The sequence below is a fragment of the Lithobates pipiens genome, unplaced genomic scaffold (genome assembly GCF_037356315.1).
Source record: "Lithobates pipiens isolate NorthernLeopardFrog02 unplaced genomic scaffold, aLitPip1_a1.2 Scaffold_94, whole genome shotgun sequence".
Taxonomy (NCBI): domain Eukaryota; kingdom Metazoa; phylum Chordata; class Amphibia; order Anura; family Ranidae; genus Lithobates; species Lithobates pipiens.
Window position 1 is genome coordinate 2,717,350 of NW_027507917.1, and position 72,089 is coordinate 2,789,438.

General features: G+C 48.9%; 1 protein-coding gene across 2 annotated transcripts; it reads left to right on the forward strand.

The window, feature by feature from the left end:
• Positions 1–5,109: 5,109 nt before the first annotated feature.
• On the forward strand, positions 5,110–38,205 carry LOC143973733 (sphingomyelin phosphodiesterase-like). 2 transcript variants are annotated; one of them, XM_077474568.1, is made up of 7 exons: positions 5,110–5,362; positions 20,625–21,388; positions 29,270–29,441; positions 29,969–30,045; positions 34,531–34,676; positions 35,997–36,970; positions 37,119–38,205. In XM_077474568.1, the coding sequence occupies exons 1-6, from the start codon at positions 5,192–5,194 to the stop codon at positions 36,386–36,388; spliced, it is 1,722 nt and encodes a 573-aa protein (XP_077330694.1). In that variant the 5' UTR covers positions 5,110–5,191; the 3' UTR covers positions 36,389–36,970; positions 37,119–38,205. The 2 variants fall into 2 exon arrangements, with proteins under 2 accessions (XP_077330694.1, XP_077330695.1); XM_077474569.1 differs by lacking the exons at positions 34,531–34,676; positions 37,119–38,205 and having other exon boundaries at positions 35,997–36,354.
• The last annotated feature ends 33,884 nt before the right edge of the window (positions 38,206–72,089 follow it).

Consider the following 72,089-nt stretch of genomic DNA (forward strand, 5'->3'; position numbering starts at 1 on the left):
CCACCACTCTCCCCCAATCCCTCTGCTGGCCTCCATTCAGTGCCCTCCACCCCTCTCCACCAATCCCTCCACTGACCTCCATTCAGTGCCCTCCACCCCTCTCCACCAATCCCTCCACTGACCTCCATTCAGTGTCCTCCACCCCTCTCCACCAATCCCTCCGCTGGCCTCCATTCAGTGTTCTCCACCAATCCCTACACTGGCCTCCATTCAGGGTCCTCCACCCCTCTCCACCAATCCCTCTGCTGGCCTCCATTCAGTGCCCTCCACCCCTCTCCACCAATCCCTCCGCTGGCCTCCATTCAGTGCCCTCCACCCCTCTCCACCAATCCCTACACTGGCCTCCATTCAGTGTCCTCCACCCCTCTCCACCAATCCCTCTGCTGGCCTCCATTCAGTGTCCTCCACCCCTCTCCACCAATCCCTCCACTGGCCTCCTTTCAGGGTCCTCCACCCCTCTCCACCAATCCCTACACTGGCCTCCATTCAGTGTCCTCCACCCCTCTCCACCAATCCCTCTGCTGGCCTCCATTCAGTGTCCTCCACCCCTCTCCACCAATCCCTCCACTGGCCTCCTTTCAGGGTCCTCCACCCCTCTCCACCAATCCCTACACTGGCCTCCATTCAGTGCCCTCCACCCCTCTCTGCCAATCCGTCCACTGGCCTCCTTTCAGGGTCCTCCACCCCTCTCCACCAATCCCTCCACTGTCCTCCATTCAGTGCCCTCCACCCCTCTCCACCAATTCCTCCACTGCCCTCCATTCAGTGACCTCCACCCCTCTCCACCAATCCCTCCACTGGCCTCCATTCAGTGTCCTCCACCCCTCTCCACCAATCCCTCCACTGGCCTCCATTCAGTGTCCTCCACCCCTCTCCACCAATCCCTCCACTGGCCTCCATTCAGTGCCCTCCACCCCTCTCCACCAATCCCTCCACTGGCATCCATTCAGTGCCCTCCACCCCTCTCCACCATTTCCTCCACTGGCCTCCTTTCAGGGTCCTCCACCCCTCTCCACCAATCCCTCCACTGGCCTCCTTTCAGGGTCCTCCACCCCTCTCCACCAATCCCTACACTGGCCTTCATTCAGTGTCCTCCACCACTCTTCACCAATTCCTACACTGGCCTCCATTCAGTGTCCTCCACCCCTCTCCACCAATCCCTCCACTGGCCTACATTCAGTGCCCTCCACCCCTCTCCACCAATCCCTCCACTGGCCTCCATTCAGTGTCTTCCACCCCTCTCCACCAATCCCTCCACTGGCCTCCATTCAGTGTCCTCCACCCCTCTCCACCAATCTCTCCACTGTCCTCCATTCAGTGTCCTCCACCCCTCTCTGCCAATCCCTCCACTGGCCTCCACTCGGTGCCCTCCACCTCTCTCTGCCAAGCCCTCTACTGGCCTCCACTCTGTGTCCTCCACCTCTCGCTGCCAATCCCTCCACTGTCCTCCATTCAGTGTCCTCCACCCCTCTCTGCCAATTCCTCCGCTGTCCTCCGCTCAGTGTCCTCCACTGCCCCCCCCCACTCAGCGTCCTTCACCCCTCTCCACCAATCCCTCCACTGGCCTCCACTCAGTGTCCTCCACCCCTCTCTGCCAATCCCTCCACTGCCCTCCATTCTGTGACCTCCACCCCTCTCCGCCAATCCCTCCACTGCCCTCCACTCAGCGTCCCCCACCCCTCTCTGCCAATCCCTACACTGGCCTCCACTCAGTGACCTCCACCCCGCTCTGCCAATCCCTGGCCTCCACTCCCTGGCCTCTACCCCTCTCCGCCAATCGCTACACTGGCCTCCACTCAGTGTCCTCCACCCCGCTCTGCCAATCCCTGGCCTCCACTCCCTGGCCTCCACTCAGTGTCCTCCACCCCTCTGCCAATCCCTCCACTGCCCTCCACTCAGCGTCCTCCACCCCTCTCCGCCAATCCCTACACTGGCCTCCACTCAGTGTCTTCCACCCCTCTCCACCAATCCCTCCACTGTCCTCCATTCAGTGTCCTCCACCCCTCTCTGCCATTCGCTAGACTGGCCTTCTCTCAATGTCCTCCACCCCTCTCTGCCATTCGCTAGACTGGCCTTCTCTCAATGTCCTCCACCCCTCTCTGCCAGTGAGAAACAAATTGTTACCCCAACTCTTTCTTCTTGGCCAAAAACACTTCAGCTTATAGCCTGTACCCGTGTACCCATGTAACTAATAAAGTACTTTTATTCAAGAGCATCCAAGTTGCCAGCCTTCCTGATTTAAGTATCCTCTTTGCCAATCCCTCTACTGGCCTCTGCTCAGTGTCCTCCACCCTTCTCCACTAATCCCTCCACTGACTGGATCTGACTACTCTTTTGATTGTCCCCTGCCTCGTCCCCTGCCTGGAAATTACTACTCTCTTGATTGCCCCCTGCCTCCACCCCTGTTTGGACCTGACTACTCTCTTATTTGCCTCCTGCCTGGACCTGACTACTCTGTAGTGTACAGCCTTTCTGTTTCGGTTCATGCATTGGTGGGCCGATCCTGGGGGTACTATCCTGCAGCATAGAGCTCTGGGGACCATTAGGGTCCCGGCCTATCTCCACCATCAGGAGCTCTAGGGGAAGACCAGCTGGTGCATAGACTCCGCCTTCCAGGGGGTGGAATACAATAATATGACCTTTGACCACCGATAGTCCAAAGGCAGTAGGCAAAGCAGAGGCACGATAGGCCAAAGAAAGTAGGCGGAGCAGAGGCACGATAGGCCAAAGGAAGCAGGCGGAGCAGAGGCACCAATAGGCCAAAGGCAGTAGGCAGAGCAGAGCCACCGATAGGCCAAAGGCAGTAGGCGGAGCAGAGCCACCGATAGGCCAAAGGCAGTAGGTGGAGCAAAGGCACCGATAGTACAAAGGCAGTAGGCGGAGCAGAGGCACCGATAGTACAAAGGCAGTAGGTGGAGCAGAGGCACCAATAGGCCAAGGGCAGTAGGCAGAGCAGAGGCACCGATAGGCCAAGGGCAGTAGGCGGAGCAGAGGCACCGATAGGCCAAGGGCAGTAGGCGGAGCAGAGGCACCAATAGGCCAGGGGCAGTAGGTGGAGCAGAGGCACCGATAGTACAAAGGCAGTAGGCGGAGCAGAGGCACCGATAGGCCAAAGGCAGTAGGCAGAGCAGAGGCACCGATAGGCCAAAGGCAGTAGGCTGAGCAAAGGCACCGATAGTACAAAGGCAGTAGGCAGAGCAGAGGCACCGATAGGCCAAGGGCAGTAGGCGGAGCAGAGGCACCAATAGGCCAAGGGCAGTAGGTGGAGCAGAGGCACCGATAGGCCAAGGGCAGTAGGCGGAGCAGAGGCACCGATAGGCCAAGGGCAGTAGGCGGAACAGAGCACTGTGTCTGGAGCCCATTCAGTTGTGTTGCAAAGGCAAATGAATATTCGCTGTTGTGCAACACTGATTCTCCTCCCAGCCAATCGGGAAGTGAATCTGATACCCGTCACCAGATTGGCTGAAAGGACAGGCGATGCTATTGAATGCCTAGGAGGAGGGGAGGAAATGCATGGTGGAAGCGAGGAGGAGAAGAAACAGGAGCCGCTGCCCAACGTGCCCGCCAATGCCCTGATTCCCAACGCTGCCCGATGTGCCCACCGATCCCCAATGCTGCCCAATGTGCCCGCCAATGCCCTGATCGCCAACGCTGCCCGATCTGCCTGCCGATGCCCCAATCCCCAACGCTGCCCAATCTGTCTGCCGATGCCCCAATCCCCAACGCTGTCCAATGTGCCCGCCGATGCGCCAATCCCCAATGCTGCCCAATGTGCCCGCCGATGCCCCAATCCCCAATGCTGCCCAATGTGCCTGCCGATGTCCCGATCCCCAATGCTGCCAAAGTGTCTGCCGATGCCCCGATCCCCAACGCTGCCCAATGTGCCCACCGATCCCCAACGCTGTCCGAAGTGCCCGCCGATGCCCTGATAGCCAACGCTGCCCGATCTGCCTGCCGATGCCCCGATCCCCAATGCTGCCTGATGTGCCCGCTGATTCCCTGATCCCCAACACTGCCCAATGTGCCTGCCGATGCCCCAATCCCCAACGCTGCCCGATGTTCCCACTGATGCCCCAATCCTCAACGCTGCCCGATGTGCCCACTGATGCCCCAATCCTCAACGCTGCCCGATGTGCCCACTGATGCCCCAATCCCCAGCTCTACCCAATGTGACCACTGATGCCCCAATCCCCAGCTCTGCCTGATGTGCCCAGTGATGCCTTGATCCTAAATGCTACCCGATGTGCCCGCCGATGCCCAGATCTCCAATGCTGCCCGATGTGCCCGCTGATACCCCAATCTCCATGGCTTATTTAAAACTTTCTTTATTTTTTTTCCTTGCACATGATGGATATTATTTGAAGCTTCCCCTCATTTACTCATTTACTCATTTACTCATTTACTCATTTAGGGTGGCACAGTGGTGTAGTGAGTAGCACTCTTGCCTAGCAGTAAAAAGGGTTGCTGGTTCGAATCCCAACCAAGTCACCACCTGCCTGGAGTTCTCCCTGCGTGGGTTTCCTCCCACACTCCAAAGACATGATATGTACACAATGTATCCCCCCATGAGATATATATATATATATATGTACAATGTATCCCCCCATGAGATATATATATGTACAATGTATCCCCCCATGAGATATATATATGTACAATGTATCCCCCCATGAGATATATATATGTACAATGTATCCCCCCATGAGATATATATATGTACAATGTATCCCCCCATGAGATATATATATACACACAATGTGTCCCCCCTATGATATATATATACAATGTATCACCCTATGATATATATACAATGTATCCCCCATGATATATATATATACAATGTATCCCCCCCATGATATGTATAAAATCAGCAGAGCTTCCCCTCGGATCTCGGGGATTTCACTTGCATCGCTGAGTGTATTTTCCTTTAGTAAATAACCTCCAATGCATCATCTCAGGTCACAATGTAAACATTCTGCATTATCTGCACTTCCTGTCCGGAGAGCTGACACTCCACCAATCACAGCTCTGACTCCGCCCACTGCTGCAGTCTGATCTGCCAGTCCCCACCCACAACAGGGAGGTGGGAGGGGCTGTGTCACTAGAGAGTCGCATCTCCTATACAGAGAGAGGAGAGGAGAAGAGAAGAGAGTCCGATGCACCCGGGTGGCCCCTAATCTAGAGGCACACCATGTCCCCCATGCTGGTGTCGGTGGTCGGTGTGCTGCTGTTGTTCTCCCCCCTGGGGTCGGGTCTCCCCCTCTCCCATCACCCTCCCCCCATGTCCCTGGAATACAGCTGGCAGAATGTCACCTGCACCGCCTGTAAGGCGCTCTTCACCGCCCTGGACATCAGCCTGCAGGTGAGGAGGGGTCTGGGGATACAGGGGGTTAATGTATTTCCCTAGGTGCCCCCCGGAAGGTGGTGGGGTGAGTATACTGGGACTGGGGGTGACGGGGTCAATGTATTGGGCTGCCCTGGGGGTGAGGGGGTTAATGTGCTGAGTTGGGAGTGAAGGGGTTAATGTATAGTGTAGGGCTGGGAGTGAAGGGGTTAATGTGTAGGGCTGGGAGTGAAGGGGTTAATGTATTGGGCTGCCCTGGGGGTGAGGGGGTTAATGTGCTGAGTTGGGAGTGAAGGGGTTAATGTATAGTGTAGGGCTGGGAGTGAAGGGGTTAATGTGTAGGGCTGGGAGTGAAGGGGTTAATGTATTGGGCTGCCCTTGGGGTGACGGGGTTAATGTGCTGAGTTGGAAGTGATGGGGTTAATGTATTGGGCTGGGAGTGAAGGGGTTAATAGGGCTGGGAGCAATGGGGTTAATGAATAGGGCTGGGCGTGAAGGGGTTAATGAACAAGGCGGGGAGCGATGGGGTTAATACGTAGTGCTGGGTGGGGAGTGAAGGGATTAATATACTTGTTGCCAAGAAAAGGGTTAAAATGCAATTCCATAGAGAGCTGATGAAGGGGTTAATACCGGAGTAGTTAGCAGTGGGGGGGGAGGGGGGATCTGTGTTTTGCCCCCCCCCATGACTTGTAGAAGGACTGTTGCCCCCCCCCCTGTATTCTGTGTACCGGCCCTTTAATACCCACATCCGGGGAGTGCTGTGATTGGACTCTCTGATTGGCCCATGCCATCTGTGTGCGGGGGGGGGGGGGGGGAGGTCTGTAGCTCTGGCAGGGAAGGGGTTAATACACAGATACATGTGACTGGCATGTGAACCTTATTTACCCCCCTGGTGAGATCACGTGATCAGCCCTCCCCCATCATGTGACAGCCCCCTAGTTATTGATCTGAGATCTATGGGGTGATTGGTCGGCTCTCCATGGTGGGGGGGAGGGGGGAGTCAGTTGAGGTGACATCAGATCACCTTGTATAAGTACAGCCAATCAGGTGGAGGATGTAACCAGCTCATCGGGGGAGGGGCGCTCCTCGACTTCTCCTCCCCCTCCCACAACTTTTTATTTTATTTTCCATTCCACACGTTGAACCTTTAAAGCTGCCCATACACCATACAATCTGATTGTACAATCTCCTATAAGGAAGCATACAATCTGATTGTACAATCTCCTATAAGGAAGCATACAATCTGATTGTACAATCTGCTATAAGGAAGCATACAATCTGATTGTACAATCTCTTATAAGAAAGCATACAATCTGATTGTACAATCCCCTATAAGGAAGCATACAATCTGATTGTACAATCCCCTATAAGGAAGCATACAATCTGATTGTAGAATCTCCTATAGATGTAGGGATGACTATGTAGTGCCCGGGACTTCCTGATAGGATAAAAAAAAAGAATTGGAATGTTTCGGTTGGTCCTCAAATTGATACATTTTTATAAAATCCTACATGGATTGTACAATCAGATTGCAGTGTGTATGTCCTCCCTCAGGGTCACCACATACGTTGCAATCAGAATGTACTATCAACTTTTATATTTACAAATATCTATGTAATTCGAGGACCGACCTCATCTATCCAATCAGCCCCCCTCTCCCAGCATTCCATAGGAGATCATACAATCTGATTGTAGCGTGTATGGTGAGCTTCACTTCTACCATAAAGTATGTCATATAAGGCGTGGTGCAGATCCGTCCTCCTATTACACCGGGTTGGTAAATCTCGCGGTGACCACATTCACCTCCCAACTGACGGGCGATTTCATCGAAAACAATAAAAACTGGCAAGCGATCGAATAGTCCGCGCTTCCCACCCTAAGCGATTTCAGCTGGCCCATACACCGTACAATCCGATTTGGACTACCAGGGCCTGTCTGGGTACAAATCAGTTGCACCGGATTGCACAGTCTACAGCCAGCCTGGGACTCCGTTCTGATGGCAGTCGATCGGGCCAGGGTGGAAAAAACGATCGATCGTATATATATATATATATTCACGAATCTCACAAACCCAATCGTATCCTAAGGCTACATCTAGGGAGGTGTGTGTGGAGCCCATCGCTCCTTTGAAAGGCAATCTGTGTATAGGTAGCTTTTCAGAGGCAATTGACAGGGTGGGGAGGGGGGGAAGACTGCAAAGTGATAGGCCGTTAAGCGCGAGCGCCCACCGAGATTGTACCGTGTATGGCCAGCTGGAGCGTCTGATACGTTGTTTCTCTCAGGAGGATACAGAGATTCCTATTCTTCATTAATAGGAAAAAAAGAAAAAAAAAAAACCCCATAGAAACAAACGTCTTCCTGTCATTTCATATGTCATTTCTGGTAGAAAATTAATTAGAACCCCCAAATATTTTATATATAATATTTATAATAAATAAAAACATTTTTTTTCTTTTATTGAAAAATAAATAAAATAAATGCAATAAAAAAAAAATGTGTGTGTATATATATAAAATTACACACACATACATATATATATGCACACACAATAAAAAAATGTAGACACCCTGGAGAATAAAACGGCGGTCGTTGCAATATTTTATGTCACACCGTATTTCAAACATCTTTCAGCGATCTTTCAAACGTAATTTTTCTTTTCTTTTTTTTATGGGGGGAAAAAATAAACTTTTTTTTTTTTTTTAATAAAAAAAAAAAATAAGAAAACAGTAAAATTAGCCCCATTTATTATTATTATTTTATTTAAAAAAATATATATATTGTGAAATATGATATTATTATGCCGAGTAAATTGATACCCAACATGTCAAAAATAAGAAAACAGTAAAATTAGCCCCCTTTTATTATTATTATTATTTTTTTTTTATTTAAAAAAAAAAAAAAATATATATATATATATATATATATATATATTGTGAAAGATGATAATAATATTATGCCGAGTAAATTGATACCCAACGTGTCACGCTTCAAAATTTGCGCCCCCCGCTCGTGGAATGGCGACAAACTTTTACGCTTAAAAATCTCTATAGGCGAAGGTTTAACCACTTGCCGCCCGCCCTATTACAAATTGACGGCGGCAAAGTGGTTTCATAATCCTAACCGGACGTGATTAGGATTATGAGCCGCTGCGCGCCCCCGGGGGCGCGCATCGCGGCGATCGTTGTTGCGGGGTGTCAGTCTGACACCCGGCAACTACGATCTCGGTAAAGAGTCTCCGACGGAGACTCTTTACCACGTGATCAGCCGTGTCCAATCACGGCTGATCACAGTGTAAATAGGAAGAGCCGGTGATCGGCTTTCCCTCACTCGTGTCTGTCAGATGAGAGGAGAGGAGAGCCGATCGGCTGCTCCTCTGACAGGGGGGGTCTGTGCTGATCGATTATCAGCACAGCCCCCCCCAGGATGCCCACACTGGACCACCAGGGACACCACTAGACCACCAGGGAAAAGGTAATAAAAATCCATAATCCTCCCTAGACCACCAGGGTGCCAGTCAGCACAATGGGTGCCAATCAGTGCCCATAATGGATGCCAATCAGTGGCCACAATGGGCATCACTGATTGGCATGCATTATTGTTTGGCACTGATTGGCATCCATTACTATAACACCGATGCCGCCTATGAGTGCCCACCTGTTTCCCGCCTATCTATGCCCACCTGTTTCCCGCCTATCTATGCCCACCTGTTTCCCGCCTATCTATGCCCACCTGTGCCGCCTATCTATGCCCACCTGTGCCGCCTATCCATGCCCACCTGTGCCGCCTATCCATGCCCATCCGTGCCGCCCATCTGTGCCGCCCATCTGTGCCGCCCATCTGTGCCGCCCATCTGTGCCGCCCATCTGTGCCAGCTATCAGTGCCAATTTGTGCCACCTATCAGTGTCCGTCCGTGTCGCCCATCCGTGTCGCCCATCCGTGTCGCCCATCCGTGTCGCCCATCCGTGTCGCCCATCTGTGTCGCCCATCAGTGCCGCCTATCAGTGCCCATCAGTGTAGCCCCATCAGTGCCCATCAGTAAAGGAGAAAACATACTTATTTACAAAGTTTTGAAACTGAAACAAAAAAAAACATTTTTTTTCTCAAAATTTTCGGTATTTTTTTATTTGTAGCGCAAAAAATAAAAACCGTAGAGGTGATCAAATACCACCAAAAGAAATCTCTATTTGTGGGGAAAAAATGATAAAAATGTCATTTGGGTACAGTGTAGCATGACCGCGCAATTGTCATTCAAAGTGAGACAGCGCTGAAAGCTCAAAATTGGTCTGGGCAGGAAGGTGTTTAAGTGCCCCCCCTGGTATTGAAGTGGTTAAATAAATTGTACAGGTTGCATAAAAACATGCAACCTGCGTTACAGAGGAGGTCTAGGGTTTTTTTTATTTTTATTTATTTATTTATTTTTTTAGTTTTTTTGCATTTAAGTGTAGATATGAGAGGGCTATAATTATTGCTCTCGCTCTACCGATGTGTGGTTTGAACACCGTTTTCATATGCGGGCGCTACTCGCTTATGTGTTCGCTTTCTGCGCGCGAGCTCAGCGGGGCGCTTTACGTTTTTTATTTTATTTTTTTCTCATTTTTTTATTTTTACACTGTCCCTTTTTTTTTTTTTTTTTATTAAAAGGACCCATTACAAAGAATGTAAACAACCCTTGTAATAGAAAACAACCATGACATATGAGATCCGGGGGGGGGGGTCAAAAAGACCTCACATCTCATATTTACGCTTAAATGCAATAAAAAAATAAAAAAAAAATACGCCTTAAACATCGCCTATGGAGATTTCCAAGGGTAAAAGTTTGTCGCCATTCCACGAGCTGAGCGCAATTTTGATATTTTGAAATACTCTGCAATTATTCTGCAATTACTCTGCAACACTTGCCAATACTCTGCAACGCCCGCCAATACTCTGCAACGCCCGCCAATACTCTGCAACGCCCGCCAATACTCTGCAACGCCCGCCAATACTCTGCAATACCCCCCAATACTCTGCAACGCCCGCCAATACTCTGCAACGCCCGCCAATACTCTGCAATACCCCCCAATACTCTGCAACGCCCGCCAATACTCTGCAATACCCCCCAATACTCTGCAACGCCCGCCAATACTCTGCAATACCCCCCAATACTCTGCAACGCCCGCCAATACTCTGCAATACCCCCCAATACTCTGCAACGCCCGCCAATACTCTGCAACGCCCGCCAATACTCTGCAACGCCCGCCAATACTCTGCAATACCCCCCAATACTCTGCAACGCCCGCCAATACTCTGCAACGCCCGCCAATACTCTGCAATACCCCCCAATACTCTGCAACGCCCGCCAATACTCTGCAATACCCCCCAATACTCTGCAACGCCCGCCAATACTCTGCAATGCCCCCCAATACTCTGCAACGCCCGCCAATACTCTGCAATACCCCCCAATACTCTGCAACGCCCGCCAATACTCTGCAACGCCCGCCAATACTCTGCAACGCCCGCCAATACTCTGCAACGCCCGCCAATACTCTGCAACGCCCGCCAATACTCTGCAATACCCCCCAATACTCTGCAACGCCCGCCAATACTCTGCAATACCCCCCAATACTCTGCAACGCCCGCCAATACTCTGCAATACCCCCCAATACTCTGCAACGCCCGCCAATACTCTGCAATACCCCCCAATACTCTGCAACGCCCGCCAATACTCTGCAACGCCCGCCAATACTCTGCAACGCCCGCCAATACTCTGCAATGCCCCCCAATACTCTGCAACGCCCGCCAATACTCTGCAATACCCCCCAATACTCTGCAACGCCCGCCAATACTCTGCAATACCCCCCAATACTCTGCAACGCCCGCCAATACTCTGCAACGCCCGCCAATACTCTGCAACGCCCGCCAATACTCTGCAATGCCCCCCAATACTCTGCAACGCCCGCCAATACTCTGCAACGCCCGCCAATACTCTGCAACGCCCGCCAATACTCTGCAACGCCCGCCAATACTCTGCAACGCCCGCCAATACTCTGCAACGCCCGCCAATACTCTGCAATGCCCCCCAATACTCTGCAACGCCCGCCAATACTCTGCAATACCCCCCAATACTCTGCAACGCCCGCCAATACTCTGCAATACCCCCCAATACTCTGCAACGCCCGCCAATACTCTGCAATACCCCCCAATACTCTGCAACGCCCGCCAATACTCTGCAATACCCCCCAATACTCTGCAACGCCCGCCAATACTCTGCAACGCCCGCCAATACTCTGCAACGCCCGCCAATACTCTGCAATGCCCCCCAATACTCTGCAACGCCCGCCAATACTCTGCAATGCCCCCCAATACTCTGCAACGCCCGCCAATACTCTGCAATGCCCCCCAATACTCTGCAACGCCCGCCAATACTCTGCAATACCCCCCAATACTCTGCAACGCCCGCCAATACTCTGCAATACCCCCCAATACTCTGCAACGCCCGCCAATACTCTGCAATACCCCCCAATACTCTGCAACGCCCGCCAATACTCTGCAATACCCCCCAATACTCTGCAACGCCCGCCAATACTCTGCAATACCCCCCAATACTCTGCAACGCCTGCCAATACTCTGCAATACCCCCCAATACTCTGCAACGCCCGCCAATACTCTGCAATACCCCCCAATACTCTGCAACGCCCGCCAATACTCTGCAATACCCCCCAATACTCTGCAACGCCTGCCAATACTCTGCAACACCCGCCAATACTCTGCAACGCCCGCCAATACTCTGCAATACCCCCCAATACTCTGCAACGCCCGCCAATACTCTGCAATACCCCCCAATACTCTGCAACGCCTGCCAATACTCTGCAACACCCGCCAATACTCTGCAACACCCGCCAATACTCTGCAATACCCTGTCATAAATTGCCATAGTCGGTGATACCCTGCAATACCCAGCCATAGACATCCCCCCCCCCCTCCCGCCGCCCTCCGGTGCTTCTACCGACTCGCCAATACGATCAAAGCCAGAATCTTTTTTATTTTTCATTTCAGGCTTCCCAGCTTAGAGGTGAGATGTGGGGTCATATTGACCACATATCTCACTGTAAAGAGGACCTGTCATGCCATATTCCTATTACAAGGGATGTTTACATTCCTTGTAATAGGAATAAAAGTCATCAAAAATTTTTATTTTTGGGGAAAAAAATGTCAAACTAAAATAAAGTAAAATGAACAATAAAAAAAAGTTTTTTTTTTAAAGCACCCCTGTCCCCATGTGCTCGCATGCAGAAGCGAACGCATACGTAAGTCCCGCCCACATATGAAAACGGTGTTCAAACCACACATGTGAGGTATCGCTGCGAACGTTAGAGCAAGAGCAATAATTCTAGCCCTAGACCTCCTCTGTAACTCAAAACATATAACCAGTAAAAAAGAAAAATTTAAAGCGTCGCCTATGGGGTTTTGTAAGTAGCGACATTTGGCGCCATTCCACCAGCGTGTGCAATTTTGAAGAGTGACATGTTAGGTATCTATTTTCTCGGCGTAACTTCATCTTTCACTTTATGCAAAAATTGGGCTAATTTTACTGTGTTTATTTTTTTTTTTTTTTAAGCACAAAACTTTTTTTTTTCTCAAAAAAAAGCATTCGAAAAATTGCTGCGCAAATACCGTGCGAGATAAAAAGTTGCAACGACCACCATTGTATTCTCCAGGGTGTTTGCTAAAAAAAAACATATATAATGTTTTGGGGTTCTCTGTAATTTTCTAGCAAATAAATGATGATTTTTACATGTAGGAGAGAAATGTCAGAATTGTCCTGGGTGCTCCAGAACGCCTGATGGCGCTCCCTGCATGTTGGGCCTCTGTATGTGGCCACGCTGTGTAAAAGTCTCACACATGTGGTATCGCCGTACTCGGGAGTAATAGCAGAATGTGCTTTGGGGTGTAATTTGTGGTATGCATATGCTGTGTGTGTGAAATAACCTGATAATATGACAATTTTGTGGGGGGAAAAAAAAAACGTAAAAAAAATCTTGATTTTGCAAAGAATTGTGGGGAAAAAATGACAACTTCAAAAAACTCATCATGCCTCTTACTAAATACCTTGGAATGTCTTCTTTCCAAAAAAGGGGTAATTTGGGGGGCATTTGTACTTTTCTGGCATGTTAGGGTCTCAAGAATTGAAATAGGCCGTCAGTACTTCAGATGTGATCAATTTTCAGATATTGGCACCATAGCTTGTGGACTCTATAACTTTCACAAAGACCAAATAATATCCACCAATTTGTACTTATTTTTACCAAAGATATGTAGTAGTTTGAATTTTGGCCAAAATTTATGAAGAAAAAATGACTAATCTGCTAAATTTTATAACAGAAACAAAGAAAAAAAATTTTTTTTTTTTTTTTTTTTTTTTACAGAATTTTCGTTTTTTTTTCTTTTATAGCACAAAAAATAAAAAACTGAGAGGTGATTAAATACCACCAAAAGAAAGCTCTATTTGTGTGAAAAAAAGGACAAAAATGTCATATAGGTCCAGTGTTGCATGACTGAGTAATTGTCATTCAAAATGTGAGAGCACCGAAAGCTGAAAATTGGTCTGGTTATTAAGGGTGTTTAAGTGCCCAGTGGTCAAGTGGTTAAAGGGTCTATTTTACTGTTTTCTTAAATTTTTTATTTTTATTTTTTATTTTTTCCCCCAAAAAAATGACATTTGAAATATGGTGTGACATAAAATATTGCAACAACCGCCGTTTTATTCTCCAGGGTGTCTACATTTTTTTTATTTTTTTATTTTTTTTTATGTAAAGAGCATCCGGACAGTACTCACAGCGCTTCACTTTTTCCACATTTTGTTATGTCCCGGCCTTATTCCAAAATCGATTAAATCCATTATTTTCCTTTTAAAATTCTACAAACCATCCCCCATAATGACAACGTGAGAGAAGTTTCTTTGAAATCTTTGCAAATTTATTAAAAATCAAAAAAGAGAAAAAAAAATAAAAATCCCATGTACATGAGGCTGGCCATACACTATACAATTTTATTTTTTATTTTTTCAAATTTCTTTAGATTTACCTTCAACTATGTAGTGCACGGGACTGCCTGAGTGCTTACACAGTTGGAAGTGTTTGGGTTTGACCTCCTATTATTATATGGTTTTGGTAAATCTAAAGGAAAATTGCATAATGTATGGGCAGCCTTAGTACGACAGCCCCTCAGGATTGAGCTCAGGTGGATCCTGTGTCCACCCATCATCCTTCAGATGTTTCTACAACTCCCCAGGTCAGAAGGATATCGTATGCAGGTCACAGGGGTTTCCAATGCAGGTCAGAAGGATGCCAATCACAGTTAAGAAGGGCTTCCTCTGCAGGTCAGGAGGGAATCAATTTCAGGTCAGGAGGTCTTCCTCTGCAGGTCAGGAGGTCTTCCTCTGCAGGTCAGGAGGGCTTCCTCTGCAGGTCAGAAGGTCTTCCTCTGCAGGTCAGGAGGTCTTCCTCTGCAGGTCAGGAGGGAATCAACTGCAGGTCAGGAGGGCTTTCCTCTGCAGGTCAGGAGGGCTTTCCTCTGCAGGTCAGGAGGGCTTTCCTCTGCAGGTCAGGAGGGCTTTCCTCTGCAGGTCAGGAGGGCTTTCCTCTGCAGGTCAGGAGGGAATCAATTGCAGGTCAGGAGGGAATCAATTGCAGGTCAGGAGGGAATCAATTGCAGGTCAGGAGGGAATCAATTGCAGGTCAGGAGGGAATCAATTGCAGGTCAGTAGGGCTTCCTCTGCAGGTCAGGAGGGCATCAATTACAGGTCAGGAGGGCTTTCCTCTGCAGGTCAGGAGGGCATCAATTACAGGTCAGGAGGGCATCAATTACAGGTCAGGAGGGCTTCCTCTGCAGGTCAGGAGGGCATCAATTACAGGTCAGGAGGTCTTCCTCTGCAGGTCAGGAGGTCTTCCTCTGCAGGTCAGGAGGGCATCAATTGCAGGTCAGGAGGGCATCAATTGCAGGTCAGGAGGTCTTCCTCTGCAGGTCAGGAGGTCTTCCTCTGCAGGTCAGGAGGTCTTCCTCTGCAGGTCAGAAGGGCTTCCTCTGCAGGTCAGAAGGGCTTCCTCTGCAGGTCAGGAGGGCTTTCCTCTGCAGGTCAGGAGGGCTTTCCTCTGCAGGTCAGGAGGGCTTTCCTCTGCAGGTCAGGAGGGCTTTCCTCTGCAGGTCAGGAGGGCTTTCCTCTGCAGGTCAGGAGGTCTTCCTCTGCAGGTCAGGAGGTCTTCCTCTGCAGGTCAGGAGGTCTTCCTCTGCAGGTCAGGAGGGAATCAATTGCAGGTCAGTAGGGCTTCCTCTGCAGGTCAGGAGGGCATCAATTACAGGTCAGGAGGGCTTTCCTCTGCAGGTCAGGAGGGCTTTCCTATGCAGGTCAGGAGGGCTTTCCTCTGCAGGTCAGGAGGGCATCAATTACAGGTCAGGAGGGCATCAATTACAGGTCAGGAGGGCTTCCTCTGCAGGTCAGGAGGGCATCAATTACAGGTCAGGAGGTCTTCCTCTGCAGGTCAGGAGGTCTTCCTCTGCAGGTCAGGAGGTCTTCCTCTGCAGGTCAGGAGGGAATCAATTGCAGGTCAGGAGGTCTTCCTCTGCAGGTCAGGAGGGCTTTCCTCTGCAGGTCAGAAGGGCTTCCTCTGCAGGTCAGGAGGGCTTTCCTCTGCAGGTCAGGAGGGCTTTCCTCTGCAGGTCAGGAGGGCTTTCCTCTGCAGGTCAGGAGGGCTTTCCTCTGCAGGTCAGGAGGGCTTTCCTCTGCAGGTCAGGAGGGCTTTCCTCTGCAGGTCAGGAGGGCTTTCCTCTGCAGGTCAGGAGGGAATCAATTGCAGGTCAGGAGGGAATCAATTGCAGGTCAGGAGGGAATCAATTGCAGGTCAGTAGGGCTTCCTCTGCAGGTCAGGAGGGCATCAATTACAGGTCAGGAGGGCTTTCCTCTGCAGGTCAGGAGGGCATCAATTACAGGTCAGGAGGGCATCAATTACAGGTCAGGAGGGCATCAATTACAGGTCAGGAGGGCTTCCTCTGCAGGTCAGGAGGGCATCAATTACAGGTCAGGAGGTCTTCCTCTGCAGGTCAGGAGGGCATCAATTGCAGGTCAGGAGGGCATCAATTGCAGGTCAGGAGGTCTTCCTCTGCAGGTCAGGAGGTCTTCCTCTGCAGGTCAGGAGGGAATCAATTGCAGGTCAGGAGGGAATCAATTGCAGGTCAGGAGGGAATCAATTGCAGGTCAGTAGGGCTTCCTCTGCAGGTCAGGAGGGCATCAATTACAGGTCAGGAGGGCTTTCCTCTGCAGGTCAGGAGGGCATCAATTACAGGTCAGGAGGGCATCAATTACAGGTCAGGAGGGCATCAATTACAGGTCAGGAGGGCTTCCTCTGCAGGTCAGGAGGGCATCAATTACAGGTCAGGAGGTCTTCCTCTGCAGGTCAGGAGGGCATCAATTGCAGGTCAGGAGGGCATCAATTGCAGGTCAGGAGGTCTTCCTCTGCAGGTCAGGAGGTCTTCCTCTGCAGGTCAGGAGGTCTTCCTCTGCAGGTCAGGAGGGCTTTCCTCTGCAGGTCAGGAGGGCTTTCCTCTGCAGGTCAGGAGGGCTTTCCTCTGCAGGTCAGGAGGGCTTTCCTCTGCAGGTCAGGAGGGCTTTCCTCTGCAGGTCAGGAGGGCTTTCCTCTGCAGGTCAGAAGGGCTTCCTCTGCAGGTCAGGAGGTCTTCCTCTGCAGGTCAGGAGGTCTTCCTCTGCAGGTCAGGAGGTCTTCCTCTGCAGGTCAGTAGGGCTTCCTCTGCAGGTCAGGAGGGCATCAATTACAGGTCAGGAGGGCTTTCCTCTGCAGGTCAGGAGGGCTTTCCTATGCAGGTCAGGAGGGCTTTCCTCTGCAGGTCAGGAGGGCATCAATTACAGGTCAGGAGGGCATCAATTACAGGTCAGGAGGGCTTCCTCTGCAGGTCAGGAGGTCTTCCTCTGCAGGTCAGGAGGTCTTCCTCTGCAGGTCAGGAGGTCTTCCTCTGCAGGTCAGGAGGGAATCAATTGCAGGTCAGGAGGTCTTCCTCTGCAGGTCAGGAGGGCTTTCCTCTGCAGGTCAGAAGGGCTTCCTCTGCAGGTCAGGAGGGCTTTCCTCTGCAGGTCAGGATGGCTTTCCTCTGCAGGTCAGGATGGCTTTCCTCTGCAGGTCAGGATGGCTTTCCTCTGCAGGTCAGGATGGCTTTCCTCTGCAGGTCAGGATGGCTTTCCTCTGCAGGTCAGGATGGCTTTCCTCTGCAGGTCAGGATGGCTTTCCTCTGCAGGTCAGGAGGGCTTTCCTCTGCAGGTCAGGAGGGCTTTCCTCTGCAGGTCAGGAGGTCTTCCTCTGCAGGTCAGGAGGTCTTCCTCTGCAGGTCAGGAGGGAATCAATTGCAGGTCAGGAGGGAATCAATTGCAGGTCAGGAGGGAATCAATTGCAGGTCAGGAGGGCATCAATTACAGGTCAGGAGGGCTTTCCTCTGCAGGTCAGGAGGGCATCAATTACAGGTCAGGAGGGCATCAATTACAGGTCAGGAGGGCTTCCTCTGCAGGTCAGGAGGGCATCAATTACAGGTCAGGAGGTCTTCCTCTGCAGGTCAGGAGGTCTTCCTCTGCAGGTCAGGAGGGCATCAATTGCAGGTCAGGAGGTCTTCCTCTGCAGGTCAGGAGGTCTTCCTCTGCAGGTCAGGAGGGCTTTCCTCTGCAGGTCAGGAGGTCTTCCTCTGCAGGTCAGGAGGTCTTCCTCTGCAGGTCAGGAGGTCTTCCTCTGCAGGTCAGGAGGTCTTCCTCTGCAGGTCAGGAGGTCTTCCTCTGCAGGTCAGGAGGGAATCAATTGCAGGTCAGTAGGGCTTCCTCTGCAGGTCAGGAGGGCATCAATTACAGGTCAGGAGGGCTTTCCTCTGCAGGTCAGGAGGGCTTTCCTATGCAGGTCAGGAGGGCTTTCCTCTGCAGGTCAGGAGGGCATCAATTACAGGTCAGGAGGTCTTCCTCTGCAGGTCAGGAGGTCTTCCTCTGCAGGTCAGGAGGTCTTCCTCTGCAGGTCAGGAGGGCTTTCCTCTGCAGGTCAGGAGGGCTTCCTCTGCAGGTCAGGAGGGCTTCCCTCTGCAGATCAGGAGGGCTTCCCTCTGCAGGTCAGGAGGGCTTTCCTCTGCAGGTCAGGAGGGCTTTCCTCTGCAGGTCAGGAGGGCTTTCCTCTGCAGGTCAGGAGGGCTTTCCTCTGCAGGTCAGGAGGGCTTTCCTCTGCAGGTCAGGATGGCTTTCCTCTGCAGGTCAGGATGGCTTTCCTCTGCAGGTCAGGATGGCTTTCCTCTGCAGGTCAGGATGGCTTTCCTCTGCAGGTCAGGAGGGCTTTCCTCTGCAGGTCAGGAGGGCTTTCCTCTGCAGGTCAGGAGGTCTTCCTCTGCAGGTCAGGAGGGAATCAATTGCAGGTCAGGAGGGAATCAATTGCAGGTCAGGAGGGAATCAATTGCAGGTCAGTAGGGCTTCCTCTGCAGGTCAGGAGGGCATCAATTACAGGTCAGGAGGGCTTTCCTCTGCAGGTCAGGAGGGCATCAATTACAGGTCAGGAGGGCATCAATTACAGGTCAGGAGGGCATCAATTACAGGTCAGGAGGGCTTCCTCTGCAGGTCAGGAGGGCATCAATTACAGATCAGGAGGTCTTCCTCTGCAGGTCAGGAGGTCTTCCTCTGCAGGTCAGGAGGGCATCAATTGCAGGTCAGGAGGGCATCAATTGCAGGTCAGGAGGGCATCAATTGCAGGTCAGGAGGGCTTCCTCTGCAGGTCAGGAGGTCTTCCTCTGCAGGTCAGGAGGTCTTCCTCTGCAGGTCAGGAGGGCTTTCCTCTGCAGGTCAGAAGGGCTTCCTCTGCAGGTCAGGAGGGCTTCCTCTGCAGGTCAGGAGGTCTTCCTCTGCAGGTCAGGAGGTCTTCCTCTGCAGGTCAGGAGGGAATCAATTGCAGGTCAGTAGGGCTTCCTCTGCAGGTCAGGAGGGCATCAATTACAGGTCAGGAGGGCTTTCCTATGCAGGTCAGGAGGGCTTTCCTATGCAGGTCAGGAGGGCTTTCCTCTGCAGGTCAGGAGGGCATCAATTACAGGTCAGGAGGTCTTCCTCTGCAGGTCAGGAGGTCTTCCTCTGCAGGTCAGGAGGTCTTCCTCTGCAGGTCAGGAGGGCTTTCCTCTGCAGGTCAGAAGGGCTTCCTCTGCAGGTCAGGAGGGCTTTCCTCTGCAGGTCAGAAGGGCTTCCTCTGCAGGTCAGGAGGGCTTTCCTCTGGAGGGCATCAATTACAGGTCAGGAGGTCTTCCTCTGCAGGTCAGGAGGTCTTCCTCTGCAGGTCAGGAGGTCTTCCTCTGCAGGTCAGGAGGGCTTTCCTCTGCAGGTCAGAAGGGCTTCCTCTGCAGGTCAGAAGGGCTTCCTCTGCAGGTCAGGAGGGCTTCCTCTGCAGGTCAGGAGGGCTTCCCTCTGCAGGTCAGGAGGGCTTTCCTCTGCAGGTCAGAAGGGCTTCCTCTGCAGGTCAGGAGGGCTTTCCTCTGCAGGTCAGGAGGGCTTTCCTCTGCAGGTCAGGAGGGCTTTCCTCTGCAGGTCAGGAGGGCTTTCCTCTGCAGGTCAGGAGGGCATCAATTACAGGTCAGGAGGGCATCAATTACAGGTCAGGAGGGCTTCCTCTGCAGGTCAGGAGGGCATCAATTACAGGTCAGGAGGTCTTCCTCTGCAGGTCAGGAGGTCTTCCTCTGCAGGTCAGGAGGTCTTCCTCTGCAGGTCAGGAGGGCTTTCCTCTGCAGGTCAGGAGGGCTTTCCTCTGCAGGTCAGAAGGGCTTCCTCTGCAGGTCAGAAGGGCTTCCTCTGCAGGTCAGGAGGGAATCAATTGCAGGTTATAAGGGCTTTCCTCTGCAGGTCAGGAGGGCTTTCCTCTGCAGGTCAGGAGGGCTTTCCTCTGCAGGTCAGGAGGGCATCAATTACAGGTCAGGAGGGCTTCCTCTGCAGGTCAGGAGGGCATCAATTACAGGTCAGGAGGGCTTCCTCTGCAGGTCAGGAGGGCATCAATTACAGGTCAGGAGGTCTTCCTCTGCAGGTCAGGAGGTCTTCCTCTGCAGGTCAGGAGGGCATCAATTGCAGGTCAGAAGGGTGTTAACTTCAAAAATGCACCCGTCAATGAAATCTGAATGATCTCAGCAGAGTCTCAATCTGATGCCATTGACACAGGCCCAAGCACTGTCATGTGATAAGGCATTATGGATAATTCATTTTTAATCTCCCGTCTCTCTGTCTCTCTCCTCTCATTGCAGTTGGAGAGTAACATGGATCTGGTGGCGTCACTGGCGGTGAGGGTGTGTGACGCTCTGCACCTTGCGGAGCCCAGCGTGTGCAAGCAAGCAGTGCAGATCTTCAAGCAGGACATGATCATGGCCTGGGTCCTCTCGGTGTTGCGCCCCTCTGAGATCTGTGGTCTGCTCCTGGGCACTGACTGCGGCCACTGGGACATAGGCTTGGACTGGAATATTACTCTGCCCGCTGTGCCCAAACCCCCCGTACAGCCTCCCGTCCCACCAGCTCCGGGGTCTCCAGTATCTCGTGTTCTCTTCCTGACGGATGTCCATTGGGATCACGGCTACTCCCCAGGGAGTCCGATTACCTGCAAGGAACCCCTGTGCTGCAGGAACCGCCAATCAGAAGGACACGGGTCGGCTGGGTACTGGGGGGAATACAGCAAATGCGACCTTCCTCTGCACACCATCGAGTCTCTTCTGCGTCATGTTGCCAGCGGTGGCCCCTATGACCGGGTCTACTGGACAGGAGACATCCCGGCCCACAACATATGGGAGCAGACCCGGGGGGAACAGCTGGGCGCCCTCAGAACCATTACTGGACTCGTCAAGAAATACCTGGGCCCAGTGCCCGTCTATGCTGCCGTGGGCAACCATGAGAGTGCGCCTGTCAATAGCTTCCCTCCTCCCTCCGTGCATGGAAACCTGTCCTCCAGCTGGCTGTACCAGGCCATGGCCCAGGAGTGGAAGGAATGGCTTTCCCCAGAAGCTCTGGAGACACTCAGGTGAGATCCCGATTGTCTACTATATATAGAGCATTGTACCCCATGGTGCCCCTCAATATGGAGGCAGAGCCCGAGACTGAGGGTCCCGATCACTACATCTAATAGGGAACAGGAGGTATGAGGGTCCTGATTATTACATCTAATAGAGAACAGGAGGTATGAGGGTCCTGATCATTACATCTAATAGGGAACAGGAGGTATGAGGGTCCCGATCATTACATCTAATAGAGAACAGGAGGTATGAGGGTCCTGATCATTACATCTAATAGGGAACAGGAGGTATGAGGGTCCTGATCATTACATCTTATAGAGAACAGGAGGTATGAGGGTCCTGATTATTACATCTAATAGAGAACAGGAGGTATGAGGGTCCCGATCATTACATCTAATAGAGAACAGGAGGTATGAGGGTCCCGATCATTACATCTAATAGAGAACAGGAGGTATGAGGGTCCTGATCATTACATCTAATAGGGAACAGGAGGTATGAGGGTCCTGATCATTACATCTAATAGAGAACAGGAGGTATGAGGGTCCCGATCATTACATCTAATAGGGAACAGGAGGTATGAGGGTCCCGATTATTACATCTAATAGAGAACAGGAGGTAAGAGGGTCCTGATCATTACATCTAATAGAGAACAGGAGGTATGAGGGTCCCGATCATTACATCTTATAGAGAACAGGAGGTATGAGGGTCCCGATCATTACATCTAATAGAGAACAGGAGGTATGAGGGTCCCGATCATTACATATAATAGAGAACAGGAGGTATGAGGGTCCCGATCATTACATCTAATAGAGAACAGGAGGTATGAGGGTCCTGATCATTACATCTAATAGGGAACAGGAGGTATGAGGGTCCCGATCATTACATCTAATAGGGAACAGGAGGTATCAGGGTCCCGATCATTACATCTAATAGAGAACAGGAGGTATGAGGGTCCTGATCATTACATATAATAGAGAACAGGAGGTATGAGGGTCCCGATCATTACATATAATAGAGAACAGGAGGTATGAGGGTCCTGATCATTACATATAATAGAGAACAGGAGGTATGAGGGTCCCGATCATTACATCTAATAGAGAACAGGAGGTATGAGGGTCCCGATCATTACATCTAATGGGGAACAGGAGGTATGAGGGTCCTGATCATTACATCTAATAGAGAACAGGAGGTATGAGGGTCCTGATCATTACATCTAATAGAGAACAGGAGGTATGAGGGTCCTGATCATTACATATAATAGGGAACAGGAGGTATGAGGGTCCCGATCATTACATATAATAGAGAACAGGAGGTATGAGGGTCCTGATCATTACATCTAATAGAGAACAGGAGGTATGAGGGTCCTGATCATTACATCTAATAGAGAACAGGAGGTATGAGGGTCCTGATCATTACATATAATAGAGAACAGGAGGAATGAGGGTCCCGATCATTACATCTAATGGGGAACAGAAGGTATGAGGGTCCTGATCATTACATCTAATAGAGAACAGGAGGTATGAGGGTCCTGATCATTACATATAATAGAGGACAGGAGGTATGAGGGTCCCGATCATTACATATAATAGAGAACAGGAGGTATGAGGGTCCCGATCATTACATCTAATAGAGAACAGGAGGTATGGGGGTCCCGATCATTACATCTAATAGAGAACAGGAGGTATGAGGGTCCCGATCATTACATCTAATAGAGAACAGGAGGTATGAGGGTCCTGATCATTACATCTAATAGAGAACAGGAGGTATGAGGGTCCCGATCATTACATCTAATAGAGAACAGGAGGTATGAGGGTCCCGATCATTACATATAATAGAGAACAGGAGGTATGAGGGTCCCGATCATTACATCTAATAGAGAACAGGAGGTATGAGGGTCCTGATCATTACATCTAATAGAGAACAGGAGGTATGAGGGTCCCGATCATTACATATAATAGAGAACAGGAGGTATGAGGGTCCTGATCATTACATCTAATAGAGAACAGGAGGTATGAGGGTCCTGATCATTACATCTAATAGGGAACAGGAGGTATGAGGGTCCCGATCATTACATCTAATAGGGAACAGGAGGTATGAGGGTCCCGATCATTACATCTAATAGGGAACAGGAGGTATGAGGGTCCCGATCATTACATCTAATAGAGAACAGGAGGTATGAGGGTCCCGATAATTACATCTAATAGGGAACAGGAGGTATGAGGGTCCTGATCATTACATATAATAGAGAACAGGAGGTATGAGGGTCCTGATCATTACATCTAATAGGGAACAGGAGGTATGAGGGTCCTGATCATTACATCTAATAGAGAACAGGAGGTATGAGGGTCCTGATCATTACATCTAATAGAGAACAGGAGGTATGAGGGTCCTGATCATTACATCTAATAGAGAACAGGAGGTATGAGGGTCCTGATCATTACATCTAATAGAGAACAGGAGGTATGAGGGTCCTGATCATTATATCTAATAGGGAACAGGAGGTATGAGGGTCCCGATCATTACATCTAATAGAGAACAGGAGGTATGAGGGTCCTGATCATTACATCTAATAGAGAACAGGAGGTATGAGGGTCCTGATCATTACATCTAATAGGGAATAGGAGGTATGAGGGTCCTGATCATTACATCTAATAGGGAACAGGAGGTATGAGGGTCCCGATCATTACATCTAATAGGGAATAGGAGGTATGAGGGTCCCGATCATTACATCTAATAGAGAACAGGAGGTATGAGGGTCCTGATCATTACATCTAATAGGGAACAGGAGGTATGAGGGTCCCGATCATTACATCTAATAGAGAACAGGAGGTATGAGGGTCCCGATCATTACATCTAATAGAGAACAGGAGGTATGAGGGTCCCGATCATTACATCTAATAGAGAACAGGAGGTATGAGGGTCCCGATCATTACATCTAATAGAGAACAGGAGGTATGAGGGTCCCGATCATTACATCTAATAGAGAACAGGAGGTATGAGGGTCCCGATCATTACATCTAATAGAGGACAGGAGGTATGAGGGTCCCGATCATTACATCTAATAGAGGACAGGAGGTATGAGGGTCCCGATCATTACATCTAATAGAGAACAGGATGTATGAGGGTCCTGATCATTACATCTAATAGGGAACAGGAGGTATGAGGGTCCTGATCATTACATCTAATAGAGAACAGGATGTATGAGGGTCCCGATCATTACATCTAATAGAGAACAGGAGGTATGAGGGTCCCGATCATTACATCTAATAGAGAACAGGAGGTATGAGGGTCCTGATCATTACATCTAATAGGGAACAGGAGGTATGAGGGTCCCGATCATTACATCTAATAGGGAACAGGAGGTATGAGGGTCCTGATCATTACATCTAATAGAGAACAGGAGGTATGAGGGTCCTGATCATTACATCTAATAGAGAACAGGAGGTATGAGGGTCCTGATCATTACATCTAATAGAGAACAGGAGGTATGAGGGTCCCGATCATTACATCTAATAGAGAACAGGAGGTATGAGGGTCCCGATCATTACATCTAATAGAGAACAGGAGGTATGAGGGTCCTGATCATTACATCTAATAGAGAACAGGAGGTATGAGGGTCCTGATCATTACATCTAATAGAGAACAGGAGGTATGAGGGTCCTGATCATTACCTCTAATAGAGAACAGGAGGTATGAGGGTCCCGATCATTACATCTAATAGAGAACAGGAGGTATGAGGGTCCCGATCATTACATCTAATAGAGAACAGGAGGTATGAGGGTCCCGATCATTACATCTAATAGAGAACAGGAGGTATGAGGGTCCCGATCATTACATCTAATAGAGAACAGGAGGTATGAGGGTCCCGATCATTACATATAATAGAGAACAGGAGGTATGAGGGTCCCGATCATTACATCTAATAGAGAACAGGAGGTATGAGGGTCCCGATCATTACATCTAATAGAGAACAGGAGGTATGAGGGTCCCGATCATTACATATAATAGGGAACAGGAGGTACTAGGGTCCCGATCATTACATCTAATAGAGAACAGGAGGTATGAGGGTCCCGATCATTACATCTAATAGAGAACAGGAGGTATGAGGGTCCCGATCATTACATCTAATAGAGAACAGGAGGTATGAGGGTCCCGATCATTACATCTAATAGAGAACAGGAGGTATGAGGGTCCCGATCATTACATCTAATAGAGAACAGGAGGTATGAGGGTCCTGATCATTACATCTAATAGAGAACAGGAGGTATGAGGGTCCCGATCATTACATCTAATAGAGAACAGGAGGTATGAGGGTCCCGATCATTACATCTAATAGAGAACAGGAGGTACGAGGGTCCCGATCATTACATCTAATAGGGAACAGGAGGTATGAGGGTCCTGATCATTACATCTAATAGAGAACAGGAGGTATGAGGGTCCTGATCATTACATCTAATAGAGAACAGGAGGTATGAGGGTCCCGATCATTACATCTAATAGAGAACAGGAGGTATGAGGGTCCCGATCATTACATCTAATAGAGAACAGGAGGTATGAGGGTGCCGATCATTACATCTAATAGAGAACAGGAGGTATGAGGGTCCTGATCATTACATCTAATAGAGAACAGGAGGTATGAGGGTCCCGATCATTACATCTAATAGAGAACAGGAGGTATGAGGGTCCCGATCATTACATCTAATAGAGAACAGGAGGTATGAGGGTCCTGATCATTACATCTAATAGAGAACAGGAGGTATGAGGGTCCTGATCATTACATCTAATAGAGAACAGGAGGTATGAGGGTGCCGATCATTACATCTAATAGAGAACAGGAGGTATGAGGGTCCTGATCATTACATCTAATAGAGAACAGGAGGTATGAGGGTCCCGATCATTACATCTAATAGAGAACAGGAGGTATGAGGGTCCTGATCATTACATCTAATAGAGAACAGGAGGTATGAGGGTGCCGATCATTACATCTAATAGAGAACAGGAGGTATGAGGGTCCTGATCATTACATCTAATAGAGAACAGGAGGTATGAGGGTCCCGATCATTACATCTAATAGAGAACAGGAGGTACGAGGGTCCCGATCATTACATCTAATAGAGAACAGGAGGTATGAGGGTCCTGATCATTACATCTAATAGAGAACAGGAGGTATGAGGGTCCTGATCATTACATCTAATAGAGAACAGGAGGTATGAGGGTCCTGATCATTACATCTAATAGAGAACAGGAGGTATGAGGGTCCCGATCATTACATCTAATAGAGAACAGGAGGTATGAGGGTCCCGATCATTACATCTAATAGAGAACAGGAGGTACGAGGGTCCCGATCATTACATCTAATAGGGAACAGGAGGTATGAGGGTCCTGATCATTACATCTAATAGAGAACAGGAGGTATGAGGGTCCTGATCATTACATCTAATAGAGAACAGGAGGTATGAGGGTCCCGATCATTACATCTAATAGAGAACAGGAGGTATGAGGGTCCCGATCATTACATCTAATAGAGAACAGGAGGTATGAGGGTGCCGATCATTACATCTAATAGAGAACAGGAGGTATGAGGGTCCTGATCATTACATCTAATAGAGAACAGGAGGTATGGGGGTCCCGATCATTACATCTAATAGAGAACAGGAGGTATGAGGGTCCTGATCATTACATCTAATAGAGAACAGGAGGTATGGGGGTCCCGATCATTACATCTAATAGAGAACAGGAGGTATGAGGGTCCCGATCATTACATCTAATAGAGAACAGGAGGTATGGGGGTCCCGATCATTACATCTAATAGAGAACAGGAGGTATGAGGGTCCCGATCATTACATCTAATAGAGAACAGGAGGTATGAGGGTCCCGATCATTACATCTAATAGAGAACAGGAGGTATGAGGGTCCCGATCATTACATCTAATAGAGAACAGGAGGTATGAGGGTCCCGATCATTACATCTAATAGAGAACAGGAGGTATGAGGGTCCCGATCATTACATCTAATAGGGAACAGGAGGTATGAGGGTCCTGATCATTACATCTAATAGAGAACAGGAGGTATGAGGGTCCCGATCATTACATCTAATAGAGAACAGGAGGTATGAGGGTCCCGATCATTACATCTAATAGAGAACAGGAGGTATGAGGGTCCTGATCATTACATCTAATAGAGAACAGGAGGTATGGGGGTCCCGATCATTACATCTAATAGAGAACAGGAGGTATGAGGGTCCCGATCATTACATCTAATAGAGAACAGGAGGTATGAGGGTCCCGATCATTACATCTAATAGAGAACAGGAGGTATGAGGGTCCTGATCATTACATCTAATAGAGAACAGGAGGTATGAGGGTCCTGATCATTACATCTAATAGAGAACAGGAGGTATGGGGGTCCCGATCATTACATCTAATAGAGAACAGGAGGTATGAGGGTCCTGATCATTACATCTAATAGAGAACAGGAGGTATGGGGGTCCCGATCATTACATCTAATAGAGAACAGGAGGTATGAGGGTCCCGATCATTACATCTAATAGAGAACAGGAGGTATGAGGGTCCTGATCATTACATCTAATAGAGAACAGGAGGTATGAGGGTCCTGATCATTACATCTAATAGAGAACAGGAGGTATGAGGGTCCTGATCATTACATCTAATAGAGAACAGGAGGTATGAGGGTCCCGATCATTACATCTAATAGAGAACAGGAGGTATGGGGGTCCCGATCATTACATCTAATAGAGAACAGGAGGTATGAGGGTCCCGATCATTACATCTAATAGAGAACAGGAGGTATGAGGGTCCCGATCATTACATCTAATAGAGAACAGGAGGTATGAGGGTCCCGATCATTACATCTAATAGAGAACAGGAGGTATGAGGGTCCCGATCATTACATCTAATAGAGAACAGGAGGTATGAGGGTCCCGATCATTACATCTAATAGAGAACAGGAGGTATGAGGGTCCCGATCATTACATCTAATAGAGAACAGGAGGTATGAGGGTCCCGATCATTACATCTAATAGAGAACAGGAGGTATGAGGGTCCCGATCATTACATCTAATAGAGAACAGGAGGTATGAGGGTCCTGATCATTACATCTAATAGAGAACAGGAGGTATGAGGGTCCTGATCATTACATCTAATAGAGAACAGGAGGTATGGGGGTCCCGATCATTACATCTAATAGAGAACAGGAGGTATGAGGGTCCTGATCATTACATCTAATAGAGAACAGGAGGTATGGGGGTCCCGATCATTACATCTAATAGAGAACAGGAGGTATGAGGGTCCCGATCATTACATCTAATAGAGAACAGGAGGTATGAGGGTCCTGATCATTACATCTAATAGAGAACAGGAGGTATGAGGGTCCTGATCATTACATCTAATAGAGAACAGGAGGTATGAGGGTCCCGATCATTACATCTAATAGAGAACAGGAGGTATGAGGGTCCTGATCATTACATCTAATAGAGAACAGGAGGTATGAGGGTCCCGATCATTACATCTAATAGAGGACAGGAGGTATGAGGGTCCCGATCATTACATATAATAGAGAACAGGAGGTATGAGGGTCCCGATCATTACATCTAATAGAGAACAGGAGGTATGAGGGTCCTGATCATTACATCTAATAGAGAACAGGAGGTATGGGGGTCCCGATCATTACATCTAATAGAGAACAGGAGGTATGAGGGTCCTGATCATTACATCTAATAGAGAACAGGAGGTATGAGGGTCCTGCTCCTCTCCTTTTCATATCTGGTGATTGAGGTTTCTCCATATCCCGTCTCTGTCCTCCTCTCCTGATCTTCTGCTCTCCTCTTCCTCTTTGTCTCTGACCTCTGACCTCTGACCTCGGTGTTTCAGTACGGTTGGGTATTACACGGTGAAGATCGCTCCCGGGCTGCGTTTGGTGTCCCTGAACATGAACTACTGTGCCAGCGAGAACTTCTGGCTCCTCATCAATTTCACGGACCCGGCTGGGCAGCTGCAGTGGTTGGTGGGAATTCTGCAGGAGGCCGAGGACAACCATGAAAAGGTGAGGAGTGTTTCCCGTCTTCTGGAAATTGTATATCTAAAGCCATATTCTCATATTTTCTGGGATTAGGAGAGTAATAGAAGGAATCGCATGGCTTCCCTGGAGAAAATGCTTCTTCATGCCCCTCAGTGCAGCCCCCAGGATCGAAGACATTTGGCCGTATGATTTTTTTGCCAATGGGGAGAAGCAGCCTTGCCCAGCAAAGTGATTTGTCAAAGGCTAAATGGGTCAAAAGGGATAGTTCCCCCCCCCCCTCCTGCCGGAGTAGTAGAGGGACTTGGACTATGAGGTCCACTTCTGCCCATGTGATTCATGGTGGACCCCGGAAGAGGAGGATGTGTCCCTGACAAAGATGCGGTGATATTATAAATAAGAGATGATGATTTGGTGGCACATTATCTGGTTATTGGGGCTTAGAGGAGTTCTAGGTGGAGGGTGGGACTGTGAGAGCAGAGACAACCCCGGAATACACGGGTGAGATGTGACCCCAGGTCTGAGAGCTCATCTCCTCTTTTCTCTGGTCACAGGTTCATATTATCGGACACATCCCCCCCGGCCTGTGCCTGAAGAGCTGGAGCTGGAACTATTACCGGATTGTCAACAGGTGAGCCCATGTTATTTCCCAGCACACTCCCATACCCCTCTTCACGGCATGCCAAGGGGTATTGTGCCCCTTGTTACTTCTACCACCCCCCTACTGTGTCCTCTGTACCCCCAGCCATGACCATCCCTCCATAATCTCTGTACCCTCAGACATGACCACCCTCCCCTAATCTCTTTACCCTCAGACATGACCATCCCCCCTAATCTCTTTACCCTCAGACATGACCATCCCCCCTAATCTCTGTACCCTCAGACATGACCATCCCCCCCTAATCTCTGTACCCTCAGACATGACCATCCCCCCTTATCTCTGTACCCTCAGACATGACCAACCCCCCTAATCTCTGTACCCTCAGACATGACCACCCCCCTAATCTCTGTACCCCCAGCCATGAACATCTCTCCATAATCTCTGTACCCCCCCCCAGCCATGATTATCCTGCCCTTGATTTCTGTACCCTCAACCATGACCATCCCCCTAATCTCTGTATCCTCAACCATAACCACCCCCCCTAATCTCTGTACCCTCAGACATGACCATCCCCCCTAATCTCTGTACCCTCAGACATGACCACCCCCCCTAATCTCTGTACCCTCAGACATGACCATCCCCCCTAATCTCTGTACCCTCAGACATGACCACCCCCCCTAATCTCTGTACCCTCAGCCATGACCATCCCCCTAATCTCTGTATCCTCAACCATAACCACCCCCCCTAATCTCTGTACCCTCAGACATGACCACCCCCCCTAATTTCTGTACCCTCAGACATGACCACCCCCCCTAATCTCTGTACCCTCAGACATGACCATCCCCCCCTAATCTCTGTACCCTCAGACATGACCATCCCCCCCTAATCTCTGTACCCTCAGACATGACCACCCCCCCAATCTCTGTACCCTCAGACATGACCATCCCCCCCTAATCTCTGTACCCTCAGACATGACCACCCCCCTAATGTCTGTACCCCCAGACATGACCACCCCCCCTAATCTCTGTACCCTCAGACATGACCACCCCCCCCCCCCCCCAATCTCTGTACATATGGCCATGACCACCTCACTCTAATGTCTGTACCCTCAGACATGACCACCCTCCCCTAATCTCTGTACCCTCAGACATGACCACCCCCCCTAATCTCTGTACCCTCAGACATGACCATCCCCCCCTAATCTCTGTACCCTCAGACATGACCATCCCCCCCTAATCTCTGTACCCTCAGACATGACCATCCCCCCCTAATCTCTGTACCCTCAGACATGACCATCCCCCCTAATCTCTGTACCCTCAGACATGACCACCCCCCCTAATCTCTGTACCCTCAGACATGACCACCCCCTAATCTCTGTACCCTCAGACATGACCACCCTCCCCTAATCTCTGTACCCTCAGACATGACCACCCTCCCCTAATCTCTGTACCCTCAGACATGACCACCCCCCATAATCTCTGTACCCTCAGACATGACCACCCCCCTAATCTCTGTACCCTCAGACATGACCACCCTCCCCTAATCTCTGTACCCTCAGACATGACCACCCTCCCCTAATCTCTGTACCCTCAGACATGACCACCCTCCCCTAATCTCTGTACCCTCAGACATGACCACCCCCCCTAATCTCTGTACCCTCAGACATGACCACCCCCCCTAATCTCTGTACCCTCAGACATGACCATCCCCCCCTAATCTCTGTACCCTCAGACATGACCATCCCCCCCTAATCTCTGTACCCTCAGACATGACCACCCCCCCCACCCAATCTCTGTACCCTCAGACATGACCATCACCCCCTAATCTCTGTACCCTCAGACATGACCACCCCCCCAATCTCTGTACCCTCAGACATGACCATCCCCCCCCTAATCTCTGTACCCTCAGACATGACCACCCCCCTAATGTCTGTACCCCCAGACATGACCACCCCCCCTAATCTCTGTACCCTCAGACATGACCACCCCCCCCCCCCCTAATCTCTGTACATATGGCCATGACCACCCCCCCTAATGTCTGTACCCTCAGACATGACCACCCTCCCCTAATCTCTGTACCCTCAGACATGACCACCCCCCTAATCTCTGTACCCTCAGACATGACCATCCCCCCCCTAATCTCTGTACCCTCAGACATGATCACCCTCCCCTAATCTCTGTACCCTCAGACATGACCATCCCCCCCTAATCTCTGTACCCTCAGACATGACCACCCCCCCCCCCTAATCTCTGTACCCTCAGACATGACCATCCCCCCTAATCTCTGTACCCTCAGACATGACCACCCTCCCCTAATCTCTGTACCCTCAGACATGACCACCCCCCTAATCTCTGTACCCTCAGACATGACCATCCCCCCCCTAATCTCTGTACCCTCAGACATGATCACCCTCCCCTAATCTCTGTACCCTCAGACATGACCATCCCCCCCTAATCTCTGTACCCTCAGACATGACCACCCCCCCCCCCCCCTAATCTCTGTACCCTCAGACATGACCATCCCCCCTAATCTCTGTACCCTCAGACATGACCATCCCCCCTAATCTCTGTACCCTCAGACATGACCACCCCCTAATCTCTGTACCCTCAGACATGACCACCCTCCCCTAATCTCTGTACCCTCAGACATGACCATCCCCCCTAATCTCTGTACCCTCAGACATGACCACCCCCTAATCTCTGTACCCTCAGACATGATCACCCCCCTAATCTCTGTACCCTCAGACATGACCACCCCCCTAATCTCTGTACCCTCAGACATGACCACCCCCCTAATCTCTGTACCCTCAGACATGACCACCCTCCCCTAATCTCTGTACCCTCAGTCATGACCACCCTCCCCTAATCTCTGTACCCTGAGACATGATCACCCTCCCCTAATCTCTGTACCCTCAGACATGACCACCCCCCATAATCTCTGTACCCTCAGACATGACCACCCCTCTAATCTCTGTACCCTCAGACATGACCACCCCCCCTAATCTCTGTACCCTCAGACATGACCACCCCCCCTAATCTCTGTACCCTCAGACATGACCATCCCCCCCTAATCTCTGTACCTTCAGACATGACCACCCCCCCCTAATCTCTGTACCCTCAGACATGACCATCCCCCCTAATCTCTGTACCCTCAGACATGACCATCCCCCCCTAATCTCTGTACCCTCAGACATGACCACCCTCCCTAATCTCTGTACCCTCAGACATGACCACCCCCCTAATCTCTGTACCCTCAGACATGACCACCCCCCCTAATCTCTGTACCCTCAGACATGACCACCCCCCTAATCTCTGTACCCTCAGACATGACCACCCCCCCTAATCTCTGTACCCTCAGACATGACCACCCCCCTAATCTCTGTACCCTCAGACATGACCACCCTCCCCTAATCTCTGTACCCTCAGACATGACCACCCCCCCTAATCTCTGTACCCTCAGACATGACCACCCCCCTAATCTCTGTACCCTCAGACATGACCATCCCCCCTAATTTCTGTACCCTCAGACATGACCACCCCCCCTAATCTCTGTACCCTCAGACATGACCACCCCCCCTAATCTCTGTACCCTCAGACATGACCACCCCCCCTAATCTCTGTACCCTCAGACATGACCACCCCCCCTAATCTCTGTACCCTCAGACATGACAACCCCCCTAATCTCTGTACCCTCAGAAATGACCACCCCCCCTAATCTCTGTACCCTCAGACATGACCACCCCCCCTAATCTCTGTACCCTCAGACATGACCACCCCCCTAATCTCTGTACCCTCAGACATGACCACCCCCCCTAATCTCTGTACCCTCAGACATGACCACCCCCCTAATCTCTGTACCCTCAGACATGACCACCCTCCCTAATCTCTGTACCTTCAGACATGACCACCCCCCCCCCCCCTAATCTCTGTACCCTCAGACATGACCATCCCCCCTAATCTCTGTACCCTCAGACATGACCATCCCCCCTAATCTCTGTACCCTCAGACATGACCATCCCCCCTAATCTCTGTACCCTCAGACATGACCACCCCCCCTAATCTCTGTACCCTCAGACATGACCACCCCCCCTAATCTCTGTACCCTCAGACATGACCACCCCCCTAATCTCTGTACCCTCAGACATGACCACCCCCCCCTAATCTCTGTACCCTCAGACATGACCATCCCCCCTAATCTCTGTACCCTCAGACATGACCACCCTCCCTAATCTCTGTACCTTCAGACATGACCATCCCCCCTAATCTCTGTACCCTCAGACATGACCATCCCCCCTAATCTCTGTACCCTCAGACATGACCACCCCCCCCCCCCCCCTAATTTCTACACCACAGCCCTTAGAATTGAGTTGGGTCTACTGGTACAGGGCTCAGGACTTCCACTAACATGAGATCCATTTTGTTGTAACCCTGAAACCGCTCCGTATATCTGACGGGGGTGATGGGCCCGTCTTCCCAGAATCCTCCCCGGGGTCTCATTCTTCCTCTCTCCCCACAGATACGAGGGCACCATTGCTGCCCAGTTCTTTGGACACACTCACCTGGACGAGTTTGAGATATTTTACGATGAAGAGACCCTCAGCCGCCCGCTCTCTGTGGCCTACATCGCACCCAGTGTCACCACCTTCATTGACCTCAACCCAGGTAATGCCCGGGCACGGTGACCGTCTGCCATGGATATTCGGTGTACCACCAGACAGCCGGCAGGTAACGCCACGAATGTGGTTTGACCGAAGTGCAGTTCACCTGCCAGAAAGCTCACTGCGTCCCGGAAGTTCTACTAATAGGGAAGCTTTGGTTACGTCTGACCTCCGCCCCCCCCTTCAGTCTTGCACAGGTGTAGTGGCTCCTGTCCGGGACTGAAACGGCCTCCTCCGATTTCACTGCACACTGTGAGCTTCTCACCATGTGCATCAGAAGCTGCAGCAAGTCAGATAGAGCCCCGTCCCCTCATTTCTTTGCTGGAGGACGTTCAGCATCATCTAGACCAGGGCTCTCCAAACTTTCTTAAGATAGGGTCAGTTTACTGTCCTTTAGACTTTAGGAGGGCCGGACTGTGACCAGTGGGAATAGATAATGTCTCTCAGGCTTAGTGGTCAGTAGGAGCAGTAATAGTGCCCCATCATTGGTATTAGTGGGAGGAATAATGCCCCATCATTGATGTCAGTGGGAGGAATAGTGCCCCATCATTGGTGTCAGTGGGAGGAATAGTGCCCCATCATTGGTGTCAGTGGGAGGAATAGTGCCCCATCATTGGTGTCAGTGGGAGGAATAGTGTCCCATCATTGGTGTCAGTGGGAGGAATAGTGCCCCATCATTGGTGTCAGTGGGAGGAATAGTGCCCCATCATTGGTGTCAGTGGGAGGAATAGTGCCCCAAGGGCCAGGTAACTGCAAGCAACAGTTTGGAGACCACTAATCTAAACATTTCATTCATTGGATTTCAGTTCTTGCAATAATGAAGACTCACCATCACCTAGGTAGGTCGGCACTTACATACAGAATGACACTTGCCCCTGAATGAACTTTGATATTTGGATTACTCCCCCCCCCCCCCCAAGAGCCAGACTACTGCTGTTCCTGTTCTCAGGAGAGGAGACCAGCATGGCCTCCTGCTGCTGTAGCCCATCTTTTTCAGATTGCCTGTTCTACAGTATGTGTTCACAGATGGTCTTCTGCACAGCAGTGCCGTAAAGTGAGGTTTGTGGATCAGTTTTGGCCTTCCTTCCTTCCTTCACCTAGACTGTCTTTTCTCCTCTGACCTCTCTCTCTCGGTAAGGCTGGCCAGGCACACACACGCATGCCTCCATCCACTTCATACAGTGATGATGGATGGAACTCCCAGAATTGAATCTGTACGGTGGCCTCCACTTTGGGTGTAGCGGGTAGATGTGGGTGGAGTTGATGTTCTTCTAGTCGGAGTGTGTAGTGGATCTCACAAATGTCCTCCTCCTTTTTTTTTCAGGTTACCGCGTGTACCAGATCGACGGCGAACACCCCAACAGCTCCCACGTCGTATTAGACCACGAGACCTACATCCTCAACCTGACCGAAGCCAACAAGAAAAAGGAGGAGCCGCAGTGGACTTTCCTGTACAGCGCCCTCAACACGTATGGGATGAAGTCGGCCTATCCGGAGGACTGGGACAACCTGCTCAAGAGGTTCCTCCAGGATGAAAAGCTTTTCCAGACCTTCTGGTTCCTCCATCACAAGGGTCACGTGGAAGAGGTATGTGAGCCCACGTGTAAGAGGACCCTCATTTGTGTCCTTCGGACCGGAAGGTCCGGTGATCCCCAACTGTGCAAAGATCTGGGGCTTGGCGGGAAACCAAACTGGAAGCGGAAATCTCTTTGCTGAGGACCCGTTGATCTATACTCATCTCCTAGAGGAGATGTAAACTCGTCTCGTGGAGGAAAGGACTGTTTACACAATACATGGACCTCCCTGAAGAGCGTTTCATATAAGCTAAGAAATCTCAGGAGCTTTTATAGTATTTCTAAACCTGTGGCGGTCCCTTGGGAATGTCCCAATGGAGATCAACTTGAATGAAGGCAACGTAGACCAGATGGGATGTTCTCCAACAATCTCTCTGGGAAGTTCTGAGAACGCGATGGAGTTAAAACGCGTAGGCTGTTCACACGACCAACGTCTTCCTGGTGACTTCTTCATTCAGATCCCTTTTTTTTGTGGTTCCATCTACAAGCTCAGGTGTTTTCTATTCAACTGACAACGTAGACGAGATTGTTGGAGGACGTCCTATCTCTCTGGGAAGTTCTGAGAACGCGATGGGGGTTAAAACGCAGAGCTTTTATAGTATTTCTAAACCTGTAGCAGTCCCTTGGGAATGTCCCAATGGAGATCAACTTGAATGAAGACAACGTAGACCAGATAGGATGTTCTCCAACAATCTCTCTGGGAAGTTCTGAGAACGCGATGGGGGTTAAAACGCGTGGGCCTTCTTCATTCAGATCCTTTTTTTTTTGTGGTTCCATCTACAAGCTCAGGTGTTTTCTATTCAACTGACAACGTAGACCAGATTGTTGGAGGACATCCTATCTCTCTGGGAAGTTCTGAGAACGCGATGGAGTTAAAACGCGTAGGCTGTTCACACGACCAACGTCTTCCTGGTGACTTCTTCATTCAGATCCCTTTTTTTTGTGGTTCCATCTACAAGCTCAGGTGTTTTCTATTCAACTGACAAGTCACTTAGACAATTTCTGTCTCCCGGAAGTGACGATTGCTACCACACCTCCCTAATGGGTTAGATCTTTCTTAGCCCCCTGTACACACGGGTCGGAGTACTAAGCCTTCTTATATCCGAAGGCGCCCCGGCGCATTTCTGACATTCTCCCCTCAACCAATCACAAGCCGCTAACTTCCCCGATCTCTTATATCACAACACCAATAACCCTCCTAATCAAAGTCCCTATTTATCGGCCATCTTTTAATCTCTTCATCTTCGCTCTCCTACCCCCCCCCCCCCCCCCCCCGACTTTCTCACCACTAAACAAGTCTGCCTTGGCAATAGGGCAATCCGCAATCTACATCCATATGATCAAGGGGTAAAAAGATGTGGCGGAGCAGGAAGAGGGTGTTTTTTTTTTTTTTTATAAATGATCTAACAATTGAGAACAGCCATTCTCCAGTAGGGTTCCTCTAGAGCAGGGGGGGGTCTCAAAGTACCGGCCCATTTGCAGACCGGGTTAAAAAATGGCCCGCGGGCAGGGCCGACCCAGGAACGTCTTTTTTGCACTGCACCGCAGATGGGGGAGGCGCCGAAGAGCTTTACCTTTCCATCTGCTCTGTCCTTTCCGCTGCCCGCTGATGCAGCCCAGAGAGAGAACAGAGTGGAGGAAGGATCCGCCCATCGCCCCGCCCACCTAGGCACTGACCTCAGGAGATTGTGTTCTCTGGGCCCCCTGTTACTAGGCCGGTGTGGAAGCCAGGAGGAGAGGACTCAGGAGGCAGATGATCCTGATTGCCAGGAGAGGTGGCTCTGATAGGTGGCACTGATGGGCACTGGTAGATGACACTGGGCACGGATATGTGGCACTGAGGTGCAGCAATGTTTGTTGAGGCAGATTGTGGGCACTGATAGGTGGCACTGTGGGCACTGATGTATGGCACTGATGGGTGGCACTGATGTATGGCACTGATGGGTGGCACTGATGTATGGCACTGATGGGCACTGATGGGCGGCACTGGTGGGCACTGATGGGCGGCACTGGTGGGCTGCACTGATAGGCACAGATAAGGTGGCACCGAAAGGCACAGATAAGGCAGTACTGATGGGCACAGATAAGGCAGCACTGATGGGCACTGATAGGTGACACTGATAGGTGGCACGGATGGGTGGCACTAAGGGGCACTGATAGATACCACTGATAGGTGGCTCTGATAGGTGGCACTGCTGGACACTGATGGGCGCAACTGATGGGCACTGGTAGATGACACTGATGGGCACGGATATGTGGCACTGAGGTGCAGCAATGTTGTTGAGGCAGATTGTGGGCACTGATAGGTGGCACTGTGGGCACTGATAGGTGGCACTGTGGGCACTGATGTATGGCACTGCTGGGTGGCATTATGGGCACTGCTGGGTGGCACTTTTTTAATTCTCTGGGGGTTACTGACAGGGGGCAGGTGGGCACTGATACGCTGATGTCCCGATCACGGCCGCCAGTGATCGGTTTTTATTTTTTTCTCCTCGCGCTATCAGCGCAAGGAGGAAAAATAGCCGATTACCGGCTCTGTTGTCTCACATGATCAGCTGTCATTGGCTGACAGCTGATCACGTGATAAGGGGTCGGGATCGACCCCCTTGCTCGGATCCGTGAACAGGCGAGTCTCATTGACCCGGCGATCACAGAGCGCGCCGCGCGCGCCCCTCAGGGGGCACGCAGGCCGCTCGTGCACGGGATGACGTCAATAGACGTCGTCCCGGCAAAGGAGGTCCGCGCTGTAGCCTTCATTCGGCTATAGCGCGGATCTCAAGAGGTTAAAGAAGCACTGTGTTGGGGACACCTGATGTAAACGGGCACTGTAATGGGGACACCTGATGTAAAGGGGCACTGTGATGGGGACACCTGATGTAATGGGGACACCTAATGTAAAGGGGCACTGTAATGGGGACACCTGATGTAATGGGGACACCTAATGTAAAGGGGCACTGTAATGGGGACACCTGATGTAATGGGGACACCTAATGTAAAGGGGCACTGTAATGGGGACACCTGATGTAAAGGGGCACTGTAATGGGGACACATGATGTAATGGGGACACCTGATGTAAAGGGGCACTGTAATGGGGACACCTGATGTAAAGGGGCACTGTAATGGGGACACATGATGTAATGGGGACACCTGATGTAAAGGGGCACTGTAATGGGGACACCTGATGTAAAGGGGACACCTGATGCAAAGGGGCACTGTAATGGGGACACATGATGTAATGGGGACACCTGATGCAAAGGGGCACTGTAATGGGGACACATGATGTAATGGGGACACCTGATGTAAAGGGGCACTGTAATGGGGACACCTGATGTAAAGGGGACACCTGATGCAAAGGGGCACTGTAATGGGGACACATGATGTAATGGGGACACCTGATGTAAAGGGGCACTGTAATGGGGACACCTGATGTAAAGGGGCACTGTAATGGGGACACCTGATGTAAAGGGGACACCTGATGTAAAGGGGCACTGTAATGGGGACACATGATGTAATGGGGACACCTGATGTAAAGGGGCACTGTGATGGGGACACCTGATGTAACTTGACAATAAATATTATTGAAATGCCAAGGTAATTGTACATTTCTCATGTTTTTGATAGATGTAAAGTTACTACAATATTTCTGAGTCATAGCACAGACTTGAGATTCGGACCTCGGCCCAAATACAATTTTGGCGATCGGACCTCCTTGAATTTTTAATTCATTACCCCTGGTATAGTATATTATTTTGCTGGTATAGTTTGTTTTTTTAACTTTTGAAAGTTTGCATGCGGCCCCCATGGGATATGAAAACTTGTCCTGTGGCCCTCTGGCAATTTGAGTTGGAGACCCCCTGCTCTAGAGGTTCCTTGAGCTGTGGCTGGTTGACGTTCTGCTCAATGGTGCCCGCGTAGTTCCAGAACGAATGCCCAATGCGCATTTGGCAGAAGCAGTGGCATGACACCATTTAAACGATTTTATCTGCCTGTAGGGGTGGCGTTCTGACAAGCACTTTAAAAGGGAGAGGCTTTCAGTCCATTGGTGGCTATACTAGCTTCATCATTGTATCTATGGAGGGAGCTGTGGTCACCACTCGGACTTGACCTCTAACATGACTAAGGATATTAAATGTACTTATTCTGAACAAGCAGTAAAAGAGCCCTAAGTTATCTCTGTAGCTATGCACATAGTGGAGAAACTCTTCAAAGTTCATAGCAGGCACATACAGATCACAGCTCTTCTCTCCTTTTTAAAGTGTATGTTCTCGTAAATGATAAAACTCAGGGATCTCCGTCATTTTGTCCTTCACATTACAAATATTTAGTTAATTTATTGAAGTAAAATCTGCTAAGTACAGTAAATATCTAGTGATCTTGTGAATCCCATTGATCAAGAAGAGTTGAGGGAGGAGAAAAAAGATGGAGATGCAGTTATAAAGAACTTTGGTCTATGTGGTCGAGATTGGAGCTCCATTAGAGAAGTCACCACCCATGTTCCGTTCCTCCACCTTCCTCTACGTTCCTCCACGTTCCTCTACGTTCCTCTACCTTCCTCCATGTTCCTCCATGTTCCTCCATGTTCCTCCACCTTCCTCCACCTTCCTCCACCTTCCTCCACCTTCCTCCACGTTCCTCTACGTTCCTCCACGTTCCTCCACGTTCCTCTACGTTCCTCAACGTTCCTCAACGTTCCTCAACGTTCCTCCACGTTCCTCCACGTTCCTCCACCTTCCTCCACCTTCCTCCACGTTCCTCTACGTTCCTCCACGTTCCTCCACGTTCCTCTACGTTCCTCAACGTTCCTCAACGTTCCTCAGCGTTCCTCCACGTTCCTCCACGTTCCTCCACCTTCCTCCACGTTCCTCCACCTTCCTCCACCTTCCTCCACGTTCCTCCACGTTCCTCCACCTTCCTCCACCTTCCTCCACGTTCCTCCACCTTCCTCCACCTTCCTCCACGTTCCTCCACCTTCCTCCACGTTCCTCCACGTTCCTCCACCTTCCTCCACGTTCCTCCACCTTCCTCCACCTTCCTCCACCTTCCTCCACGTTCCTCCAAGGGATGAGGTTATGGTCAAAGAGGCCATTAGTAAATCCTTGGAGGAAGGGAGAGTGACATTTTTGAGGTTTGTCACTGAGGTGAGATCTATAGCTGTGGGAAGTGTTTTAAAAACAAAGGAGAACGACTTTTTTGAGTTCAGATATCTTCTCTTTGGTGTAACGTAGAAGATCAGTTTGGTTGGAAGCCATTGAAGAAAGTGACAGAGAAAGCAGGAGGCCGGGTCAACCTTTCTCTTGAAAAAATGACTTCAGTTCTTCCATCCTACTCCATATGACCCAAAATGTTTCCACCCTTCCACCTCACAGGAACTGCCAACAACACCAATCTGCCCCACACCCCAGATAGGTTCCTCTGCCATCTTTCCACAATCCTCTCCAACATCTCCCCGTATATCAATGTGCTAATGCCCCAATCCTCGCCATCACTCCCGTTCCTTTACTGCGCTCCATAATGCCTCGTGTCCAACCAACCTTTTTATATTCTGTTACATCACTGAGTTCCTTCTGCTTTCAACCCAAGTGTTTCCCAGAACTGTCCTCAAAGTCTACTAAGCATGTAAGCTTGCATACTCTTCATGTCCCGGCAGTGTCCTCTGGCTACTTATTTGGACACAAAACTGTTAATGGGACCCGAGGAATATTTATTGTACCTTGTTCTGCCCCCACATCTCACCCCGTTGTGCTTCCGAACCTCACGACATTGCACTGACTATTGTTAATGCTGTTACAATCTTGATCTTACTAACCCCTCACATCTCCAACTTCTCGTTTGGCTGCTTTCTAAATCCCCCCACCATACCATGCTCAGCTCACCAATCTTCCACCACACCCAACGTATCTCCACCCAATCTTCCCTATCATTCCACCATGCCAAGCTCGCCAATCCAACGCACCCAATTCACCAATCTTCCACCACACCCAACGTATCTCCACCCAATCTTCCCTATCATTCCACCATGCCAAGCTCGCCAATCCAACGCACCCAATTCACCAATCTTCCACCACACCCAACGTATCTCCACCCAATCTTCCCTATCATTCCACCATGCCAAGCTCGCCAATCCAACGCACCCAATTCACCAATCTTCCACCACACCCAACGTATCTCCACCCAATCTTCCCTATCATTCCACCATGCCAAGCTCGCCAATCCAACGCACCCAATTCACCAATCTTCCACCACACCCAACGTATCTCCACCCAATCTTCCCTATCATTCCACCATGCCAAGCTCGCCAATCCAACGCACCCAATTCACCAATCTTCCACCACACCCAACGTATCTCCACCCAATCTTCCCTATCATTCCACCATGCCAAGCTCGCCAATCCAACGCACCCAATTCACCAATCTTCCACCACACCCAACGTATCTCCACCCAATCTTCCCTATCATTCCACCATGCCAAGCTCGCCAATCCAACGCACCCAATTCACCAATCTTCCACCACACCCAACGTATCTCCACCCAATCTTCCCTATCATTCCACCATGCCAAGCTCGCCAATCCAACGCACCCAATTCACCAATCTTCCACCACACCCAACGTATCTCCACCCAATCTTCCCTATCATTCCACCACACCATGCTCGCCAATACAACACACCCAATTCACCAACCTTCCACCACACCCAACGTATCTCCACCCAATCTTCCCTATCATTCCACCACGCCATGCTCGCCAATCCAACACACCCAATTCACCAATCTTCCACCACACCCAACGTATCTCCACCCAATCTTCCCTATCATTCCACCACGCCATGCTCGCCAATACAACACACCCAATTCACCAATCTTCCACCACACCCAACGTATCTCCACCTCCTCCTCCCTCTCACTTTACCATGTCATACATAACTCACCAAACCAACACGTCCATCACACCCAAAATATCTCCACCTTACCTAACTGCACTTTACTCACCAAACTTCCACTATACCCAAAGTATCTCCTCCCTCTCACTCCACCATACCACATACAACTCACTAATCTTACATATCCACCAAACTTCCACTATACCCAAAGTATCTCCACCTCCTTCTCCCTCTCACCCCACCACACCATACACATCTCATCCATCCTTCACCAAGCCCAAAGTATCTCCTCTTCCCCAACCCACCACACCATACACAGCTACTCAATCTTCTACCAAAACCAAAATACCTCCTCACCCCACCGCATCGTACACGGCTCATCCATCCTTCACCAAGCCCAAAGTATCTCCTCCTCACTCCGCTACTCCATCTTCCACCAAAACCAAAATACCTCCCCACCCCACCGCATCGTACACGGCTCATCCATCCTTCACCAAGCCTAAAGTATCTCCTTCTCACTCCGCCACACCATACACAGCTACTCAATCTTCCACTAAAACCAAAATACCTCCTCACCCCACCGCACTGTACACAGCTCATCAATCCTCCACCAAACCCAAAATATCTCCTCCTCCTCACCCCACAACATCATACACAGCTCATCAATCCTCCACCAAACCCAAAATATCTCCTCCTCCTCACCCCACAACATCATACACAGCTCATCAATCCTCCACCAAATCCAAAGTATCATCTCCTTCTCCTCACCCCACCACTTCATACATAGCTCATCAATCCTCCATCAAACCAAAAGTATCTCCTTCTCTTCCCCAACCCACCACACCATACACAGCTCATCAATCCTACCCTAAATATCTCCTCCTCACTCCACCACACCATACACAGCTCATCAATCCTCCACCAAATCCAAAGTATCATCTCCTTCTCCTCACCCCACCACTTCATACATAGCTCATCAATCCTCCATCAAACCAAAAGTATCTCCTCTTCCCCAACCCACCACACCATACACGGCTCATCAATCCTACCCTAAATATCTCCTCCTCACTCCACCACACCATACACAGCTCATCAATCCTACCCTAAATATCTCCTCCTCACTCCACCACACCATACACGGCTCATCAATCCTACCCTAAATATCTCCTCCTCACTCCACCACACCATACACGGCTCATCAATCCTACCCTAAATATCTCCTCCTCACTCCGCCACACCATACACGGCTCATCAATCCTACCCTAAATATCTCCTCCTCACTCCACCACACCATACACGGTTCATCAATCCTACCCTAAATATCTCCTCCTCACTCCACCACACCATACACGGCTCATCAATCCTACCCTAAATATCTCCTCCTCACTCCGCCACACCATACACAGCTCATCAATCCTCCACCAAATCCAAAGTATCATCTCCTTCTCCTCACCCACCACTTCATACTTAGCTCATCAATCCTCCATCAAACCAAAAGTATCTCCTCTTCCCCAACCCACCACACCATACACGGCTCATCAATCCTACCCTAAATATCTCCTCCTCACTCCACCACACCATACACGGCTCATCAATCCTACCCTAAATATCTCCTCCTCACTCCACCACACCATACACAGCTCATCAATCCTCCACCAAATCCAAAGTATCATCTCCTTCTCCTCACCCCACCACTTCATACATAGCTCATCAATCCTCCATCAAACCAAAAGTATCTCCTCTTCCCCAACCCACCACACCATACACGGCTCATCAATCCTACCCTAAATATCTCCTCCTCACTCCACCACACCATACACAGCTCATCAATCCTACCCTAAATATCTCCTCCTCACTCCACCACACCATACACGGCTCATCAATCCTACCCTAAATATCTCCTCCTCACTCCACCACACCATACACGGCTCATCAATCCTACCCTAAATATCTCCTCCTCACTCCACCACACCATACACGGCTCATCAATCCTACCCTAAATATCTCCTCCTCACTCCACCACACCATACACGGCTCATCAATCCTACCCTAAATATCTCCTCCTCACTCCACCACACCATACACGGTTCATCAATCCTACCCTAAATATCTCCTCCTCACTCCACCACACCATACACGGCTCATCAATCCTACCCTAAATATCTCCTCCTCACTCCGCCACACCATACACAGCTCATCAATCCTCCACCAAATCCAAAGTATCATCTCCTTCTCCTCACCCACCACTTCATACTTAGCTCATCAATCCTCCATCAAACCAAAAGTATCTCCTCTTCCCCAACCCACCACACCATACACGGCTCATCAATCCTACCCTAAATATCTCCTCCTCACTCCACCACACCATACACGGCTCATCAATCCTACCCTAAATATCTCCTCCTCACTCCACCACACCATACACAGCTCATCAATCCTCCACCAAATCCAAAGTATCATCTCCTTCTCCTCACCCCACCACTTCATACATAGCTCATCAATCCTCCATCAAACCAAAAGTATCTCCTCTTCCCCAACCCACCACACCATACACAGCTCATCAATCCTACCCTAAATATCTCCTCCTCACTCCGCCACACCATACACGGCTCATCAATCCTACCCTAAATATCTCCTCCTCACTCCACCACACCATACACAGCTCATCAATCCTACCCTAAATATCTCCTCCTCACTCCACCACACCATACACGGCTCATCAATCCTACCCTAAATATCTCCTCCTCACTCCACCACACCATACACGGCTCATCAATCCTACCCTAAATATCTCCTCCTCAATCCACCACACCATACACGGCTCATCAATCCTACCCTAAATATCTCCTCCTCACTCCACCACACCATACACGGCTCATCAATCCTACCCTAAATATCTCCTCCTCACTCCACCACACCATACACGGCTCATCAATCCTACCCTAAATATCTCCTCCTCACTCCACCACACCATACACGGCTCATCAATCCTACCCTAAATATCTCCTCCTCACTCCACCACACCATACACGGCTCATCAATCCTACCCTAAATATCTCCTCCTCACTCCACCACACCATACACAGCTCATCAAACCTCTATCAAATCCAAGGTGTCGCTTCCCCCTCACCCCACCACACCTTACGCAGCTCATCAATCCTCCTCCAAAACCCAAAGTGTCTCCTCCTCCTCCTCACCCCACAACGTCATACACAGCTCATCATTCCTCCACCAATCCCAAAGTATCTCCTCCTCCTCACCCCACTAATTCATACACGGCTCATTAATACTCCACCAAACCCAAAGTATCTCCTCCTCCTCATTATCTACCACACCTTGTAGTACATTCTACCCCCCACCACCACCACAGATTTCCATGATCCGCCTTCGAATACAAATGGAATTGTGCAATATGAATCCTATTACAGTGATCATTTGTGTGCTCCTCCGCTGAGATTCCAGAAGTTGAAGGCGTGGAGTCGGGAGAATCCGCTCATCGCTTTGTATAGAGAGTCTCATGATAAATGTCATGTTTAGCTCTGAATTCTGCCATTCTGGATTGTGTGACTGACTGCTAATGATTTGCACTAATAAATTACAATTGTTTTCCTCAAGAAACACGTCGAATATCTTCTCTGTAAGGTGTGGAGTTCCTCTGGTTACACGGAAAGTTTTATGCCACTTTTTTTTTGTAGATTTTACTTTTTCTTTCAGGTGACACTTTTGCCGGGTTGGGGACATTGTCAGAAGACTACAGGTCGGCGTTGTAATTCTCCATTAGAGATAAACATCATTTAAAAAACGTAACTTTATGCCCGTGGAGTAACCCTATATCTTTATCAAAGAGAAGAGAAGCGCATTAGTATGTAGAATGAACGTGGCCTCAGCCAGCACCGCTCCGCCCTGACGTGTTTCGTCCCCCGCTCACCGGGGCCTGGTCACTCACACTGCTGTATGTACTTATTAAATGCCCGATGAAGGGGTCTTGCCTGGCCTCCGAAACATGGCAATTGGCATCAACAACGCACTGCGTTATGTTTTTTGATGCGTTTTTTTTTGAGTCACATGACCTATGGAAAAAAAACACACACCATAAGCACAGTAAAATTGTGGTAAAATTGCCATGTTTCGGAGGCCAGGCAAGACCCCTTCATCAGGCATTTAATAAGTACATACAGCAGTGCGAGTGACCAGGCCCCGGTGAGCGGGGGACGAAACACGTCAGCGGGAGCTAATCGGCAGGTCCGGTGGACGCGATGTCCGCCCCGGGAACCCTGCCGATCGCTCAAGACGCAGGGCAGAATGGGCAAATCTTTGAGGAGGGGAGGCTGTGATCCGGTGCCAAGCGGGAACACGGATCTCTGCACACCCCCCCCCCCCCCCCCCCACACACACACAGCTAGCGGTCACTCCCTAGGAACATATTTTAAACCCTTTGATCGCTCCTGATATTAACCCGTTCCCTGCCAGTGTCGTTAGTACAGTGACAGTGCATATTTTATTATTATTTAGCACTGATCACTGTATTAGGGTCACTGGTCCCCAAAAAGTGTCACTTGGTGTCCAATTTGTCTGCCGCAGTGTCGCAGTCCCGCTAAAAGTCCCCGATCGACTCCATTACTAGTAAAAAGAAAAAAAATATTCCGTAAATCTATCCCATAGTTTGACACTATAATTTGTGCAAACCAATCAATATACGCTTATTGGGATTTTTGTTTACCAAAAATATGTATCAGAATAAACTGATGAAGAAATTCAAAGATTTTCTTTCGATTTTTATTTATTTATTTATTTATTTTTTTTTCGATTTCTTCTTTTTTTATTTTTATTTTTTTTTTCCCAAAAAATTTTTCAATTTTTTTTTTGTACATTTTTTTTATTTTTATTTATTTCTTTTTTTTTGTTTTTTTTATTTATTCGAATATTATTATTTTTATTTTTTCTCTTCTTTTATTTATTTATTTTATTTATTTATTTTTTTTAATTAGGTTTGTTTTATAGTATACAGTGAGAAATATTCTTATTTTTTCTTTCAAAATTGTCTGCCTTTTTGTTTATAGCGCAAAAAAAACAAAACGAGGAGACGATCAAATACCACCAAAGGATTTTGTGGGGGGGGGGAAGGGACATCAATTTTATAACAGATTCTAACACCTTATCCAGCAAAGCACAACCAATCAGATCTCGTTGGCCTAGGCCAGCGATGGTGAACCTCGGCACCCCAGATGTTTTGGAACTACATTTCCCATGATGCTCAGGCACTCTGCAGTGTAGTTGAGCATCATGGGAAATGTAGTTCCAAAACATCTGGGGTGCCGAGGTTCACCATCACTGGCCTATGACTATGATAAACTGCCACTGCTTATAATAAACTGCCACTGATTATGATAAATGGCTACTGACTATGGTAAACTGCTGCTGATTATTTTAAACTGCCACTGCACTATCATGGATCACATCAAGTTGATTGCATCAGTCTCTGCTTTCAGTCCAATATCTCTACCGTGTGCACAGCCCTACTAGGGGAAATTCCAGGAGGAATTATGACAAACTGTCGCTGACTATGATAAACACCCACTGACTATGGTAAACTGTAGATTATGGTAAACTGCCACTGACTTTGGTAAACTGCCACTGACTTTGGTAAACTGCCACTGATTGTGGTAAACTGCCACTGACTATGGTAAACTGTCGATGATTATGGTAAACTGCCAGTGACTATGGTAAACTATCACTGATTGTGGTAAACTGCCACTGACTATGGTTAACTGTTGATGATTATGGTAAACTGTTGATGATTATGGTAAACTGCCACTGACTATGGTAAACTGTCACTTATTGTGGTAAACTGCCACTGACTAAGGTAAACTGTCACTGATTGTGGTAAACTGCCACTGACTATGGTAAACTTCCACTGACTATGGTAAACTTCCACTGACTATGGTAAACTGCCACTGACTATGGTAAAATGCCACTGACTATGGTAAAATGCCAGTGACTATGGTAAACTATCACTGATTGTGGTAAACTGCCACTGACTGGTAAACTGTTGATGACTATGGTAAACTGCCACTGACTATGGTAAACTGCCACTGACTGTGGTAAACTGCCACTGACTGTGGTAAACTGCCACTGACTGTGGTAAACTGTCACTGATTGTGGTAAACTGCCACTGATTGTGGTAAACTGCCACTGACTATGGTAAACTGCCACTGACTATGGTAAAATGCCACTGACTATGGTAAAATGCCACTGATTACGGTAAACTGCCACTGACTTTGGTAAACTGCCACTGACTATGGTAAACTGCCACTGACTATGGTAAAATGCCACTGATTACGATAAACTGCCACTGACTATGATAAACTGCCACTGACTGTGGTAAACTGCCACTGACTATGGTAAAATGCCACTGATTACGGTAAACTGCCACTGACTTTGGTAAACTGTCACTGATTGTGCTAAACTGCCACTGACTATGGTAAACTGCCACTGACTATGGTAAACTGCCACTGACTATGGTAAAATGCCACTGATTACGGTAAACTGCCACTGACTATGGTAAACTTCCACTGATTATGGTAAACTGCCACTGACTATGGTAAACTTCCACTGACTATGGTAAAATGCCACTGATTACGGTAAACTGCCACTGACTATGGTAAACTTCCACTGATTACGGTAAACTGCCACTGACTATGGTAAACTTCCACTGATTACGGTAAAATGCCACTGATTACGGTAAACTGCCACTGACTTTGGTAAACTGTCACTGATTTCGATAAACAGACGCTGATTTTGGTAAACTGTCACTGATTATGGATCACATCAAGTCGATGACATCAGCCTGAGCATTCAGTCCATTATCTGTACCGTGTGTACAGCCCCACTAGGGGAAATTCCAGGAGGAATTGGACTTGCTCACCAACATGTTTTTTGGTGAAGAAAATTGGACTAAAGAAAAAATCCAACCAAACTCTATCCGATGGTCCTTGGTGGGAATGGAGTCCCGGCCTTGTACCTGAACTTTGACCCGCTCATCCATCATTGCTCCGCCTTATTAAAGGGACAGTCCACCTGAATCCAATAGTTCAGTTTGTGGTGTACTCCAATAGGCTAAATCATCCGCTCTCCTTTTATTTTTTATTTTTTTTAGCTAATGGAGATCTGTAATTCCTGGTCTCATTTCCCCCCACGATGGAGTCTATCTTCTCCTAAATGTTTGTCCCTTCCTGTTCCAGAGGTTCAACCAAGGCAGGAAGGGAAGGTACCACCAAGGCAGGAAGTGAAGGTGCAACCAAGGCAGGAAGGGAAGGTACCACCAAGGCAGGAAGTGAAGGTGCAACCAAGGCAGGGAGTGAAGGTACCACCAAGGCAGGAAGTGAAGGTACCACCAAGGCAGGAAGTGAAGGTACAACCAAGGCAGGGAGTGAAGGTACAACCAAGGCAGGAAGTGAAGGTACAACCAAGGCAGGGAGTGAAGGTACAACCAAGGCAGGAAGTGAAGGTACAACCAAGGCAGGGAGTGAAGGTACAACCAAGGCAGGAAGTGAAGGTACCACCAAGGCAGGAAGTGAAGGTACAACCAAGGCAGGGAGTGAAGGTACCACCAAGACAGGAAGTGAAGGTCCCACAGAGCAGGAAGTGAAGGTACAACCAAGGCAGAAAGTGAAGGTACAACCAAGGCAGGGAGTGAAGGTACAACCAAGGCAGGAAGTGAAGGTACAACCAAGGCAGGGAGTGAAGGTACCACCAAGGCAGGGAGTGAAGGTACCACCAAGACAGGAAATGAAGGTCCCACAAGGCAGGAAGTGAAGGTACAACCAAGGCAGGATGTGAAGGTACCACCAAGGCAGGAAGGGAAGGTACAATCAAGGCAGGGAGTGAAGGTACCACCAAGGCAGGGAGTGAAGGTACAACCAAGGCAGGGAGTGAAGGAACCACCAAGGCAGGGAGTGAAGGTACCACCAAAACAGGAAGTGAAGGTCCCACAAGGCAGGAAGTGAAGGTACAACCAAGGCAGGATGTGAAGGTACCACCAAGGCAGGAAGGGAAGGTACAACCAAGGCAGGAAGGGAAGGTACAACCAAGGCAGGAAGTGAAGGCACCACCAAGGCAGGAAGGGAAGGTACCAACAAGGCAGGAAGGGAAGGTACCACCAAGGCAGGAAGGGAAGGTACCACCAAGGCAGGAAGTGAAGGTACAACCAAGGCAGGAAGTGAAGGTACAACCAAGGCAGGGAGTGAAGGTCCCACAAAGCAGGAAGTGAAGGTACAACCAAGGCAGGAAGTGAAGGTACCACCAAGGCAGGAAGTGAAGGTACAACCAAGGCAGAAAGTGAAGGTACCACCAAGGCAGGAAGGGAAGGTACAACCAAGGCAGGAAGTAAAGGTACAACCAAGGCAGGAAGTAAAGGTACAACCAAGGCAGAAAGTGAAGGTACCACCAAGGCAGGGAGTGAAGGTACCACCAAGGCAGGGAGTGAAGGTACCACCAAGGCAGGGAGTGAAGGTACCACCAAGGCAGGAAGTGAAGGTACAACCAAGGCAGGGAGTGAAGGTACCACCAAGGCAGGAAGTGAAGGTCCCACAAAGCAGGAAGTGAAGGTACAACCAAGGCAGGAAGTGAAGGTTCCATAAAGCAGGAAGTGAAGGTACCACCAAGGCAGGAAGGGAAGGTACCACCAAGGCAGGAAGTGAAGGTACCACCAAGGCAGGAAGGGAAGGTACTACCAAGGCAGGAAGGAAAGGCACCAACAAGGCAGGAAGGGAAGGTACCAACAAGGCAGGAAGGGAAGGTACCACCAAGGCAGGAAGTGAAGGTACCACCAAGGCAGGAAGGGAAGGTACCACCAAGGCAGGAAGTGAAGGTACCACCAAGGCAGGAAGTGAAGGTACCACCAAGGCAGGAAGGGAAGGTACCACCAAGGCAGGAAGTGAAGGTAAATTTCTCTATCAGGGTCACAAACAGTGACAAAAAAGCTACATATAAAGTTTTCACATTACTCTAAAGCATAAAACACTTGTCCCAAGCTGCATATAAAATAACCAAGTGTTTGGTGCAGTTCTGGTACCTTGACCTTGTTAGGACCACGCAGGGGTAGAATCAGAGTCACCAGCCTGGCCAGTAAAGATAGTGCTAAACTGCCACTGACTATGGTAAACTGCCACTGACTATGGTAAAATGCCACTGATTACGATAAACTGCCACTGACTATGATAAACTGCCACTGACTGTGGTAAACTGCCACTGACTATGGTAAAATGCCACTGATTACGGTAAACTGCCACTGACTTTGGTAAACTGTCACTGATTGTGCTAAACTGCCACTGACTATGGTAAACTGCCACTGACTATGGTAAAATGCCACTGATTACGGTAAACTGCCACTGACTATGGTAAACTTCCACTGATTATGGTAAACTGCCACTGACTATGGTAAACTTCCACTGACTATGGTAAAATGCCACTGATTACGGTAAACTGCCACTGACTATGGTAAACTTCCACTGATTACGGTAAACTGCCACTGACTATGGTAAACTTCCACTGATTATGGTAAAATGCCACTGATTACGGTAAACTGCCACTGACTATGGTAAACTTCCACTGATTACGGTAAAATGCCACTGATTACGGTAAACTGCCACTGACTTTGGTAAACTGTCACTGATTTCGATAAACAGACGCTGATTTTGGTAAACTGCCACTGACTATGGTAAACTGTCACTGATTATGGATCACATCAAGTCGATGACATCAGCCTGAGCATTCAGTCCATTATCTGTACCATGTGTACAGCCCCACTAGGGGAAATTCCAGGAGGAATTGGACTTGCCCACCAACATGTTTTTTGGTGAAGAAAATTGGACTAAAGAAAAAATCCAACCAAACTCTATCCGATGGTCCTTGGTGGGAATGGAGTCCCGGCCTTGTACCTGAACTTTGACCCGCTCATCCATCATTGCTCCGCCTTATTAAAGGGACAGTCCACCTGAATCCAATAGTTCAGTTTGTGGTGTACTCCAATAGGCTAAATCATCCGCTCTCCTTTTATTTTTTATTTTTTTTAGCTAATGGAGATCTGTAATTCCTGGTCTCATTTCCCCCCACGATGGAGTCTATCTTCTCCTAAATGTTTGTCCCTTCCTGTTCCAGAGGTTCAACCAAGGCAGGAAGGGAAGGTACCACCAAGGCAGGAAGTGAAGGTGCAACCAAGGCAGGAAGGGAAGGTACCACCAAGGCAGGAAGTGAAGGTGCAACCAAGGCAGGGAGTGAAGGTACAACCAAGGCAGGAAGTGAAGGTACCACCAAGGCAGGAAGTGAAGGTACAACCAAGGCAGGGAGTGAAGGTACAACCAAGGCAGGAAGTGAAGGTACAACCAAGGCAGGGAGTGAAGGTACCACCAAGGCAGGGAGTGAAGGTACCACCAAGACAGGAAGTGAAGGTCCCACAAGGCAGGAAGTGAAGGTACAACCAAGGCAGGATGTGAGGGTACCACCAAGGCAGGAAGGGAAGGTACAATCAAGGCAGGGAGTGAAGGTACCACCAAGGCAGGGAGTGAAGGTACAACCAAGGCAGGGAGTGAAGGTACCACCAAGGCAGGGAGTGAAGGTACCACCAAAACAGGAAGTGAAGGTCCCACAAGGCAGGAAGTGAAGGTACAACCAAGGCAGGATGTGAAGGTACCACCAAGGCAGGAAGGGAAGGTACAACCAAGGCAGGAAGGGAAGGTACAACCAAGGCAGGAAGGGAAGGTACAACCAAGGCAGGAAGTGAAGGCACCACCAAGGCAGGAAGGGAAGGTACCAACAAGGCAGGAAGGGAAGGTACCACCAAGGCAGGAAGGGAAGGTACAACCAAGGCAGGAAGTAAAGGTACAACCAAGGCAGAAAGTGAAGGTACCACCAAGGCAGGAAGTGAAGGTACCACCAAGGCAGGAAGTAAAGGTACAACCAAGGCAGAAAGTGAAGGTACCACCAAGGCAGGAAGGGAAGGTACAACCAAGGCAGGAAGTAAAGGTACAACCAAGGCAGGAAGTAAAGGTACAACCAAGGCAGAAAGTGAAGGTACCACCAAGGCAGGGAGTGAAGGTACCACCAAGGCAGGGAGTGAAGGTACCACCAAGGCAGGAAGTGAAGGTACAACCAAGGCAGGGAGTGAAGGTACCACCAAGGCAGGAAGTGAAGGTCCCACAAAGCAGGAAGTGAAGGTACAACCAAGGCAGGAAGTGAAGGTTCCATAAAGCAGGAAGTGAAGGTACCACCAAGGCAGGAAGGGAAGGTACAACCAAGGCAGGAAGTGAAGGTACCACCAAGGCAGGAAGGGAAGGTACTACCAAGGCAGGAAGGAAAGGCACCAACAAGGCAGGAAGGGAAGGTACCAACAAGGCAGGAAGGGAAGGTACCACCAAGGCAGGAAGTGAAGGTACCACCAAGGCAGGAAGGGAAGGTACCACCAAGGCAGGAAGTGAAGGTACCACCAAGGCAGGAAGTGAAGGTACCACCAAGGCAGGAAGTGAAGGTACCACCAAGGCAGGAAGGGAAGGTACCACCAAGGCAGGAAGTGAAGGTAAATTTCTCTATCAGGGTCACAAACAGTGACAAAAAAGCTACATATAAAGTTTTCACATTACTCTAAAGCATAAAACACTTGTCCCAAGCTGCATATAAAATAACCAAGTGTTTGGTGCAGTTCTGGTACCTTGACCTTGTTAGGACCACGCAGGGGTAGAATCAGAGTCACCAGCCTGGCCAGTAAAGATAATAATTATTGGCAACATTAACAGGAAAGAGAATATAAAAATGATGATTTGTTTCCCCAAAACATGACAACCTTGGTTATCCACTTGCGGACCGCCCACCGACCTTTTTACTGTGACAGGGCGGATCCTCAGCGACGGATCACATACACGCTCAATCGCTCCTGCCGCCCCGTCTGTGCTGTGATTGGGCCCGGCACAAGCTGATCAGCAAGTCCCAGCCAAGGATTTCTGGGTGGGACCTGCTGATCGGCTTAGCGAATCCACAGTACAGAGCCCTGTGCTTACTAACAACACAGAGCTCTGTACACAGATCAGCGATCCGGCTGTTTCTTCTCCCTGCAAAGCAGAGAGGAAAATCAGCCACATCTATTAGTAAAAGCAGCACACCTTACACATCGTTAGCCACACAGGTAACCCCTTGATTGCCCCTTAAAGTTAACCCTCTTCCCAGCCATTGTCATTAGTACAGTGACAGTGTATAATAACAGCACCGATCACCATAGCTCCCAACTGTCCCTGATTTGGAGGGGCTGTCCCTGATTTGGAGGAACTGTTTCTGATTTGGAAGTCTGTCTCTGATTTGGAGCGATTGTCCCTAATTTGGAGCGATTGTCCCTGATTTGGAGCGATTGTCCCTGATTTGGAGGGACTGTCCCTGATTTGGAGGGTCTGTCCCTGATTTGGAGGGACTGTCCCTGATTTGGAAGGACTATCCTTGATTTAGAGGGACTGTCCATGATTTGGAAGGTCTGTCCCTGATTTGGAGGGACTGATGCTGATTTTGAAGGACTGTCCCATTTTTGGGCGGACTGTCCCAGATTTGGAGGGACTGTGCCAGATTTGGAAAGATTGTCCCTGATTTGGAGGGACTGTCTCTGATTTGGAGGGACTGTCCCAGATTTGGAGGGACTGTCCCAGATTTGGAAAGATTGTCCCTGATTTGGAGGGACTGTTCCTGATTTGGAGAGATTGTCCCTGATTTGGAGGGACTGTCTCTGATTTAGAGAGACTGCCCCAGATTTGGAGAGACTGTCCCAGATTTGGAGGGACTGTCCCAGATTTGGAGGGACTGTCTCATATTTGGAGAGATTGCCCCTGATTTGGAGGGACTGCCCCTGATTTGGAGGGACTGTCCCTGATTTGGAAGGACTGACCCTTTTTTGGGTGGGCTGTCCCAGATTTAGAGGGACTGTCCCAGATTTGGAAAGATTGTCCCTGATTTGGAGGGACTGCCCCTTTTTTGTGTGGACTGTCCCAGATTTAGAGGGACTGTCCCAGATTTGAAGGGACTGTCCCAGATTAGAAAATATTGTCCCTGATTTGGAGAGATTGCCCCTGATTTGCAGGGACTGTCCCAGATTTGGAGGGACTGACCCTGATTTGGAAGGACTGCCCCTTTTTTGGGTGGGCTGTCCCAGATTTAGAGGGACTGTCCCAGATTTGGAAAGATTGTCCCTGATTTGGAGGGACTGTCTCTGATTTGGAGATACTGTCCCTGATTTGGAGGAACTGTCTCTGATTTGGAGGGACTGTCCCAGATTTGGAAAGACTGTCCCAGATTTGGAAAGACTGTCCCAGATTTGGAAAGACTGTCCCTGATTTGGAGGGACTGTCTCTGATTTGGAGGGACTGTCTCTGATTTGGAGGGACTGTCTCTGATTTGGAAAGATTGTCCCTGATTTGGAGGGACTGTCTCTGATTTGGAGAGATTTCCCCTGATTTGGAGAGATGGTCCCAGATTTGGAGAGACTGTCTCTGATTTGGAGGGACTGTCTCTGATTTGGAAAGATTGTCCCTGATTTGGAGGGACTGTCTCTGATTTGGAGAGATTTCCCCTGATTTGGAGAGATTGCCCCTGATTTGGAGGGACTGCCCCTGATTTGGCAGGACTGTCTCTGATTTGGAGGGACTGACCCTGATTTGGAGGGACTGACCCTGATTTGGAAGGACTGCCCCTTTTTGGGTGGACTGTCCCAGATTTAGAGAGAGACTGTCCCAGATTTGGAGGGACTGTGCCAGATTTGGAAAGATTGTCCCTGATTTGGAGGGACTGTCTCTGATTTGGAGGGACTGTCTCTGATTTGGAGGGACTGTCTCTGATTTGGAGGGACTGTCTCTGATTTGGAGGGACTGTCTCTGATTTGGAGGGACTGTCTCTGATTTGGAGGGACTGTCTCTGATTTGGAAAGATTGTCCCTGATTTGGAGGGACTGTCTCTGATTTGGAGAGATTGCCCCTGATTTGGAGAGATTGCCCCTGATTTGGAGAGATTGCACCTGATTTGGAGGGACTGTCCCTGATTTGGAGGGACTGTCCCTGATTTGGAGAGACGGTCCCAGATTTGGAGAGACTGTCTCTGATTTGGAGGGACTGTCCCTGATTTAGAGGGACTGTCCCTGATTTGGAGAGATTGCCCCTGATTTGGAGGGACTGACTCTGATTTGGAGGGACTGACCCTGATTTGGAAGGACTGCCCCTTTTTCAGGTGGGCTGTCTCTGATTTGGAGGGACTGTGCCAGATTTGGAAAGATTGTCCCTGATTTGGAGGGACTGTCTCTGATTTGGAGGGACTGTCCCTGATTTGGAAAGATTGTCCCTGTTTTGGAGGGACTGTCCCTGATTTGGAAAGATTGTCCCTGATTTGGAGGGACTGTCCCTGATTTGGAAAGACTGTCCCAGATTTGGAAAGACTGTCTCTGATTTGGAGGGACTGTCTCTGATTTGGAGGGACTGTCTCTGATTTGGAGGGACTGTCTCTGATTTGGAGGGACTGTCTCTGATTTGGAGGGACTGTCTCTGATTTGGAGAGATTGCACCTGATTTGGAGAGATTGCACCTGATTTGGAGGGACTGTCTCTGATTTGGAGAGATTGCCCCTGATTTGGAGGGACTGTCCCTGATGTGGAGAGACTGTCCCTGATTTGGAGGGACTGACCCTGATTTGGAGGGACTGACCCTGATTTGGAGGGACTGACTCTGATTTGGGAGGACTGCCCCTTTTTTGGGTGGACTGTCCCAGATTTGGAGGGACTGTCCCTGATTTGGAGGGACTGTCCCTGATTTGGAGAGATTGTCCCTGATTTGGAGGGACTGTCCCTGATTTTGAGGGACTGTCCCTGATTTGGAGGAACTGACCCTGATTTGGAGAGATTGCCCCTGATTTGGAGAGATTGTCCCTGTTTTGGAGGGACTGTCCCTGATTTGGAAAGATTGTCCCTGATTTGGAGGGACTGTCTCTGATTTGGAGGGACTGCCCCTGATTTGGAGGGACTGACCCTGATTTGGAGAGATTGTCCCTGATTTGGAGGGACTGTCCCTGATTTGGAGGGACTGTCCCTGATTTGGAGGGACTGTCTCTGATTTGGAGGGACTGTCTCTGATTTGGAGGGACTGCCCCTGATTTGGAGAGATTGTCCCTGATTTGGAGGGACTGTCCCTGATTTGGAGGGACTGCCCCTGATTTGGAGGGACTGACCCTGATTTGGAGAGATTGTCCCTGTTTGGAGGGACTGTCCCTGATTTGGAGAGATTGTCCCTGATTTGGAGGGACTGTCTCTGATTTGAATGAATGAATGAATGAATGACTTATATAGCGCTACCTATACGAACTGAATCGCCTCTGGGCGCTTTTTCTTGCCACCGGTGTCCATCTGCAGCTATTTATGCGGTCCTTTAACCTGTAGAGTCCCGACACACTTACAACATTGACATACACATATTATGGCCAATTCTTTTTGGACAGGGTCTAATTAACCTACCAGCATGTCTTTGGAGTGTGGGAGGAAACCGGAGTACCCGGAGGAAACCCACGCAGGCACAGGGAGAACATGCAAACTCCAGGCAGATAGTGTTGTGGTCGGGATTTGAACCAGCAACCCTATTGCTGCTAGGTGAAAGTGCTAACCACTACACCACTGTGCTGCCCTTTTGGAGGGACTGCCCCTGATTTGGAGGGACTGACCCTGATTTGGAGAGATTGTCCCTGATTTGGAGGGACTGTCCCTGATTTGGAGGGACTGTCCCTGATTTGGAGGGACTGTCTCTGATTTGGAGGGACTGACCCTGATTTGGAGAGATTGTCCCTGATTTGGAGGGACTGTCCCTGATTTGGAGGGACTGTCCCTGATTTGGAGGGACTGTCTCTGATTTGGAGGGACTGTCTCTGATTTGGAGAGATTGCCTCTGATTTGGAGGGACTGTCTCTGATTTGGAGGGACTGCCCCTGATTTGGAGGGACTGACCCTGATTTGGAGAGATTGTCCCTGTTTTGGAGGGACTGTCCCTGATTTGGAAAGATTGTCCCTGATTTGGAGGGACTGTCTCTGATTTGGAGGGACTGCCCCTGATTTGGAGGGACTGACCCTGATTTGGAGAGATTGTCCCTGATTTGGAGAGATTGTCCCTGATTTGGAGGGACTGTCCCTGATTTGGAGGGACTGTCCCTGATTTGGAGGGACTGTCTCTGATTTGGAGGGACTGCCCCTGATTTGGAGGGACTGACCCTGATTTGGAGAGATTGTCCCTGTTTTGGAGGGACTGACCCTGATTTGGAAAGATTGTCCCTGTTTTGGAGGGACTGTCCCTGATTTGGAAAGATTGTCCCTGATTTGGAAAGATTGTCCCTGATTTGGAGGGACTGTGTCTGATTTGGAGGGACTGTGTCTGATTTGGAGGGACTGTCCCTGATTTGGAGGGACTGTCTCTGATTTGGAGGGACTGTCTCTGATTTGGAGGGACTGTCTCTGATTTGGAGGGACTGTCCCTGATTTGGAGGGACTGTCTCTGATTTTATTGATGAACAATAATATAAAATAAATACAATTCCAGTATATATCCCATAGTTTGTACAACTTTCACACAAACCAATCAGTATACACTTATTGTTTTTTTTTTTTTTTACCAAAGATCTGTAGCAGAATTCCTTATTTTGCGTAGGGTTCAATATTGAGTTGGCTCCGCCCTTTGCAGCTATAACAGCTTCAACTCTTCTGGGAAGGCCGTCCACAAGGTTTAGGAGATGTGTCTATGGGAATGTTTGACCATTCTTCCAGAAGAGCATTTGTGCGGTCAGGCACTGATGTTGGACGAGAAGGCCTGGCTCACAGTCTGCGCTCTAATTAATCCCAGAGGTGTTCTATCGGGTTGAAGTCAGGACTCTGTGCAGGCCAGTCAAGTTCCTCCACCCTCAATATTGAACCCTACGCACTAAGACTGGGATGGCATTGAAGTTCATGTGTGTGTACAGGCAGGCGTCCCAATACTTTTGGTAATATAGGGTACAGTGTTGCATGACCAAGCAATTACCAGTTAAAGTAGCGCAGTGCTGAATATCAGAAAATGCCCCGCTCATGAAGCTCATGATGCTGTTCTTGAATTGGAATAAATGTTTTATTTTGGATTATTTGAACATCTGATTTGTTTGTGAGAATTTAACCAAAGAACTTTTTATATGGTGACATTTTAGCACCACCTTGTGGTCATTTTACATATGGCGCTCTGGTTTGTATATGAGGATCAAGACCCAACAGTCGCCAAGGAGAACTGCTGCGTCCCCTCTTGTATGGCAACAACAACAACAAGAACACCAACAACAAGAACAACACCAACAACACCAACAAGAACACCAACAACAAGAACAACAACAACACCAACAAGAACACCAACAACAAGAACAACAACAACACCAACAAGAACACCAACAACAAGAACAACACCAACAAGTACAACAAGAAGAACAAGAACAACAACACCAAGAACACCAACAAGAACAAGAACAAGAAGAAGAACAACATGAACAACAGCAAGAACACCAACAAGAACAACAACACCAAGAACACCACCAACAACAAAAACACCAACAAGAACAACACCAGCAAGAACAACACCAGCAAGAACAACACCAGCAAGAACACCAACAACACCAAGAACAACAAGGACACCAACAAGAACAACAACACCAACAAGAGTGAACAACAAGAACAAGAACAACAAGAAGAACAACATGAACAACAGCAAGAACACCAACAAGAACAACAACACCAACAAGAGTGAACAACAAGAACAAGAACAACAAGAAGAACAACATGAACAACAGCAAGAACACCAACAAGAGCAACAACACCAAGAACACCACCAACAACAAAAACACCAACAAGAACAACACCAGCAAGAACAACACCAGCAAGAACACCAACAACACCAAGAACAACAAGGACACCAACAAGAACAACAACACCAACAAGAGTGAACAACAAGAACAAGAACAACAAGAAGAACAAACACCAAGAACAACAGGAACAACAAAAACACCAACAAGAACAACAACAACAAGAGGAACAACAACAAGAACAAAAACACAAATAACAACAGGGACAACAAGAACACCAACAACACCAACAAGAACAACAACAACAACAAGAACAACACAAACAACAGGAACAACAACACCAACAAGAACAACAACACCAAGAAGAAGAAGAACAACAACAACAACAAGAAGAACAACAAGAACAAGAAGAAGAACAACACGAACAACAACAAGAACACCAACAAGAACAACAACACCAACAAGAGCAACAACACCAAGAACAACAGGAACAACAAGAACACCAACAACACCAACAAGAACAACAACAACAACACCAACAAGAACAACAAGAGGAACAACAACAAGAACAAAAACACCAATAACAACAGGGACAACAAGAACACCAACAACACCAACAAGAACAACAACAACACCAACAAGAACACCAACAACACCAACAAGAACAACAACAACAACACCAACAAGAACAACAAGAGGAACAACAACAAGAACAAAAACACCAATAACAACAGGGACAACAAGAACACCAACAACACCAACAAGAACAACAACAACACCAACAAGAACACCAACAACACCAACAAGAACAACAACAAGAACACCAACAAGAACAACAAGAGGAACAACAACAAGAACAAAAACACCAATAACAACAGGGACAACAAGAACACCAACAAGAACAACAACAAGAAGAAGAACAACACAAACAACAAGAACAACAACACCAAGAAGAAGAAGAAGAACAACAACAACAACAAGAAGAACAACAAGAACACCAACAAGAACAACAACACCAACAAGAACAAGAACAACAACACGAACGACACCAAGAACACCAACAACACCAACAAGAACAAGAAGAAGAACAACAAGAACAACATGAACAACAGCAAGAACAACAAGAACAACAACAACAACAAGAAGAACAACACAAACAACAGGAACAACAACACCAACAAGAACAACAACACCAAGAAGAAGAAGAAGAACAACAACAACAACAAGAAGAACAACAAGAACAAGAAGAAGAACAACACGAACAACAACAAGAACACCAACAAGAACAACAACACCAACAAGAGCAACAACACCAAGAACAACAGGAACAACAAGAACACCAACAACACCAACAAGAACAACAACAACAACACCAACAAGAACAACAAGAGGAACAACAACAAGAACAAAAACACCAATAACAACAGGGACAACAAGAACACCAACAACACCAACAAGAACAACAACAACACCAACAAGAACAAGAACAACAAGAGGAACAACAACAAGAACAAAAACACCAATAACAACAGGGACAACAAGAACACCAACAAGAACAACAACAAGAAGAAGAACAACACAAACAACAAGAACAACAACACCAAGAAGAAGAAGAAGAACAACAACAACAACAAGAAGAACAACAAGAACACCAACAAGAACAACAACACCAACAAGAACAAGAACAACAACACGAACGACACCAAGAACACCAAGAACACCAACAAGAACAAGAAGAAGAACAACAAGAACAACATGAACAACAGCAAGAACAACAAGAACACCAACAAGAACAACAACACCAACAAGAACAAGAAGAACAACAAGAACAAGACCACCAACACCAAGAACAACAAGAACAACAACAAGAACAAGAACAACAACACCAACAAGAACGAGAGCAACAACACCGACTCCAAGAACACCAACAACACCAACAAGGACAACAACAAGGACAACAACACCAACAAGAACAACAACAAGAGGAAGAACAACACGAACAAGAAGAACAACAAGAACAACAACACCAACAAGAACAACAACACCAACAAGAACAACAAGAAGAAGAACAAGAACAACAACAACACCAACAAGAACAACAAGAACTACAAGAACAACAACACCAATAAGAACAACAAGAACGAGAGCTACAACACTGACTCCAAGAACACCAACAAGAACAACAACACCAACAAGGACAACAACAACAACATTAACAAGAACAACAACAAGAGGAAGAACAACACGAACAAGAAGAACAAGAACAAGAACAACAACACCAACAAGAACAACAACAAGAAGAACAAGAACAACAACGATAACAACAAGAACAACACAAACAACACGAACAACAAGAACAACAAGAACAAGAACAGCAGGACTCCTGAGTGATTGTTATGCCCATAGACATCTGCAAAGTTTCCTGGGAATAGGAGCCGTCTTACGCTTGGGTGGTGAATAGGACGTGGTGCCCCCCCCTGTCCTTGGAGTGCCTACTGAGCCATTAATACTTTTTCTAAAGTCTCTAACTACCCAGAAGAACCTTGAACATCCTTTCCATCAGGATTTACTAGATGACGTAACCTCTCCCGTCTATCACCTCTGGCTCATTATCCATTGTGGCCTCCATTACCATTTAGGAAGTCTATCAATGATTGGACATCTCTGGGTTGTATATTCACTTCTCTGATTGCCCCTCCACCCACCCACCCATCCTTCGGGCTCTTGGTGGGACTCTTGGGTGAACAGGTACTATCCACCTCCAATATACTCCCTGAAGAAACAGCTATTTTAATAAGCCGTGAAACGCGTTGAGTTGCCCCCCCATTCCACGAAGATCCAGCACCATGGTGTATAAACATGAACGTATTACAATGTCTCCTCTATATAAAACACATTATATAGTCTCATAGTCGGTAAGGTTGAAAAAAAAAAGACCCCAGTCCATCTACCCTTGTCTGCCTGTTTTTATGTTAAAAAACATTTCCCACATCCCTGTATATTCCATTTACTTGAATGCACATCAATCACCATCAACGGTGGAAGGGAGTTCCTCATCCTTACCGCTCTAACAGTAAAGAACCCCCTACACATTGGAAGATGAGGCGCCGCGGTCGATTTGCTAATACTGGAGAGTGCCAAATCCGGTGTAGCTCTACACAGAAACCAATCCGCTTCCAGGATTTTGTCAAAGTTTAATCGAAGAAGCCGGAATTAGAAGCTGATTGGCCACCATGCACACCCGCCCCCGGAGTTTGCGCTCTCTGGTTCTAGTATTTTGAAATCATGGAGGCTTATTTACTAAAGCCAGATAGGGCAAAAACGAGTCACATATCTGCAGAGAAACCAATCGGCTTCCAGGTATTGTTGCTCAATCTCAATGGAACAATCTGAGGTCAGAACCCTTTTTTTTTTGGTTTCTTTGCAGACTTTGTGACTGTCTTTGTGACGGATTTTCGCCCCCCCTCCCTCCAGCTTTAGCAAATCAACCCCCATTGTGAAGGATCTGGTTATCGGGGTGCTAAAACAGGTTTCTCCAGACTGTTGTAAGAATTGTTGTTTTTATGACACTGATAAGGAACACCAATGGCCACAAAATGTATAAAAAAAAGGTCTCCAGCCATGGGAGAACCTCCGTCGCGTTTCACCCCATTTAAGGCTCAATGGTAGAGGACTCTAGGATTAAGTCCTATATATTGGGTGAAGTGTGTTCTCCCATGGGTGCAGACCCTCTTTATACATTTTGTGGCCATTGGTGTGGCTTTACCATTGTGCGGCGGGGTCCAAGGACTGAGCCTGCTGTATACAACCCAGCCAGGACCTGGGAGCAGTACGAGCCAGAGCAACGTCACCGGGCGTTTCGAGCGGTGCGGTTTTAGCCCGACGTCTGGATGATAGAGGGACATATGTGTGATCCTAATGTCTGCAGAAGTCAACCACTTGCCATATTGCAAAGTGGTTGTGTCATCCTGACCGGACCTCCTATGACGTGATAGGGATAACAAGCGCCCCCGGGGGGGGGCCTGCATCGCCGCGATCGTTGTTGTGGCGTGTCAGTCTGATACACCGCAACTCCGATCTAGGTAAAGAGTCTCTGATGGATAAAGAGTCTCTGACCACAATCAGCCTTGTCCGATCACGTGTCCAATCACTGCTGATCACAGTGTTAACGGTAAGAGCCTTTTCCTCACTCGCGTCTGACAGATGTGACTAGAGGAGAGACGATCGGCTGCTCTCCTGACATGGGGGGGGGGGGGTTCTGTGCTGATTATTTATCAGCACAGCGCCCCCCCATGGATGCCCGCTCAGGGCCACCAGAGAGGGCCACCACTGATGACCACCAGGTACAGTATCCCTGGTGGCCAATGGGTGGCAATGTGTGCCCACGCATGATGCCAATCAGTGCCCACCAGCAATACCTGCCAGTGCCTCCTAATCCATGGCCTCCTAAGTGATGTCCATCAGTGCCATCAATCAGTGCCACTCATCTGTGTCCATCAGTGCCACCTATCAGTGCCCACCCATGCCCATCAGTGTCCATCAGTGCAGCCTTTCAGTGTCCATCAGTGCAGCCTATCAGTGCCAGCTATTAGGTGCCCATCTGTGCCGCCTATAAGTGCCCACCAGTGTTGCATATCAGTGTCCATCATTGTCGCATATCAGTGCCCGTCATCAGTGCCACCTCATCAGGGCCACCTCATTAGTGCCACCTCATCCACGCTCATCAGTGCCGCCTATCAGTGCCCATCATTGTCGCATATCAGTGCCCATCATTGTCGCATATCAGTGCCCATCATTGTCGCATATCAGTGCCATCACCAGTGCCACATCATCAGGGCCACCTCATTAGTGCCACCTCATCCACGATCATCAGTGCCACCTATCAGTGTCCATCATTGTCGCATATCAGTGCCCATCATTGTCGCATATCAGTGCCCATCATCAGTGCCACCTCATTAGTGGCACCTCATCCGCGATCATCAGTGCTGTCTAGAAGTGTCCATCATTGTCGCATATCAGTGCCCATCACCAGTGCCACCTCATCGGGGGCCACCTCATTAGTGCCACCTCATCCACGATCATCAGTGCCGCCTATCAGTGTCCATCATTGTCGCATATCAGTGCCCATCATTGTCGCATATCAGTGCCCATCATTGTCGCATATCAGTGCCCATCACCAGTGCCACCTTATCAGGGCAACCTCATTATTGGCACCTCAACCGTGATCATCAGTGCCGCCTATCAGTGTCCATCATTGTCGCATATCAGTGCCCATCATCAGTGCCACCTCATTAGTGCCACCTCATCCGCGCTCATCAGTTGCGCCTTATCAGTGAAGGAGAAAACTTACCTTTCCTGACAGACTCCATGGCAGCCTACGTTTGGGATAATTTTGCCTCTCATACCTCATAGGACCCCACTGCCATAAATCTTTGCTCCTAATCAGAGACCGTGTTCCTTTTTTGTCCTCCTCCTTAAGGACCAAAGGGGTAGTTCTTACCTGAAGGAGTCGTGAATCTGGTTCTGGTTCCTGTTCGCGCGCATGATGAAATCTTCTGGTGTCTGGAGTCCAGTATCCCAGCTACTAGCAGAGAGGACATGGGGATGTATGCCATGAAGAGCTTACTATCCAGCCACTGGCTGGCAAGCGGCAGTATGGCCATTCATCCTAGCTACTAGTGGGAGGCCTTTCCCTTTAATTGATCCCAAAGATCGTGCCTATGGATGGGAGCCAGGTCGGGTGGTCACTGCGCTGGAATGGTATCGTATGGCAGCCTGTGTGTGTGTATGTTGTCTTCTCTGTGTCCTGTGCCGATCGTTTTGGTGGAGGGGGATGGCCGGCTGGAGCGCGTATGCTTTCTAGTTCGCCGCTCTGTTTTCCTGTATTGCGCAACCGCAGGCCTCGGTTGAGATTGAGGCTTGGTTTGCTCCTGCGCAGTGCGGTCAATATGGCGGCTGACTGCGCATGCGCGTGAGCGCCGTGGAGACGACGCCATCGGCGTCATGACGTCATCCGGCGGCAGTTTTAAAAACCTGTCAGATTCTGACAAGTTTGCTGCTGCTTTCTTAGCAAAAAAAAAGAAAAAGAGAGAGGAAGATTTCTCTGCTTGCTCTGTGGAATTTGGAGGTAAGAATTTTATTGCTTAAATCTGGCTGAATTAACGCTTTACTGGCTAACCGATTTCGAGCACTATCTGTAGTGTGCCATTCACTGATTTATATATTTTTTTGCTATTGACTTAGTTGCAGCTTGTCTGAATCTATTCCTATGGATGTCTCCTCGCCCCCTTGTGGCCAGCCCTTGCGCCGCAGGTAGGATGGAATTTTATTGTTCCTTTCTGCCTGTTTGTTGGGTTGGTTTGGGGGTAGTTAAAAAAAAAAAAAAACATTTTTTTTCCTTATGTTTTTTTTCCCTGTATCTATTTTTAGCCCTTCCGTACCGGATCTTCGTTCGTCAGCACGTGAAGATAATACTCAGTCTGGGTCACGTCGTGGCCATTCAAGATCAAATTCGGGACGTCGTAAGTCCTCTTCCAGACACCGCTCTGACAAATCAAGGTCCGGGTCCTCGGGCACTATTCCCACCACCCTTCTGGTCGCTCGGGAAGGAAAATCCTGTTGGGTTTGCAGAGCTAAAATTCCAGGAAGACAAAACGCCATGCGATTTTATGTTTTTCTCGAGTCGCAAAAAAGAAAGAGATACTAAAGACCAGCAGGTAGAGGCTTTGGTTTAGAAAGGTGGTTTTCGAGAATCTCTGAGTAGATCAGATGCCACGCATGCGGCCGTTCCTCCCTCTGTGCCAACTTCAGTTGTTGAGATGGAAGACCTTGAGGTGCCGGGTGCCTCCCGCGACAGTTGTCCCTTCAGTGGTTCCTCTGACGGTGAGGCTGAAGTGGATGGCGTTAATGGGGGGGGTTTGATTTCTCCCTGGTTCCTTATCTGGTCGGAGCAGTCTAAGCCCTTGTACACACGGTCGGAGAATCCGTCGGAATGTGTCCTATCGGACCGTGTTGTCGGATAATCCGACTGTGTGTGGTCTGCATCGGACTGATTCTGTCTGAATATCCGTCGGACCCAATTTTCCAACTTGTTGGAAATATTTCCCGACCAACTGGGCTGATCGGACATACTGCGATCATGTGTAGAGAATTTTGATCGGACCAAGTGCCACGCATGCTCAGATCAAATTCCTACATCAAACCTACTGGCTACTAGCCTGAATGTAGTCCCATCGTAACGAAATTACGTCATCACGTTTAGAAAGATCGGATTTTTCGCCAACTTGGCCCGACCGCCTGTATGCAACAGTTTCGGACACAATCCGACGGATTTGGTTGGCAAAATCTCTGACCGTGTGTACAGGGGCTAAGACGCACTAAGATAGGAAGAACCGGTGGAAGCACCCGCTAAACAGAGAAAATAATTTAAACATCTTAAAAAAAGAACGCTCAAATTTTCCCTTTTTGGGGGAACTGGGTGAAATCATCTCGGATGAATGGAGTAAAGTTGAAAGGAAGAATTCTTTGATCTCCAAAGTGGCGAGAATGTATCCATTTAAAGCGGAGGTCCACCCTAAAGTGGACCTTCCGCTCATCGGAACCCTCCCCCCCCTCCGGTGCCACAATTGGCACCTTTCAGGGGGGAGGGGGGTGCAGTTACCTGGATAATCCAGGTAACTGCACCCACTTCCGGGATAGCTCTCTGCGGAAAGGGGCGTAACGTACGCCCCTTTCCGCAAGTGCCCCGCTGCCTGCTGGGAAACACACAGATCCCAGAGGCAGCGGGCAGCGTCCTTATTGCGCAGCGTGATTCGCGCATGCGCAGTAGGGAACCGGGAAATGAAGCCGAAAGGCTCCATTTCTTGATTCCCATACCCAAGATGGCGGCGGCAGGACCCGACAGGCGACCTAGAGATCGGCTTCGGGTGCCGACATCGCGGGCGCGCTGGACAGGTAAGTGTCACTATTTTAAAAGTCAGCAGCTGCAGTATTTGTAGCTGCTGGCTTTTAAAAAAAAAAAAAACGCGGAGTCCCGGTGGACTCCCGCTTTAAAAGTGAGGAGGTGAAGCACTTAGAGTCTGCTCCTCTTACTGATGCGGCCTTGATGAGACTGGTAAGACATGTCACGCTCCCTCTGGAAGACACCGTCTCTTTTAGACCCCTTTCACGCTGGAGCGTTTTTCAGGCGCTTTAGCGTTAAAAAAAGTGCCTGTAAAGCGCTTAAAAGAAGCCTCATCTGCAGTCCCAATGTGAAAGCCCAAGTGCTTTAAGAGCCCTTTCACAATGTCAGCGCCCGAAAAACGCTCGTAAAGCGGCGCTTAAACTAGCAGCGCTTTACCAGCGTTTTTCGAGCGCTATTGGGGGGCGCTTTTAACCCCTGCTAGTGGCCAAATAAAGGGTTAAAAGCGCCCACAAAACGCTGCTGCCAATAGCGTTTTTCTGGCGTTTTACAGGCGCTTCCCATTGATTTCAATGGGAAGGGGCGCTTTAGGAGCATTGTATTCACCGCTCCAAAAGCGCTGCAAAGAAGCTGCTTGCAGGACTTTTTTTGACGCCCCCCTGCCAGCGCAGCGCCTCGGTGTGAAAGCACTCGGGGCTTTTACATTGGGATTGCAGTTGCAGCTTCTTTCAGGCGCTTTTTTTAACACTGAAGCGCCTGAAAAACGCCCCAGTGTGAAAGGGGTCTTAAGGATGGTCTTGAAAGGAAAATCGATATAGATTTGAAGCGTATCTATATTACGGCCGGGATGGCCTGTAAGCCAGCATTGGCATTGGCAGCTTTATCTAAAGCTATGGAGTGTTGGACTGATGATATGGGTGCGATTTTGAGGAGCATTTCCGAGGATGCATTTAAAGCGGAGGTCCACCCTAAAATGGACCTTCCGCTCATCGGAATCCTCATCCCCTCCGGCGCCACAATTGGCACCTTTCAGGGGGGAGGGGGGTGCAGTTAACTGGATAATCCAGGTAACTGCACCCACTTCCAGGATAGCTCTCTGCGGAAAGGGGCGTAGATTACGCCCCTTTCCGCAAGTGCCCGCCCCCTTCCGCAAGTGCCCCGCTGCCTGCTGGGAAACACACAGATCCCAGAGGCAGCGGGGACCGTCCTTATTGCGCAGCGCGACTCGCGCATGCGCAGTAGGGAACCGGGAAATGAAGCCGAAAGGCTCCATTTCCTGATTCCCATACCCAAGATGGCGGCGGCAGCACCCGAGTACCGATCTAGAGATCGGCTTCGGGTGCCGACATCGCGGGCGCGCTGGACAGGTAAGTGTCACTATTTTAAAAGTCAGCAGCTGCAGTATTTGTAGCTGCTGGCTTTTAAAAAAAAAAAAAACGCGGAGTCCCGGCGGACTCCCGCTTTAAGAACTCTCCAATACACGAGATGAAGATGGCGTCAGCGTTTCTGGGCGAGACATCCCTGGACATTATTCGCCTAGTAGCACGTGTCATGCTGTCTTCTGTTACAGCTAAACGGACCTTATGGTTACGTCCCTTGGGTGGCGGATCCGGCCTCCAAACAGGCCTGGTGCAAAATTCCCGTTGAGGGCGCCTCCCTCTTTGGGAATAAGCTGGATTCAGCTATCACACGTGCTACCGGGGGGGGGAAGTCTGGATTCTTACCCCAGGATCGCCGGCTTTTAGGTCAAAAGAGGGCCCAAGCAAGACAAAATCCGGAACGTGCTAGGGATGCACGTCGTTACAGGCCGGGTCGTGAGTTTAGGAAGAACTTGAGGAGAAACCAGCCTTCTGGTCATAAGTCTTCGAAAAACAACTTCCTCCGGGAATCGAGAAGGCGTCAAGTCTTTTTGATATAGAGCCTGTCCAGGCGGAGCAGGTAGGAGCCCGTCTACTTCGTTTCTGCCATGTATGGGCAGCCTTGATACCGGACTTTTGGGTCATCAAAACAATTTCCCAAGGGCATGCTTGGGTGTTCAGCGGTCCACCCATACACCGCTTCGTTCCCACGAGTCTTCCTCAATCAGAAGAGAAGAGAGAGGTTCTTCTGGCTTACACGGATTCCCTTATCACTCAAGGCGCGGCCATTTTGGTCCCAACAGGGGAAAAATTTCAAGGGATCTATTTCCCTCTTTTTATGGTCCTCAAAAAGAGCGGATCTTGGAGACCAGTCATCGACTTGACTTACCTAAATTCCTTTATAAAAAAAGGAAAAATTCAAGATGGAAACTTTACTGACTATACGACAGACAATACAACCAGGCGATTGGTTAGTCTCGCTAGATCTGAAAGACGCATACTTTCATGTCCCAATCGCAAAGGACTTCCAGAAATACAGCGCCTTGCGAAAGTATTCGGCCCCCTTGAACTTTTCAACCTTTTGCCACATTTCAGGCTTCAAACATAAAGATATAAAATTTTTAATTTTTTGTGAAGAATCACCAACAAGTGGGACACAATTGTGAAGTGGAATGAAATCTATTGGATAATTTAAACTTTTTTAGCAAATAAAAAACTGAAAAGTGGTGCGTGCAAAATGATTCGGCCCCTTTACTTTCAGTGCCGCAAACTCACTCCAGAAGTTCAGCGAGGATCTCTGAATGATCCAATGTTGTCCTAAATGACTGATGGTGATAAATAGAATCCACCTGTGTGTAATCAAGTCTCTGTATAAATGCACCTGCTCTGTGATAGTCTCAGGGTTCTGTTGAAAGCGCAGAGAGCATCATGAAGACCAAGGAACACACCAGGCAGGTCCGTAATACTGTTGTGGAGAAGTTTAAAGCCGGATTTGGATACAAAAAAGATTTCCCAAGCTTTAAACATCCCAAGGAGCACTGTGCAAGCGATCATTTTGAAATGGAAGGAGTATCAGACCACTGCAAATCTACCAAGACCTGGCCGTCCCTCTAAACTTTCAGCTCAGACAAGGAGAAGACTGATCAGAGATGCAGCCAAGAGGCCCATGATCACTCTGGATGAACTGCAGAGAACTACAGCTGAGGGGGGAGAGTCTGTCCATAGGACAACAATCAGTCGTACACTGCACAAATCTGCCCTTTATGGAAGAGTGGCAAGAAGAAAGCCATTTCTCAAAGATATCCATAAAAAGTCTCGTATAAAGTTTGCCACAAGCC

Bases quoted from the DNA above. Each gene is read 5' to 3' on its own strand.
- LOC143973733 (XM_077474568.1), top strand. From the start codon at position 5,192: ATGTCCCCCATGCTGGTGTCGGTGGTCGGTGTGCTGCTGTTGTTCTCC. The intron at 5,363-20,624 runs GTGAGGAGGGGT...CTCTCATTGCAG, and splicing joins CCCTGGACATCAGCCTGCAG to TTGGAGAGTAACATGGATCT. The intron at 34,677-35,996 runs GTAATGCCCGGG...TTTTTTTTTCAG, and splicing joins CTTCATTGACCTCAACCCAG to GTTACCGCGTGTACCAGATC.